This window comes from Heterodontus francisci, chromosome 18 (genome assembly GCF_036365525.1).
Source record: "Heterodontus francisci isolate sHetFra1 chromosome 18, sHetFra1.hap1, whole genome shotgun sequence".
NCBI classification, from domain to species: domain Eukaryota; kingdom Metazoa; phylum Chordata; class Chondrichthyes; order Heterodontiformes; family Heterodontidae; genus Heterodontus; species Heterodontus francisci.
This window is the reverse complement of record NC_090388.1, coordinates 17,875,529-17,947,617: the sequence shown is the minus strand read 5'-3', so window position 1 is coordinate 17,947,617 and position 72,089 is coordinate 17,875,529. Positions and strand designations below refer to the sequence as shown.

The window sequence follows — 72,089 nt, the reverse complement described above, 5'->3', positions numbered from 1 at the left end:
ATTGGATAGCTTGTCCAAGGAGCTAGCACGGGTATGATGGGCAAAATGGTCTCTTTCTGTGCTGTATGATTATTTATTGACCATTTCCCTCAAGCCTCCTCTGAAGGCTTTGACTCCTGGGTTGCTCCCTTACCTTGCTCTAGTGGTTATAAACAATTGGAGTAATTTTAATCTAAGGTGCACAGGAGCAGGAAAACCCTGTGATTGTGCGGAATACCGGTTTTACACCCTACACAACATTACTGCCAATTGAATTCAATAGGCACTAAAATCAGGCAGAGTTTAAAACTAGCATTGCACACCATCCTGTAGGTTTTCTGACGGGCGGGTTCAGTTAAAATTGCCCCCAAGTGCGAACAGTGTAGTTAATCACAGAAGGTATCAAACACAAGCCCTGACCTTGCATTCATCCAGTCTCTCTGTACCCACTCTTTCCAGTAGCAGCATAGGATAGCAATAGGGACTGGAAAGCTGGGCTTATTTGTCCCTCCCTGACCCAGGGGCAATGAGGTCAACTGCTGCACCCACTATTGTCAACAGAACTGATTCTCACCTAACAAAGAACAAAGAACAGTACAGTAATATAAAAGCAAAATACTGCGGATGCTGGAAATCTGAAACAAAAACAAGAAATGCTGGAATCACTCAGCAGGTCTGGCAGCATCTGTGGAAAGAGAAGCAGAGTTAACGTTTCGGGTCAGTGACCCTTCTTCGGAACTGACAAATATTAGAAAAGTCACAGATTATAAACAAGTGAGGTGGGGGTTGGGCAAGAGATAACAAAGGAGAAGGTGCAGATTGGACCAGGCCACATAGCTGACCAAAAGGTCACGGAGCAAAGGCAAACAATATGTTAATGGTGTTTTGAAAGACAAAGCATTAGTACAGATTAGGTGTGAATATACTGAATATAGAACATCAGCAAGTGCTGCAAAGAACAGTACAGCACAGGAACAGGCCATTCGGCCCTCCAAGCCTGTGCTGATCTTGATACCTGCCTAAACTAAAACCTTCTGCACTTCTGGGGACCGTATCCCTCTATTCCCATCTTATTCATGTATTTGTCAAGATGCCTCTTAAATGTTGCTATCGTACCTGCTTCCACCACCTCCCCTGGCAGCAGGTTCCAGGCACTCACCACCCTCTGTGTAAAGAACTTGCCTCGCACATCCCCTCTAAACTTTGCCCCTCTCACCTTAAACCTATGTCCCCTAGTAACTGACTCTTCCACCCTGGGAAAAAGCTTCTGACTATCCACTCTGTCCATGCCGCTCATAACTTTGTAAACCTCTATCCTGTCACCCCTCCACCTCCGTCGTTCCAGTGAAAACAATCTGAGTTTATCCAACCTCCCCTCATAGCTAATGCCCTCCAGACCAGGCAACATCCTGGTAAACCTCTTCTGTACCCTCTCCAAAGCCTCCATGTCCTTCTGATAGTGTGGCGACCAGAATTGCATGCAATATTCTAAGTGTGGCCTAACTAAAGTTCTGTACAGCTGCAGCATGACTTGCCAATTTTTATACTCTATGCCCCGACCAATGAAGGCAAGCATGCCGTATGCCTTCTTGACTACCTTATCCATCTGCGTTGCCACTTTCAGTGACCTGTGGACCTGTACGCCCAGATCTCTCTGCCTGTCAATACTCTTAAGGGTTCTGCCATTTACTGTATACTTCCCACCTGCATTGGACCTTCCAAAACGCATTACCTCACATTTGTCCAGATTAAACTCCATCTGCCATTTCTCTGCCCAAGTCCCCAACCGATCTATATCCTGCTGTATCCTCTGACAATCCTCATCACTATCCGCAACTCCACCAACCTCTGACTACTCTAACTCAGCACAGATTGCCAATAAAACCTTTAGATATATAATATATATATGGGGGGCTGTGATTCATCTTCGAACTGAATGAGTTAGCAGGGCAACAGAAAAATGGGGGGGAAATAAATTCATTAAAGAGTGTTTCCAGCACAATCGAAGAAGTGACTGATGATAAAAGCTCAGAATGATTTATTGGTGAGCAGTTCCCAGGATTAACCCAAAACTCTTATGGCAATGACCTTTAAATAATAATTAGATCAAAAGTTTACTTTCTAATGGTATTTTGAAACTTTGATTTTGGATTCCTGACTTAATTGATATTCATCATGCACATCAGGGGTTGTGGCTAATGAAATTGAAAGCCTTGGTGTTAATTACATTCTCCTATGCTAATATTAATTGATATGTATTTAAATAAGGGCAAGCATCAAGCAGAATCATTCTCCTTGGTGACAAAAAGGATCCTGCCAGCTCTCTGTGATTGAAACAGCAATGAACAGAATTATATCATGTGAAATGACCCGATTCAATCTACAGATTCAAACAAGATGCTCGCTACTGCCATAAACCATATTGAACCATAAACATACCAAAATTAATTGGGCTCCACTTCATTCAGAGGAAGGTGAGAATCTGTGCACTAACAGCATTCACCTATTGGCTATAGAAGCTGCCAGCATAATTGACAAATTACTTCTCAGTTAATGTCATCTTGGCTCAGTTGGTAGCCCTCTTGACTCTGAGCCAGAAGCCTGTGGGTTTAAGACCTACACCACAACAGAAGCACATAATCTAAGCTGGCACTTCTGTGCATTATTGAAGGAATGTTGCATTGTTGAAGGTGCTGCCTTTCAGATGAGATGTTAAACCAAGTTTCTCTCTATCTAAAAGAAAAAACAAACCTGCCTTTAAATAGCACCTTTCGTGACTCCACAATGTCCAAATCATTTCATAGTCAATGAAGTATGTTCGGAAGTGCAGGCATCATTATTAACATAGGGAATTGCAGGAGCCAATTTGCACACAGCAGTGAGATAATGCCCAGATAATCTAGTGGTGTTAGTTCAGGGACAGATATTTACAAATTAGATAGATTTCTTTCAGAAAATAACATTTTAGGATACAGTATTATGAGTCGCTTGAGACATGACATGTGGTAAGTGTAGCTTGCATGGGCTGAACAGCTAACTTAGGACCTATAGTCCTTAAAACCTTCCATTGCTAGAATCTGCCTAATGCCATGTCTGGATCTGTTGTAGACTAACTACAAGGCTACAAGAGCAGGTCAGAGGCTAGGAATCCTGCGGTAAGTAACTCATCTCCTGACTGCCCAAAGCCTGTCCACCATCTACAAGGCACAAGTCAGGAGTGTGATGGAATACTCTCCACTTGCCTGGATGGGTGCAGCTCCAACAACACTCAAGAAGCTCGACACCATCCAGGACAAAGCAGCCCACTTGATTGGCACACCATCCACAAACATTCACTCCCTCCACCACTGACGCACAGTGGCAGCAGTGTGCACCATCTACAAGATGCACTGCAGCAACGCACCAAGGCTCCTTAGACAGCACCTTCCAAACCCACGACCTCTACCACCTGGAAGGACAAGGGCAGCAAATGCCTGGGAACACCACCACCTGCAAGTTCCCCTCCAAGTCACACACCATCCTGACTTGGAACTATATCGCCGTTCCTTCACTGTCGCTGGGTCAAAATCCTGGAACTCCCTTCCTAACAGCACTGTGCTATACTTACCCCAAATGGACTGCAGCGGTTCAAGAAGGCAGCTCACCACCACCTTCTCAAGGGCAATTAGGGATGGGCAATAAATGCTGGCCTAGCCAGCGATGCCAACATCCCATGAATGAATTTTTAAAAAGCTGATAGAGATTGATCTTTTACCTATCTGAACAGGCAACTGGGAACTTGGTTTAATGTCTTACCTGAAAGACTGCACCAACCGTGCAACAGTCCCTCAGTACTGCACTGAATTGTCTGCGTAGATGATACGCTACAGTCTTGGGAGTGTGGCTTGAACCCATGACCTGCTGATTCTGAGGCAAGAGTGCTACCACTACCACAGGTGGATGCTAAAAAAATGCCCCTTGGCATTATTCAAAGAAAGAGCAGGGGATTCTCCCTATGTTTGGACTATCAAGCACCTCTTAACCAAACCCAACAAAAATAAACATTTCAACTAGTGATTGATCTTTTCTGTTTGCAGAATCTTGGAAAATTACTCTCAGAGACTGAGTTTCAGAAGTAATTCATTGGTTGGTGAAACATCCTGAGAACAAAATAAGGCATTGTCTGAATGCATTCTCCTTCCATCCATCTGTGAAGCACATTGGGACTTTCTTTGTGTTAAAGAAGTTATCTAAATCCAAGTTGCTGTTATATAAATACAAGATTTTCCTTCTTCCTGAGTGAGCAATCACAATGGTACAAAATTTGAATGTAGCTGCCTCACAAGATTGAAACTACACACTTTACCACAATAAGGAAATAACAATGATTTGACAGAAATCCCCTTATGTTAGGGTTCAGTTAATAAATTGCTTGCGCTTCGTTCTCAAGATTTATATCGTCTAATTCTCCAGATTAAATGAATGCTTTTTTAAAATTGCTTCTTGACAACCACTGTCCCTTACTTACAGTGGAGTTCACATCTATTCTCTACTTTTGATTATGAATCAAAACTGAACTGGAGTAGCCATATAAATACCGTGGCTACAAGAGCAGGTCAGAGGCTAGGAATCCTGAGGCGAGTAACTCACCTCCTGACTCCCCAAAGCCTGTCCACCATCTACAAGGGACAAGTCAGGAGTGTGATGGAATACGCTCCACTTGCCTGGATGGATGCAGCTCCAACAATACTCAAGAAGCTCGACACCATCCAGGACAAAGCAGCCCGCTTCATTGGCACCCCATCTACAAACATTCACTCCCTCCACCACCAACACACAGTGGCAGCAGTGTGTACCATCTACAAGAAGCACTGTTCGCACTTGGGGGGCAATTTTAACTGAATCTGCCCATCAGACAACCTACAGGATGGTGTGCAATGCTAGTTCTACACTCTGCCTGATTTTAGTGCCTATTGAATTCAATTGGCAGTAATGTTGTGTAAGGTATAAAACCGGTATTCCACACGATTACATGGTTTTCCCACCTCTGTGCACCTTAGATTAAAATTACTCCAATTGAGCAAGGTAAGGGAACAACCCAGGAGTCAAAGCCTTCAGAAGAGGAGGTTTGAGGGAAATGGACAATAAATAATCATACAGCACAGAAAGAGACCATTTTTCCCATCATACCCATGCTAGCTCCTTGGACAAGCTATCCAATTCGTCTCACTTCCCTATACTTTCCCATAGCCCTGCATTTTTTTTCCTTTTCAAGTATGCATCCAATTCCCTCCTGAATGTTTTATTGAATCTGCTTCCACCATCCTTTCAGGCAGTGGATTTCAGATCACATTAATATAAATATGATTTGAAATAATTAACTATTTTCACTTTTTTTAAACCTACCTCACAGAAGCTGAACAGATTCAGATTTGTGGGATAAGTGTTTAATTGAGTTGTTCTTGCTCAAGCTGTGTTTCTACTTTTCTTTCAATGCTTTTTCATACATGAAGACTTGGCAATCACATTTCCTTTTCCAATTCTTTTCATTTGTACCTCACCTTCTCCCACTACCAGCTGCTTTAGGTACCATGAGCATCACATTGCTACTACAGGGCATTGCTGAGTTCACATCTGTATTACTGTGTATATTATTGGTCTCCTTATTTAAGGAAGGATGAAAATGCACTGGAAGCAGTTCAGAGAAGGTTTAATAGACTAATACCTGGAATGGGTGGGTTGTCTTATGAGGAAAGGTTGGACAGGTTAGGCTTGTACCAGCTGGAGTTTGGAAGAGCAAGAGGCGACTTGATTGAAACATATAAGATCCTGAGGGATCTTGACATGGTGGACATGGAAAAGATGTTTCCTCTTGTGGGAGGAAATAAAGGGTAATGGTCAACAGATGTCTTTGTGAATGGAAAGCAGTTTCCAGTGGCGTTCCACAGGGCTCAGTGTTGGATACCTTGTTGGTTGTGGTATATATTAATGATATGAACTTACATGTGTGAGGCATGATTAGGAAATTTGCAGATGACACAAAAATTGGCCTTGCAGTTGATAGTGAAGAGGATAGCTGTAGACTCCTGAATAATATCAATAGTTTGGTTGAGTGCATAGAAAAGTGGCAAATGGAATTCAATCTGGAGAAATGTGAGATAATGCATTTGGGAAGGGCAAACAAAGCAAGGGAATACACAATAAACGGTAGGATATTGAGAGGGGTAGAGGAAGTGAGAGACCTTGGAGTGAATGTCCACAGGTCCCTGAATGTGGCAGGACAGGTAGATAAAGTGGTGAAGAAGGCATATGGAATGCTTTCCTTTATTGGCCGAGGTATAGAATACAAAAGCAGGGATGTAATGCTGGAACTGTATAAAACACTGGTTAGGCCACAGCTGGAGTATTGCATACAGTTCTGGTCACCACATTGCAGGAAGGACATAATTGCTCTGGAGAGAGTACAGAGGAGATTTACAAGAATGTTGCCAGGGCTGGAAAAGTGCAGCTAGGATCAGCTAGGATTTTGTTCCTTAGAACAGAAGAGGCTGAAGGGTGACTTAATTGAGGTGAACAAAATTATGGGGGCCTAGATAGAGTAAACAGGAAGGACCTATTTCCCCTAATGGAGAGGTCAATTCCAGGGGCCACAGATTTAGGTGATTGGTGGAAGGATTAGAGGGGACATGAGGAAAACTTTTTCACCCAGAGGGCAGTGGGTGTCTGGAATTCACTGCCAAGGTCAGTGGTGGAGGCAGATACCCACAACTCATTTGAAAGGTTACCTGGACCTGCAGTTGAAGTGCTGTAACCTGCAAGGCTATGGATCAGGTGCTGGAAGGTGGGCTTAGAATGGGCAGCTAGTTTTTTCAGTCACGCAGACACAAAGGGCTGAATGGCCTCTTCCTGTGCCGTAACTTTTCTATGAGAGGATCTAGAATGAGGGGTCACTATTTAAAAATAAAGCGTTGCCCATTTAAAACAGATGAGGTGAAATTTTTTCTCTCAGAGGTTTGTGAGTCTTTGGAACTCTCTTTCTCAAAAGGCAGTGGAAGCAGAGTCTTTGAATATTTTTAAGGCAGAGGTAGATAGATTCTTGATAAGCAAGGGGGTGAAAGGTTATTGGGGGTAGGTGGGAATGTGGAGTTGAGTTTACAATCAGATCAGTCATGATCTTGTTGCATGGCTGAGCAGGCTCGAGGGGCTGAGTGGCCTACCCCTGCTCCTAATTCGTACGTTTGCACATTCTTCCAACAGGACTTACATCTGCACAATATCACCTACTAAGATGAAGACAGTACAAAATACTGGTAGCCTAAGTCATACAAAAATAAACAAAAATGCTATTAATGTTGTAAACATTTTCTGTTGTCACTTATATTTTTGTCAGTGGTGGTTCTGCTTAATAAAAGCTATGTACTGCCTTTTATTGAAATAAGACTCTATTTTTAGCAAGGCTTAGATCATTTTATTTTTGACTTCTTCAGCTATCTGACTAAGCTGGAACTGTACCACACAATGACATTCTAGAGAAAATATTTCATATTAAAGACAGAAAGAACTTTTATTTATATAGTGCCTTTCACATCCCAAAGCATTTCAAGTTCCCAAAATTAGTTTTGAAGTGCAGTTACTCTAAATTAGCACTGCAGTAAAATTGTGCACAGCCACATTCCAGAAACAGCAAATGAGGTCCATGGTTGTCAATCTGTTTTGATGGTTTTCATCGAGGGATGAATAGTGAATGGGACACAAAGAGAGCTTTCTTTTTATCTTCAAATAGGGCTGTGAGATCTTTAGTGCCCACCTGAACAGGCAAACTTGGTTTCAAGTCTCAACCAAAAGGTGGGATTTCTGACATGAGAACAGAAAGCGCCGGAAATACTCAGCTGTTCTGGCAGCATCTGTGTAGAGAGAAAAAGAATCTCCAAAAACATCTGATGAAGGGTCACAAACCTGAAACGTTAACTCGGTTTCTCTCTACACAGATGCTGCCAGACATGCTGAGTATTTCCGGCACTTTCTGTTCTAATTTCAGAGTTCCAACAGCCGCAGTATTTCGCTCTTATTTTAGTGTGGGATTTCCGAAATTTGACATCCCAATTATTGCATTGTGGTGTCAGCCTGGATTATGTGCTCACATTGTGGGATGGGGATTGAAATTACAACCTTCCAATTCAGGGGCAAGAGTGTAACCAACGGAACCAAGTTGGCACATACAAAGAGTATGAAACTATTTATTAGTTCCATAGGAATTTAAATATAATTTAAAATGATGCAAACAACTTTTTTCTGTGAGGTGTGGCAAAAACAGGCTGTGCAAAGGAACAAAGCAAGTCTTCATTCATAAGAATGGCTTCAGAAATCACTTGTGATTTTGTGCTTTTTGAGTTATAAAACCATTCTTCAAGAGTGGGTGATCTAATTTATGGAATGATAGAGCACAGAAGGAGGCCATTCGGGCTATTGTGCCTGTAATGGCTCATTGAAAGAGCTACCCAATTAGTCCCACTCCCCTGCTCTTTCACTGTAGCCCTGCAATTTTCTCCTATTTATGTATCTCTCCAACTCCCTTTCCAAAGTTACTATTGAGTCTACTTCCACCACCCCCCCTTTTGGACAATGCATTCCAGATCATAACAACTCATTGTGTAAAACTATTTTCCTCATCCCTTTTGGTCTTTTGCCAATTATCTTAAATCAGGGTCCTCTGATTACCAATCCTCCTACCATTGGAAACAGTTCGCTCCCTATCTATCAAATTGTGCCCCATTGTTTCTCATAATGTATCCTCTTTTACACCTCATTCTACATTACTGACAATGAAAATTACATAAATAACCGCAGTGAGAATTAAATTATTCGGGTAGGTTACATAGACTATAGACTTGGATTCCCTTCAGTGTAGTTTAAGGGGTGATCTAATTGAGGTGTTTAAGATGATTAAACATTTTTAATAGGGTAGATAGAGATAAACTATTTCCTCTGGTGGGAGACTCCCAAACAAGAGGGCATAACCTTAAAATTAGAACCAAGCCATTCAGGGGCGATGTCAGGAAGCATTTCTTCATGCAAAGGGCAGTGGAAATCTGGAACTTTCTTCCCAAAAAGCTGTTGAGGATGGGGCTCAATTGAAAAATTCAAAGCTGAAATTGATAGATTTTTGTTAGGCAAGCAAATAAAGTCCTTGTGGAACCAACACACCATGAATCATATTAGCAGAAGTTTGCAAACAAGTCCAAGTTTAGATTCTCTACACGGAAGTCAACTTGTGGAGATGTGGGGTGAATTCTACTCATGAGTTTAGAAAACCTAAGAGAAACCAACTTCACAACTGAATCTCCAGAACAACATTAGATGTCAAATTTGAGCAAGACTGGAAGGCATTGTCCACATTTAATGGATTTTCATGCTAAAGTTGTTTTTGGGATGAAACCCTATGGATTAAACAGGGAACCACTTAGCAAAGGGATGTGTTAGGAAGGACTATCTGCCACAGGGTTCTATGTGTGTGAAATATAGATAGATGAAGGAATCTGGTGTTGTAATCTTGTCTACTTCAGATTCTGCAGAGAAAGATTAGGGTTATTTTTCTGTAAACATAAGCTAAAAACTGGTAATTCCGACCAAAGTAAGTTTAAATTACTATCAGCTTGCATGGGCCGTCTGAGAGGTAAAGAACTTAATCAATGGCCCCGATATTTACAGAGAGGTCAGGGGGGATGGGTGAGGCTGAAGAACCCGGCAAGGCTGAGGAGGCGTTGGTCCTGCTGAACTTAACAGCCGGAACGTATTTTATTGTTCCGTTACCCATCCGACAGCCAGCCAAATAGACAGGCCCGCGGGGCCGGGAGGGAAACTCAGCGGCAGGAGGCTGCAGCCAGGGAACCGAGCAATCAGGAAGGGGGAAGGTCGGTCATCATGGCAAAGAAGAGAGGTTTGGGACTAGAAGGTGAGAGAGGCACTTACTTTGTGGAGCAGGCAGCTTTCACCTCTCCCTTTCACTGCCGGCTTTGCTGATTCGCCATCAAACAGGCCGTGGACACATGTGTGACATGCTAGGGATGCGTTTCCCATATTTAATTCTTCAACCCCCCGCCCGTCAACCTGCCTACCCCCACCTGTCCAGGGGTGGTTAATATCAAAAACATTATCTATATTAAGACAATTAGAATGAATGATGCCAACGTGCTTCCTGACTAACTTGTCCTATTACTCCAGCATTGGAAACTTAAAAATGTGAAACATTGCCAAAAGTGACTCGAGATATAAAAATACCTGTTAGAACTGGCAGCACTGTCAGACTGTCTAGTGGAGCATATTGAATCAGAGATGCAAAATAATTTTCACTGCACTTTACATTGATTGGCTTGTATAGTCTATCCTTGGCAACTGCGGCAAAATAAATTCAGAAGCATGTTTCTTTTACCTACCAATTTATTTTACTTTAAACCAATGAAGAAAATCAATGTAAAAATAATTCTAATAAAATATCACTCCTATATTCCCCTTGCTTCACTGACACTACAATCCTCATCTTTTCATTTAAAAAGTGCATTTCTGTTCTTGGAAGTACATCTTTATCATGCTAAGATGAATATGGGTAAATCTATTGAACTGTTGTATCTGCCGGAATTACTAATAGTTTGCCCAGTCACCCCCTTAGAATGTGTCATTTAAATATATTTTCCCTGGAGTTGTGAAAATTATTTATTTTTATTTTAGAGTCTAGTGGAAGGTGTCACCTCATGCATGGTGACAAATATTATGAATTGGTGTTAACACATCGGAACAGCTTTCATATTGATTTAAAGGCAGCCTGATTAATATTGGTCTATATTCAAAAAGACTGTTCACACAGTTCTTCGCATTAGTCCCACTGAAAGTTAGATCAACGCTGGCCAAATCGATCGCACAACTACTTTTACAGATATATGTTCTAGAGACTGTAGTTGTGTTAGTGATTCTGAAATATCTTTTGCAATATTTGAATTGTACTTACCATCATCTGAAAATAAATTATTTTGTTTTTAATGTCTTTTAGAAATGATTGGTTTATAATTTGCTACAATTATAATTACAATTTTTCCCCGTCAAGTTTGCTGGCAGAATAGGGAAAAGGAATGAAATTGCAACATCTGTATTACTGACAGATGTGAAGCCCATTCACTAATCCCTCCTGTCTTTGTAGCAACAATGTATTGCGCTATCTCGATCACTTGTCTGCAATTGTAGACACAGGGGGCAGTGTTTTACTTTCTAACAGCTGGAATAATCTACTGACAATATACAATTCCCCATCCACTGTTTCTTTATGCAGGAAAGCTCCAGTGGAGGAAATCTCTCTTTAATCATGACATTCGATGATAGAATTCCACAAAAAATCACAGAGACATCGGATGTAATATTGCTTATCGAAGAGTCCACATTTATTTTTCTAGCTATGGAGTTACAATGGAGGGTGCAGTTATATAGGAAAGCTTTCCTGTGCTGTAGCAAAAAAAAACTGCGGTTCAGAATAGATATTCAGAATACTGTTTAAATCAGCAGCAGAACCATTTTGTTAATGGCAGATTAAAGATGCACTTATTCTACAGATCATTTAAGTAATGGAACTGGATGAAGTTATGCGTTTCATTTATGCCTTTTACTTACACATTTTCATTTGGTTTAGGAATATTGTACAATATGCCCGCGTTAAATATCTTCACAGTCCTTTTCTTTCTCCAAGTAAAATACAACAGAATGTTAATGGGGGAAAAAAAGCTCAATTAGACAACTAGAGGTCAAACTCTTGGAATGGCTTTTACTTCGTGCAAACACAGTCCCTATTTTTGGCAGAGTGTCCTTTTCAGTCCTAGTCTGTCTCCGTTATTCCTTGCTGTGCATGTGTCAGAACGCCCTCTCTCAGATTAGATCACATCTTCTGATGCACACACTGAACATGCTTAATTATCGCATATTGGAATCTCTTGACCCGTTTCTAATTTCTCGTTGCGCCCTTCTCTCTGCCCATCTTTTGGTTAGTCACGCTTCTTTCATCTCAGGACTTTCTCTTCCCTTTAAATCCTGGCTCACAGTTTCCTTTTCTCAGGGCCAGCAAAAAAAAAGCACACGCTGCAGTTAAATCATCAATCCCAGAATTCAGAATCCTAGGCAATCTTCACGTAATCTGCGTGACTTTAAAATCTATTCTTCAAATAATGGACATCGCAGACTCTTTCTCTTTTAAAACTCGCTGTGCTCAGACCAGCTGCAGGAAAGCAGCATTGGTCCCTGGGGCTGTTTTAGTGAGTTGCTACCAAAGGGAACATCTGGAGTTAACAAGCTGCTGCCTCAGGGAGATGCAACACATTCGATGAAACTTCGATCAGTTGCTTGATGAAGCTGTTGCCTATTCTGTGGGCAGGTGCTGTATTAAAGAACCACACACATTTTCAGAAAGAAAAAAAGACCCACAGTTAATCTAAACCGGAAAACCTTGTAATAATAACCCTATATCACCTCAGCATTAAAATTGTCCTCAATTGCATTTTGCATTCATTCTCTCTCTTAAGATTTGCTTTAACATATGCTGTAGGCCCAAGTTCCATATAAAACCTACGCCTGTTACCATTATGTCTCATGGCAATTATGCCTGCAATCTGTTGCTAGCTGACATTAAATAGAGAGGCACTGAATGAATAATTTCTGTTGTTAATTATTGTAATCTCTTTATGGAATTATAAGAGTTTAATAAGCTGAAGAGCTTTACGCTGAATTCAAAGAATTACATAATGTTGGTTAGTCATGTTATAAGAATGGGATCCATAGTGATAGATGTAATTAAAATTAGGCTGATAACCTTTTGTTAGCTGAGCATATTTTGTAATGCGTGCAAGCTAATGAAATTTTGCAATCCATCAGAGATTTGAAAGACTTCTGTGTGTTCACATTTAAGTGTTTAACCTGTATGAAAGTAATTGGGCTATTAGTCTGAAGTTCCAACATGGCGCCGTTGCTGGTAAAACTTAATGATGAGGATAATGATGAATGGAGTTGGTCAATTTTGTTGGAGGAACAGATCAACTCCTGTAATACTAACATCATTGCCTGATCATTTGTAACCTTTATTGTACATATATTTTATCGGTACAGAATTGTCTTGTGATACACAAGTTATTTTTTTACCAATGGGTGATACACATGCAAGGCAAAATTGGTTTATCCTTCGAGAACTTTCCTGCCACAGCTCCCGTATTTGACTAAAACCTGGTCTCGGTCTATGCTGGCAGGTACTTCTGCCCACCCCTTACAAGGGCAAGGAGGCTAAAGCGACGGAACTAGTGTCTGGGCTAGTGGCGGGGACTCCTGAGGCCAGAAATTTCTTCAGCTCTGGTCTGTCCGAGGCTTGGTATAAGAATGGGGATCAGTGTGCCTAGTGACGTGAGGCACATAAAACCCCCAAAAGGGCACAAATGGGATCCATTTGGTGGGGGGTGCTGGGCGGGAGAATCACTGAAGGGACAAGTCAGATATTTTCTATTTCATTTCTATCAGTCCTATTACACAGAGGGAAGGAGCAAAGATCTCTATGAGGCCTTTGAAGGGATAGTTGATGGCCAGATGCCAGAAGTAGGGGATAGGTGAGTATCCACAATAGAGCACAAGCCCTCCCAATGGCTGCAAAATTAGATGGGGTCAGCATTGGAGGACATGGTCCTGATGCCATTGCTGGGATCAGAGCCTTCGACCCCAAAACATCAAGTCACTGAAGCAAAGTGTGCCAGCAGCTTTGTTTTATTTATTCATTTCATTTTAATCCTACATCCAGCTTAGCTGCAACTTAACTTGACAGTTATATCTTTGTGATGTTAATCAGCAAACAATTGCCACCACTTCCTATTATTCTATTAATTTTTTGTAGCACTGTAATGTACGCTGTCACAATCAACTGTGGATAATTGACTGACAGTAATTGTCCATTGTGTCACCTTCACGAGAAATGCAGAGATGGAAATACAAAAATAAACAGGAGTTGTAAAAAATAGAGCAATTCAAAAGGGCTGATACACTTGCCTTCGACAAGATGGAGGACAAAGTCACATGACACATACCATCTCCTGCATTCAAAATATGCATTCATGACTGCTAGAACTGAAACTCATTAACCCCATCTGCATTGAAATTAAACAGCTCATCACACAAGGATGTGAGCTGTCCACAACGTGAGCCCCCCTCAGGAATAGAAAGCCTGAAGTAACATGGGCGAAACTAACACATTATGAATCTACCTTTTCTGGAGAACAAAGGAAGTCATCAGTCATCAAGACATCAAGACATCAGTCTGGGATCTCCAGCCAAAGAGAGAATATCGAAAGCCATCTTTTAATTCCAGGACAAGGCTGAGAGAGAGAGAGAAAGAGAGAGAGAAATCAATTCCAGTTAAGACACTTGAACCCTGTTGAGACACTTTAACAACCAACTGCAGCAGAGAAATAAGGGTGTGCCTTTTGAACAATTTCTCCACTTGTGAAAATCAAAACTGAAGTGTTGACTGCCAAGAGACCTCAGCAACCCAGCAAGGTCAAGGCAACCAGCAAACAGGCCTGCAACATTAAAACTTATCTTCCAAGAGGATCCCACAGGTTTTCCCTGAAAACAGCAGACTGTTACACCTTGAACTCTTAATGCCTCTTACCCTTTACCTTCTATCTATCTTTTGTGAGTGTGCATGAGAGAGTGAATGCATGCATGTCGTGAAAATTTCAGGTGATTATTGTTTAATAAATATTTAATCTTATATTTTTAAACTCACAAAAAACCTGTCCCAATTGTTTATTTGGCCAACAAAACACAGGGGTTGAAACATTAGTAAACAAAACCACTATCTGTGGTCAGTTGGGAGATGACCAGTGGAAACCAGCCATGCCAAATGCTAATAATGGCCTGTACAAATTGAAGCCCCAGTTTAGTGAATGAGGTGTTTATGGTATATAAATATTAGTACACCTCCGACCATTTACCACTGGATTTGGCATATTTTATACATGTATCATCCATGGATTGGACTTCAGGTTATGCTGCAAGAAATCAGACTGTACGTTCCTCAATGAATTCAAAGCTACACAATGAAATGCAGCATTTTAAATTTCAGTTGCATTAATTGCAAAATCAATTTTTAAAACTGACATATGCACAGAAACATGTATATGTTGAAAACTCTGTAACAAAAGAAAGGATAATGCCCGTTAGTGTGAAAGTAAAGCAGAAGTGCAAAGAGTGACGAGGTCCTGCAGGGGGAGTTTAGGGAGTTAGGTAGAAAGTTAAAAGACAGGACCTCTAGGGTTGTAATCTCGGGATTACTCCCTGTGCCATGTGCCAGTGAAGCGAGGAATAGGAAGATAGTGTAGCTAAACACGTGGCTGAACAGCTGGTGTAGAAGGGAGGGTTTCAGATATCTGGACCATTGGGATCTCTTCAGGGACAGATGAGACCTGTACAAGAAGGACTGGTTGCATTTAAACTGGAGGGGCACTAATATCCTGGCTGCAAGATTTGCTAGCGTCACTTGGGAGAGTTTAAACTAGTGTGGCAGGGGGGTGGGAACCAGAGCAGTAGGACAGTGAGTGAAATAAATGAGGAGGACATAGTAAATAAGGCCGGTAGGACTAAGAGGAAGAGCAGGCAGGGAGATGTTGCTGAGCACAGCGGGACTGGTGGTCTGAAGTGCATTTGTTTCAATGCGAGAAGTATAACAGGTAAGGCAGATGAACTTAGAGCTTGGATTAGTACTTGAAACTATGATGTTGTTGCTATTACAGAGACTTGGTTGAGGGAAGGACAGGATTGACAGCTAAATGTTCCGGGATTGAGAAGCTTCAGGCGGGATAGAGGGGGATGTAAAAGGGGTGGGGGAGTTGCATTACTGGTTAAGGAGAATATCACAGCTGTACTGTGGGAGGACACCTCAGAGGGGTCATGCAGCGAGGCAATATGGCTGGAGCTCAGGAATAGGAAGGGTGCAGTCACGATGTTGGGGGTTTACTACAGACCTCCCAACAGCCAGCGGGAGGTAGAGGAGCAGATATGTAGACAGATTTTGGAAAGATCTAAAGGTAACAGGGTTGTGGTGGTGGGTGATTTTAACTTCCCCTATATTGACTGGGACTTACTTAGTGCTAGGGGTTTGGATGGGGCAGAATTTGTGAGGAGCATCCAGGAGGGCTTCTTGAAACAGTATGTAGATAGTCCAACGAGGGATGGGGCCATTCTGGACCTGGTATTGGGGAATGAGCCTGGCCAGGTGGTCGAAGTTTCAGTGGGGGAGCATTTCGGGAGCAGTGACCATAATTCCATAAGTTTTAAGGTACTTGTGGATAAGGATAAGAGTAGTCCTCGGGTGAAGGTGCTAAATTGGGGGAAGGCTAATTATAACAATATTAGGCAGGAACTGAAGAATTTAGATTGGGGGCGGCTGTTTGAGGGTAAATCAACGTCTGACATTGTGGGAGTCTTTCAAACGTCAGCTGATTAGAATCCATGACCAACATGTTCCTGTGAGGAAGAAAGACAATAAAAACAAGAAATGCTGGAATCACTCAGCAGGTCTGGCAGCATCTGTGGAAAGAGAAGCAGAGTTAACGTTTCGGGTCAGTGACCCTTCATCGGAACTGACAAATATTAGAAAAGTCACAGGTTATAAGCAAGTGAGGTGGGGGTGGGGCAAGAGATAACAAAGGAGATCTAGATTGGACCAGGCCACATAGCTGACCAAAAGGTCACGGAGCAAAGGCAAACAATATGTTAATGGTGTGTTGAAAGACAAAGCATTAGTACAGATTAGGTGTAAATACACTGAATATTGAACAGCAGCAAGTGCAAACATGAAAAAAAACAGTGGGTAAGCAAACTGAACAAACAAAGATGAAATGAAATAAATGCAAAAAAAAGATTGTAAAAAGTGTAAAAAAGAATGTTAAAAAAAAGGAAGAAAAAATAACTAAAAATGAAAGTAAAATGGGGGGCTGTCATGCCCTGAAATTATTGAACTCAATGTTCAGTCCGGCAGGCTGTAGTGTGCCTAATCGGTAAATGAGATGCTGTTCCTCGAGCTTGCGTTGATGTTCACTGGAACACTGCAGCAGTTCAGTTTGCTTACCCACTGTTTTTTTTCATGTTTGCACTTGCTGCTGTTCAATATTCAGTGTATTTACACCTAATCTGTACTAATGCTTTGTCTTTCAACACACCATTAACATATTGTTTGCCTTTGCTCCGTGACCTTTTGGTCAGCTATGTGGCCTGGTCCAATCTAGATCTCCTTTGTTATCTCTTGCCCCACCCCCACCTCACTTGCTTATAACCTGTGACTTTTCTAATATTTGTCAGTTCCGATGAAGGGTCACTGACCCGAAACGTTAACTCTGCTTCTCTTTCCACAGATGCTGCCAGACCTGCTGAGTGATTCCAGCATTTCTTGTTTTTATTTCAGATTTCCAGCATCCGCAGTATTTTGCTTTTATTATAGGAAGAAAGATAAGTTTGGCAAGTTTCGGGAAGCTTGGATAACGCGGGATATTGTGAGCCTAGTCAAAAAGAAAAAGGAAGCATTCGTAAGGGCTGGAAGGCTAGGAACAGACGAATCCCTTGAGGAATATAAAGACTGTCGGAAGGAACTTGAGCAAGGAGTCAGGAAGGCTAAAAGGGGTCATGAAAAGTCATTGGCAAACAGGATTAAGGAAAATCCCAAAACTTTTTATACAGATATAAAGAGCAAGAGGGTAACCAGGGAAAGGGTTGGCCCACTCAAGGACAGAGATGGGAATCTATGTGTGGAGCCAGAGGAAATGGGCGAGGTGCTAAATGAGTACTTTGCATCAGTATTCAACAAAGAGAAGGACTTGGTGGATGATGAGCCTAGGGAACGGAGTGCAGATAGTCTCAGTCATCTCATTATCAAAAAGGAGGAGGTGTTGGGTGTCTTGCAAAGCATTAAGGTAGATAAGTCCCCAGGGCCTGATGGGATCTACCCTTGAATACTGAGGGAGGCAAGGGAAGAAATTGCTGGGGCCTTGACAGAAATCTTTGCATCCTCATTGGCCACAGGTGAGGTCCCGGAGGACTGGAGAATAGCCAATGTTATTCCTTTGTTTAAGAAGGGTAGCAAGGATAATCCAGGAAATTATAGGCCGGTGAGCCTTACGTCAGTGGTAGGGAAACTATTAGAGAGGATTCTTCGGGACAGGATTTACTCCCATTTGGAAACAAACAAACTTATTAGCGAGAGACAGCATGGTTTTGTGAAGGGGAGGTCGTGTCTTACTACTTTGATTGAGTTTTTTGAGGAAGTGACGAAGGTGATTGATGAAGGAAGGGCAGTGGATGTTATCTGTATGGACTTCAGTAAAGCCTTTGACAAGGTCCCTCATGGCAGACTGGTACAAAAGGTGAAGTCACACGGGATCAGAGGTGAGCTGGCACGATGGATACAGAACTGGCTCGGTCATCGAAGACAGAGGGTATCAGTGGAAGGGTGTTTTTCTGAATGGAGGGATGTGACTAGCGGTGTTCCGCAGGGATCAGTGCTGGGACCTTTGCTGATTGTAGTATATATAAATGATTTGGAGGAAAATGTAGCTGGTCTGATTAGTAAGTTTGCGGACGACACAAAGGTTGGTGGAGTTGCGGATAATGATGAGGATTGTCAGAGGATACAGCAGGATATAGATCGGTTGGAGACTTGGGCGGAGAAATGGCAGATGGAGTTTAATCCGGACAAATGTGAGGTAATGCATTTTGGAAGATCTAATGCAGGTGGGAAGTATACAGTAAATGGCAGAACCCTTAGGAGTATTGACAGGCAGAGAGATCTGGGCGTACAGGTCCACAGGTCACTGAAAGTGGCAATGCAGGTGGATAAGGTAGTCAAGAAGGCATACGGCATGCTTGCCTTCATCAGTCGGGGCATAGAGTATAAAAATTGGCAAGTCATTTTGCAGCTGTACAGAACCTTAGTTAGGCCATACTTAGAATATTGCGTGCAATTCTAGTCGCCACACTACCAGAAGGACGTGGAGGCTTTGGAGAGGGTACAGAAGAGGTTTACCAGGATGTTGCCTGGTCTGGAGGGCATTAGCTATGAGGAGAGGTTGGAAAAACTCGGATTGTTTTCATTGGAACGACGGAGGTGGAGGGGCGACATGATAGAGGTTTACAAAGTTATGAGCGGCATGGACAGAGTGGATAGTCAGAAGCTTTTTCCCAGGGTGGAAGAGTCAGTCACTAGGGGACATAGGTTTAAGGTGTGAGGGGCAAAGTTTAGAGGGGATGTGCGAGGCAAGTTCTTTACACAGAGGGTGGTGAGTGCCTGGAAACTTGCTGCCGGGGGAGGTGGTGGAAGCAGATACGATAGCGACGTTTAAGAGCATCTTGACAAATACATGAATAGGATGGGAATAGAGGGATACGGTCCCCGGAAGTGCAAAAGGTTTTAGTTTAGGCAGGCATCAATATCGGCGCAGGCTTGGAGGGTCGAATGGCCTGTTCCTGTGCTGTACTGTTCTTTGTTCTTTGTTCTTTGATGACATTTATATTGGGTAATTTCAATGGATGGCAAACTGATACATTTAACTGAACAATGTATGATTTGAATTTTCAAGTTGTTTAGGCAGCAGTGCCAGTGTGCATTGCCTGAATGAAATGCAAATTCTACAGTTTATTATTTGCTAGTTAAAATTATATCTATTAGCTGTTAAAGATTGTACAGGTGTTAACAGTTGACTGAATTTAGAAATTAGAAGCAGTTCCTAATATTCAAATTATTAAAACCTAAAGTCTTTAAAAACAAAATTTCCATTGCATAAAGAGTTAGCTGGGGCTATCAGGAAAATCATGTACCATGGACAAATATCTCTCTGAATCGCAGGGGAAATCAAATACCACAGATGGATAGCCACATAGACAGTCAGGGAAATCAAATGCAATAGATTGATGGTCCCCAAGACCACCAGGGAAATTGGATGTTGCACAGAATCTGACAGGAGAATAAGATGCAATGGATCCATAGCCACTGGGCTAACAGAGAGCTGGAAACTTTTGACCATTTAAAATAAAAAATGCTTTATTTTACAATTTATTGCACTTTCCCCTTAAGTGTCCCCACTCTACACAACTCTCAGGGCTCTGCCCATGCAGCTCTTGATTTAATCACTGCAAGAAATGTGGGAGCAGCCAGGAGCTCGTTTTCCCTTTCAGTGTTTGATTATTGAACAGCAGCTATTGTGGCGTCACAAAGTTTGGCAACCCGCTGTTTGGTAAATTAAGGGCACAAATCTGTGACCTGTCACAACCATTTCAAAATTCAGAGTAAAACCAAAGGTACCATGGCTCCTTTCCAGCCTTCAGCACCATCAACTCACTAAATATACAGTTGTGCAATATTTTGCAATGATATTCAAAACATTGTGTGCACACAGAATGACTTTCATGACAAGTACATGATGCTATATTAGCAGAATCATGGTACAAAAATTTAGAATTTTCCAAATAAATTGTAAATTGATCAAATTTCAACTCCTCCTCACTTTAGCCTATTTATTTAACAGGTATACTTTAAGGAAATAGGACATAAATGAAGCACTTTCCACCAACATCTTGCATTTCTGGAACACTCCTCACATTGCAGAGAGGGGTGTCTCCAAGCATTTTTCAAGTCAGTGAACAAAGGGTTGACTTTGAGCAAAAGAATAAAATGGAATGGTGGGTGGGTGGGATGGGGTCGGGGTCGGGGTGGGTGTGCAGGCTGCTTTAGTTGACCTACTGCAGTCAGGCAGAGCTTTGTTGTATAAAGGTATATTCCCCTCTTCCTCATAAACTCTGAACTCGCAATAGGACTTGGAGCTGAAACCTATACTATGAACTCTGACTTGAACATCACGTGATTCAAAATGGCTTCAAGTTTAGTGAGATGGGGGTCAACTGCCGTTCAATTTGAAGAATGTCCAAACTGAGGCCAGCATACTTATCCTTGACAGACTGTAACGAGATCAAAATGAGAATCAGTTTTATTATTCCCTCTGTTGGTGTAATGTTATCAGTTTACAATTCTGCTTCATTTTCATCGTGTAGCAATATTAAATAAGCATGACTGACAGGTCAATCTATGCTCTCAGTTATTTTGGTGCATGGGGCAAATTACACTCACAGCCCAAACACATTGGTAAGAAAAAAAAATGTTAGATTTAATACTTAGAATTTCCTGCAGCTTTCTATTCAATCATTATAAAAACTGGAATCACATTATCAAGGACAGTAAAATAGAATTAAGTTAATTTTAGAGGGCACTGCTGTCATTAGCTCTCTTGTTTACAATGGAACTGCGATGAAACCCTCAGGGTCAGCAGTAAGTATAATGCCCACGCACAATTTTATTATTAGTATTGTTATCAATCTCAGCACTGCAAAAGCTTTTTAGAAAAAAATCCTGATCTGTGACCAGATCAGAGGTTTCTTTGAAGCATTTTTTTTATAACATTGGGAGGCTTTTCTTTCCAGAGAAGATTTTTATGTGTTCTTATTAAGTTGAGGAAGGTCAAGCTGGGAGTGGAATATTTAATCTTTTCTTTGTTCCTCTGAAAGCTCCATTAGTTTCAAATCTCAGCCGTACTCTTTGGTACACTGACTCTGGCCTCCTGTTCATCTCCCTTTCCTGTACCTTCACCATTGGTAGTCAAAACATCAGCCACCCTACTCTCTGCAACAGCCTCCCTAAACCTTTGCCTTGCTACATCTCATCCTGCCTTTAAAAGATCCCTCAAAACCCATCCCCCAGACAGTGCCTTCAGTCGGCTCTCCTAACTCTTCATTCATTGCTCATTATTGGCAACCTATGTGAAGCACCTTGGGATGCATTATTCCATTAAAGGTGCTATATAAGCTCAAACTGCTGTAAATTTGATTATGAAGCCAAGGAGCTGCATGCTTGTAACTGAAGAGAATTTGCAGTTGTTATAGGTAGAGGGTGAACACTATTTACAGTCAATCCTTGTTGACAGAGTTATTAACTTGATGTGCGCAGCTCTGAAGACAACATGTTATTTGTCTAAGCATTGTCCACCTCTGTCTACATCAGCCTTAACCCCAACCTTAGAACAGCATACAGCACTGCTCTGATAGTTCCATTGCCTGCATTATCTATTTTTGTCACATCTTTTCGTGGAATTACCAATTAATGTCTAATTCCCACCAATTCTGTGGTGTAGGCTTGTGCATACTAGGAACTGGTTTGACATGTCCAAACTTGTTTCTCAAAGGACACATGGGCCTATAGTCAGAAGAAACTTTCATTTCAAAATTTGCAGATGACACAAGACTTGGAAGTATTGTGAACTGTGAGGACAATAGCAATAGACTGCAAAGGGACATAGACAGGCTGGTGGAATGGGCAGACATGTGGCAGATAACAGTTAATGCAGAGAAGTGTAAAGTAAGGCATTTTGGTAGGCTGAATGAGGAAAGGCAATATAAACTAAAGAATACAATTCTAAAGGAGCAGAGAGACCTGCAGGTAGATGTGCACAAGTCATTGAAGGTGGCAGGGCAGGTTGAGAAAGTGGTTAAAAATGCATTCAGGATCATGGGCTTTATAAATAGAGCCATAGAGTACAAAAGCAAGGAAGCTGTGGTGAACCTTCAGCCTCAGCTGGAGTATTGTGTCCAATTCTGGGCACCGTGCTTTAACAAGGATGTGAACACATTATAGAGGGTGCAGAAAAGATTTATGAGAATGGTTACAGGGATGAGGGACTTCAGTTATGTGGATATATTGAAGAAGCTGTGGTTGTTCTCCTTAGAGAAGAGAAGGTTGAGATGAGATTTGATAGAGGTGTTCGAAATCGTGACCAGTCTAGCCAGAGAGAAATTGTCCCGATTGGTGTAAGGGTCAAAAACCAGAGGCCACTGATTTAAGGTGATTGGCAAAAGAGCCAACGGTGACATGAGGAAAAGCATTTTTAACACAGCGAGTTCTTATGATCTGGAATGCACTGCCTGAGAGTGTGGTGGAGGCAAATCCAATTGGGGCTTTCAAAAAGGTGTTATATAAGCACCTAAAGACAAAGAATTTGCATATCTACGGGGAAAGGACAGGGGAGCCAGACGGGCTGAGTTGCTCTTGAAGAGGGTCAAATGGCCTCCTTCTGTACTGTAATCATTCTATGGTTCTATGATCAGTCTTGGCTGGATACAATCACAGACGTGAAAGGATCCAGTTATAATATGGGGATGTTCAAAGCAATAAACACCAGGCTTCACAAGCTTAAACCATTCACCAAGCAGCTCTCAAATAGAACAGCAACAACTTGCATCTATATAGCAACTTTAACACAATATAACCCAAGGTGTTTCACACAAGCATTATCAGTTTGACACTGAGCCACATAAAGAGATGTTAGAGCAGGTGGGCAAAAGCTTGGTCAAGGAGATAGATTTTAAGGAGTGTCTTAAATGGGAAAGAGAAGTAGAGAGGCAGAGATATTTAGGGAGGGAATTCCAGAACTAAGGGCCTAGACAGCTAAAGGCATGGCTGGCAATGGTGGAGTGAAGGACATTGGGGATGTACTAAAGGCCAAAATTGGAGCAACACAGAGTTCTCGGAAGGTAGTGGGGTTGTAAGGGGTTACAGAGATAGGGAGAGAGAAGGCCATGGAGGCTTCTCCTACTCTCAGAAATACTCTTCGCCCCCCCCCCTCTAGTAAAGGAAGACCCAAGAAACCGCCATACTGCAGATGATGATGGGAGAGGGAGAACAACATTGCTGGGAGAGGAAGGTATATTTTTAGTCCCCATCAGCAGGTCAGCTGTTACTACTGTCAGGTTTCTCAAGGCCTTCAGTCATAGTACACATGTCACTTGAACATGCACTTCAGCTGTCATAACCTAGAGGGCTATGGACCAAGAGCTGGAAGGTCGAATTAGGCTAGGTAATTCTTTCTTGGCTAGCATGGACACGATGGGCTGCATGGCCTCTTATTGTGCCATAAATTTTTCTATGTTTCTATGTTTCTCACCAATACAACCTACAGATAATTCAAAGTTATTTAATTCAAATAATATATAAATTCAATTTTTTGAGCAAAAAAGTGCCCCACTGTGCTGTTCTATTAAAGTTTTTCATTCAAATTGGAGAATAATTCAATTTTTTTCTGCAAAAGAATTGACGTGGTATAGATCGAAGTCCTAGCATTGAATTAACATGGCACCAACCAGCCTGCCTCCCTCTTGATTCTAACCTGCACAGCCCTCGAGCAGTTCTAATGGAATTTATCTTTAATTTGGCTGTTCTCTCTATGCACAGCTAAAAAAAATGCTTAAAATGTGTTTTTTTTTAAATGCTGCATTCATGCCAATGTGTAGTTTTTCTAAAGCGTTTTCAATTCAATTTCTGACATCAGATGAGCTAAATTCAAAGTAAATATTAGCATAGGACAGCTGGGACAAAGACAGAAGGGCAAAGGCTGTTGGATTGGCAACAGCCATGCTTTAGTTGTCTGTTGAACAAAACTGCCCTACAGTATAAAGTGGGCAGTTTTATTAACAGGAGTTATCATGCCAAATATGACTTTGAGCATAAATTATCTACTTACTTGATGGTTGAGATCAGTAGTTGTAGCTCCAAGTCTCAAGCGCACTGGGGTTTTCAGTTTGAGCAAGTTGCAGAATTATCTCTACAAGAGTGGATTTCAAAATACTTTGTAGCATTATGCAACAGTACTATTGGATTGTGATACGGCACCATGAGACGAGAAGCCAGATGGGTCTAGTCGCATAATGAAACTCTGGCCATTGAAAAGCAAAGCTAATTAATCCATGGAACAAATACAATAGATTTTGCCTGTGGTACTTAAATGTGCCATTCAAAGAATTTCTGCAATGTAATAACATCACTGGTGTTATATTCTGAAAAGTAATCCTGTGAGGTATGGGACCTGTAATGTTATAGCCCTATCTACAAATGCACTCCCATCTACAGAAGCTCCACAAGGAGATTGCCGCCTTATAAAATTACCCCTTTATCCGCTTTGGAATATTCCATCAATGCCTTCACTTTGGATGCTGAAAATAATATTATCATTGCTGCGATCTCACATTCTATTGGTGTTTCTATTGATAGTGTGAAGACTGACCAGAATAAAAGCTTCACGAACTCAAATTCTCTTTTCCAGCAAGGATTTGCAGCAGAATGCTCCATTTTCTTAATTTATTTTTTTATTTAGAGATACAGCACTGAAACAGGCCCTTCGGCCCACCGAGTCTGTGCCGACCATCAACCACCCATCTGTACTAATCCTACACTAATCCCATATTCCTACCACATCCCCACCTGTCCCTATATTCCCCTACCACCTACCTATACTAGGGGCAATTTATAATGGCCAATTTACCTATCAACCTGCAAGTCTTTTGGTGGTGGGAGGAAACCAGAGCACCCAGCGAAAACTCACGCAGACACAGGGAGAACTTGCAAACTCCACACAGGCAGTACCCTGAATTGAACCCGGGTCGCTGGAGCTGTGAGGCTGCGGTGCTAACCACTGCACCACTGTGCCGCCCTTTCTTGGTGTGTTAATTTGTTTCGCTAATTTATGTATAAAAATTGGCACCATTATTATCCCATGCCCTCTGTGAATTTGCCTTGTTTCTTTCATTTTCTCTATTTATGCTTCAGTTCCAGGATGAACAATTCTTCATAGGTAATCCCAGCTATACAACTAAATTCTAAAACAAAAACCCCACTGTCTGATCTCTGTGCTCTAGCAAATCATACCCTTGCTCTAAAAATTGAGTAGAACTAATCAGAGCTACTGTATGAAATTGTGAAGAGCGGTACTACTTTTAGTTCAGAGGATTGTTATACTTGAGCCTTGAGCAACAATAGACTATGGTGCTCTATAAGGACCAACTGTAAAGCCACTTCTAAATAAGGTTTGATCCAAATTCTACCTCTTCAGATCAACAGCATTGGAAACAGTCTCAGTTTAGGCAGTTCAGATCAATTGAAACCTCAGATAGCCCCTGCCCCCACTGCTCTGCAATGTCAGGTGTTGCAATAGATAAGACCCAAAGCTATCAACGGAATTGACAGCAGCATTAAGAAATCCAGATCACATATTGGCATTCAGAGATCCCAAAAATCTCTGAGCCACGGACCTCACTTCTATTTTAGAGTTTGGATTTGGATTCCTGAAATGCACGAGAGCCTTGTCTCCCGACCCACTCATTGGAAGCAAGCTGATTCCTTCCAAACAAACCTGCACTGACATACTGTGTTAGGGAGCTGTGGATGTCCAGTTGTTGAGCATATTCAACAACAACAACAACTTGTGTGTGCGTATCCGTGTATATTGTGACGGAAACCACGCCTGCCAAATGGAAACATTAATTTAGTCATATGGAACACTGTTTGAAACCTTTTACTGGACACGACAAGTAACTTTTTAAAAAGCAGAACTGAACTGTTAAAAATGGCCAAGCATATTTGCATTCTGAGAAGATAGGGCTGGCTGAGAGACAGCTGAATTGAGAGACCATGGGGGTGCTCACTGATTCAATTAGCGAGGTAGGTTTTGTCAATAGTGATGATCAAAAGACATCGACAGCCTTTGACTTTGTAAGAGCCAAACTCTACCTCCCAGGCAACCCCCACCACTCCCCCCCGGATATGTCTGAAAGACTCAAATTCAAACAACCTGCCAGTAACTGTTGTTTCAAACAAAGAGATGATCACATGACCACTCAGCTGGTGTAAGACTGGCGTGTTTTGAAGTGTGCCTCACAGAAAGAAAAAAGACTGCAACTGGACTGGCAGAGAGAAGTCTCTCTCTCTCTGTCCAGCAAAGTCCCAGGGAAACCATGGTGGCAGCTTGTAACGCTAAAAGACTACAGAACTACAGGCGACCAGCAAGAAGACAATTGAAACCTCTCTTCAGCCTTCTGGTACCAGAGAAGCAAGCCTGGAGTTGTGCACGTGGCCCCAGCAAGTCCTTAACTTCAATTGAGGACATTATACCAAGGATATTAAGAACCATATCTATATTCCATTTATTACAAACTCTACTTCAACCCCCCACCCCCCCGCAACTCTTTCTTCCCCTCTGTATCTATTTGTGTGTGTGTGTGCCTCTCATATGTCTGTGAGTGTGGATACGTTGCGTATTTTAGTAATTTTAACTGGGTGAGAGTAATAAGGCTAATAACTTACATCTGTATTGTTTAAACCTAAGAAAACCTGCCTGATTGGTTCATTTGCAATTGTAATTAGAGTGTAGTGTGCAAGGGCTCACTGAGGTGGTAAGGTAAAATCACTGTGTTTAAAAAGATAAACCCTGTTACGGCCAAACCAGAGAAGGGACAAGAGGGGAGCCTGACACCGGTCATAACAATATATATATAATATCTATCTATATATATATATATATATATATATATATATATATATAGTGCCTTTAATGTAACAAAATGCACCAAGGTGCTTCACAGGAGTGTTCTAGAGCAAAATGTGACACTGAGCCACATAAGGCCAGGTTAGGGCAAATGGTCAAAAGCTTGATCAAAGAGATAGGTTTTAAGGAGTGTCTTAAAGGAAGAGAGACTGAAATCAATAGGTTTTTGGATGCTAAGGGAATCAAAGGATATAGGGATAGAGTGGGAAAATGGAGTTGATGTAGAAGATCAGCCATGACCTGATTGAATGACGGTGCAGATTCGAGGGGCTACTCCTGCCCCTATTGCTTATGTTCCTACTCTCCTCCGAGCTAGGTAAATGAATTTTCCTGATCTAATATTTTATGATAATTAAAGCAGCTTACTCTCAGGACTGTAGAAAAGTATTTAGCTGCAAGACAAGTGTAACTTTTAACGCACTGTTGTTCTAACAGTAAATGTTCAAGCCCTTGTTTCTCATGATACCTGTTAGAGACACTTGCCTTCAATTTACTTCAGGTAAGCACCTTTTTCTATAACAATTCTTTTCTTTTGGGCCTCCTTATCTCGAGAGACAAACAGCAGTATAAATAACTGCAGGTATAGAAACACTTCAGTTGTATGGAAATGCTCTGTAGAGGGATTAGATCTACCCAGTATCAGCGCAGGAAATTACCCTTGCAATATTTTTCTATTATCAGTGAAATGAAAGAGGCAATATCAATGCTGTAGTTTAATAAAATTGCAGATACAATGACAAATTTGAACAGACAACGAGAAAAAGCAGCAATAAATTAAACAGTGATATAATTATTTTGGCTGAACTCATTTCAACGATTCTTCAGTTTTCCAAGGTAAAATCTTTCTAGCCTGAGGAGATGGTTGTGCTCTATCTAAGTGGCAATTAATTTTGCACATAGCTGGAACTGATAGCAATGCACATCGGCTTATTAGTTGATATGAGGTCTGATAGTGTGAAATAATGGGTCCATGCAATGTGTTGAGGGTTTTAGAAGCTAATGTGCAGGTGATTCTTCTTCAGAGGCACTGTTTATGCTGAAGATTCTTAAGAGTCAGGTAAAATGACACAGGTTTTTGTCGTCTCTGGAAAGGCAGTGATTCTTTTATTCAGTCCCGCACAAGTGTGCCTGACACTTTCCTGGAACATTAATCAAGTGCAGCCAGAATGAAAATCAATACAGAACTGAGGCCCTGTATGTTTATAAGGAAACACGTATTTCTTTTCTAAAAAAAGGACTTAATGTTCCTTCAAGTTGCATCTCCTTTTCTTAATGACCGTGTACACACTGCATCATGCACTTTCCTATTCTCTGTGGATAATTAAGAGCAAGACTTTTCGCTGATTACATTACAATGTCTTGGACGAGTGCTGCTGAAGTCACCCATTTTTTTTTGGAGGCATCCTACTTTGTAAAGATTCCAGAACTGGAATATACCGAAAAGTGGAATCTAGGTCACTGTAATCTGTAATAAGTTGCTCCTGTTGTTTGGCTCAAAGGCAAATTGGGTCCAGGACTATGCCACTTGTGCAGGAAAACCAGTCCACATCAGTCTTTAGGTCACTGCTGCAGTAAACGATATCAGGACCGGATGAGATGCATCCAGAGGATTGGAGAATTGTAAATGTAACACCTTGTTCAAAAAGGGTGTAAAGATAAGCCCAGAAATTACAGGCTAGTCAGTTTAGCCTCAGTGGTGGGAAACCTTCCAGAAATGGTAATTCGGGACAAAATTAATAGTCACTTGGCAAAAGGCGGGTTAATTAGGAAGCCAGCATGGATTTGTTAAGGGAAAATCGTGTTCAACTAACTTGCTTGAGTTTTTGGTGAGGTAACAGAGAGGGATGACAGTAATGCTGTTGATGTGGGGTACATGGACTTCCAAAAGGCATTTGATAAAGTACCACACAGCAGACTTGTCAGCAAAGTTAGAACCCATGGAATAAAATGGACAGTAGCAACCTGGATACAAAATTGGCTGAGTGACAGAAGACAGAGATTAGTGCTTAATGAATGTTTTTCGGACTGGAGGAAGGTTTATAATGGAGATCCCCAGGGGTCGATGTTGGGACTCCTGCTCTTCCTGATATATATTAATGACCTAGATTTGGATGTCTGGAGCATAATTTCAAAATTTGCCGACAATACAGAAATTGGAAGTTTGGTGAACTTTGAGGAGGATAATGTAGAACTTCAAAAGGACATAGACAGGTTGCTGAAATGGGCGGACCAGTGGCACATGGAATTTCATGTGGAGAAGTGTGAAGGGATTCATTTTGGTAGAAAGAATGCGGAGAGACAAAATAAAGGGTGCAACTCCAAAGTGGGTGCATGAGCAGAGGGACATGGGTGTTGTTACGCCAATGTGCTTTGTTGAATGATAATTTTCTTTAATCCACTGACTGGAGATCTAAATTTATATATTTTTTTAAAAGACATTGAAAAGGACTGTAAGGAGCGAGGCAAAATGGCTGCATTTCCCAGCAAGAACCAAGACCCAGAATGTTTAAGGGAACTGCTTGTTCTTTTTCTTTTAGCAATAGAGAAATTCTGCTAACTGCTATGTTTTGTGTATTTCTGCAGCAGAGAGAGGAGAAGCATTTGGACTCTGACATGTGCAGACCCAAGTGGGGGTCTCTCTCTTGCTCTCTCTCCATTTCAGCTTACAAGCTTTGAATTCTGCCTGTTGCCTGATCACCTTTGCATACTCCAGCTACAATCAGAAACGCCGTTGGAGGAAATCATCCGCAATGCTGTATCCAAGAGACCCACCAAACTAGTCATCTACCTCTTTAAACTAAAACCCTGAGGACCACTGGATTCAACTAGAAGCCTGCGGAATCACCAAATGCCACAGACTGTATACCCCTTTTTTATGGACTCTAATCCAACCATCTGCTTTTCCCCACTCTGTAAACTGTTTGTTTGTGTGTAAACGTTGTGTGTGTGTGTGTGTGTGTGTGTGTGTGTGTGTGTGTGTGTGTGTGTGTGTGTGTGTTAAAGTCGATGCATGGTTTATTATTTTCATTAGTTCGGTTTAGGTACAATAAAGTTAACCTCTTTCTTTGTTAAACTCAAGAAAACCTGTTCAATTGGTTCTTATTATGATCATAGCAAATAAGTAATCAAAAACCTACTGAATTGGCCAGTACATCCACATTAAGAAAGAAATAAACCTGTTGTGGTCAAACAAAGAGAGGGAAAATAGGGAAGCCCTTCGACCCCTCCTCACTTGACCTTAACAGTGTATATGTGCATAAATCATTAAAGGAGGCAGGGCAAGTTGAGAGCATGGTTAATAAAGCATACAGCTTCCTAGGCTTTATCAATGGGGTCAGAGAACACAAAAACAAGGGATTTATGTTAAACTTGTATAAAACACTGGCTCCGCCTCAGCTAGAGTATTGTGTCCAGTTCTGAAAAGAAGAATGTGCAGGGTATCGGGGAGAAGGTGGGGGAGGGGCACTAGGTGAATTGCTCCTTCAGAGAGCGAGCACTGACACAATGGGCTGAATAGCCTCCCTCTGTGCTGTAACCATTCTATGATTCTAACTGAGTTCCTGTAGTGTCAGCTAGTGACAGTCTCTCCTTAAACTCATTTTGCAGAAAGAATTTGTATGCATTCAAAAAATCCCTGGGGATAGGGGAAACATTTTGGGGAAGGCAGATGAAGTCAGTAGGACTGGAATTACACAGAATGTACAGCACTGAAACAGACCATTCAGCCCAACTGGTCTATGCCTGTGTTATGCTCCACAAGAGTCTCCCCCGGTGCCTTTTTATCTAACTTTATCAGCATATTCTTCCATTCCTTTCTTCCTCATCTAGCTTCCCCTTAAATGCATCAATGCTATTTGCCTCAATTTCTCCTAGTGGTAGTGAGTTTCACAGTCTAACCACTTTCTGGGTAAAGAGTTTCTCCTGAATTCCCTGTTGGATTTATTAGCGACTATCTTGTATTTATTACCCCTTGTTCTGGACTCATCCACAAATGGAAACATCTCTATGTCTCTATCAAACCCACTGCACAATCTTAAAGGCCTCTTAAAGGTTACCCCGCGACCTGCTGTTCCCTAGAGGCCCAGCCTGTTTCGTCTTTCCTGATAGGTATAACCAGTCAGTTCTGTTATCATCCTACCAAAAATATTTTGCACCTTCTCCAGTGCCTCTATATCCTTTTATAGTGCTGTGGTGGTGTTCAGCCCAGGGACAGGTCCTCTGCCCAGGAGAGATGAGCATGAGTAGGGAAGTAGGTATATGAGGCGGTTTCACATTGTCTTCCTCAGACCGGAATGGGAATTGAACCCATGCTATTGATGTTGCTCCGAACCACATGCTAGCCATCTTGAGCTACCTGGTTCCCCCGTTTTATACTACGGAGACCATATCTCTTCACAGAGGTCTGTGTGTTCTCACCAAGGTTCTATAAAAGTTTAACATAACTTCTCTGCTTTTCAATTCTATTCCTCTAGAATGATAAGAGTAATGGTCTCCCACTGATAGCATGAGGCCCGCAAGATTGTAGGGACAGAGAGTGATGAGGGGGTAAGAGGAAGAAAAGGCTTACTAGCTTTCCTTGCTTCCTACTGCAGTCAGAATTCTTTGCACGGACGAGCCCACAATATCGACTAAAAGATCAGAGTAAAGGAAAACTAAGAAAAGGCTAGAAACAGAAGCTGAGTGAAAGAAATAGGCCAATAATAATGCAGTTGTTGAGTTAATTCAATATGGTTTTTGTGTTGAGAAGGTACCAAAGCTGCACTATAATTGAGTAAAGTTGTGAACCGACAGTGCGACAAATATTGCTATGTTGGTTGAGAGCACCCTGTGGATATACTTTCACATTGCTTAGCTTTCCCACCAGCTGAGGTGTAACTGCGATTATAAATCATGGTTCCATGGTCTGCCCTTTAATGTTTGAATGTTAGTAAAAAGACAGCAGGACAGCTGGTTCCTCGCTAACTTAGAAATTTAACTATTACCCTGAGTGTAGCTCTGCACATCTGTTAAAGTTGACATGCATAGTGCTCCATTTCTCCTGAGAACAGAGAGTTAGGGACCTGCCGTTATAAGTTAGTCCTGGGCATCTTTCACTGTTGTAAAAGACATCCCAATGTTAAACCTTTCTCGCCACTGTGCAATAGAGCCATAAAAGAAAGAACCAAGAGACCAAAAACATAAAGAAAGTTATTTGCAGGTGAAGGACAAACTGAAAAGGAATTTGCATTTATATAGCACCTTTATGGCCTCAGGATGTCCCAGACACTTTACAGCCAATGAAGCACCTTTTGAAGTGTAATTACTGTTGTAAAATAGGAAATACTGCAGCCAGTTCACACACAGAAAGCTCCCACAAACAGCTATGGCCAGATAATCTGCTTTTCTAATGATGTTGGTTGAAGGGTAAATGTAGGCAGCATAAAGTGGAGAATGCCCCTTGCTCTTCTTCCAGTTGTGCCATGGGATTTTTTAGATCCACCTGAGAGGGCCTTGGTTTAAAGATTCATCCGAAAGACAGCATTTCCAACAGTGCGGCACTCCCACAGTATTGCACTGGTGTGTCAGCCTAGATTATGTGCTGAAATCTCTGGTGTGAGTCTTCAGACAACAACCTTCTAACTCGGAGGCTAGAATGCTCCCAACTGAGTCAATAGAGGAGCAGATACAGAGAAAGAAACTAGCTGTTGCTTAACCCAGGCTGTCTGTCCATTCACGTGAATATAACCAACTACTATTCACAGATCATAGAGTTCTCTCGATGTCCAGGCCAACACTCCTCCCTCAGCCAATACCATCAAACGCAGAATAACTGACCCTTCATTTCATTCATTGCTTGTGGGATCTTGCTGTAAGCACAATGGCTGCAACCATGACCACAGGGTGAATTTTAACATGGGTGGATACATGAGATTGAGTGCGGGTGGAGATTAAATTGGGAAAAATTCCGAGCATGTTGAGAAGCCAGTTTCAACGCGCCAACTTCTCAGTTTTACTCTGGTGGGACGAGGAGCAGGCTTCCAGGAGGCAGCTGGCATTTTGAATATGTTAATGAGGCTGGAAGCATATGATTTAACCTGCTTTGCGGGTTTTACGGTGGATGACCAGGTTTTCAAGGCCTCGGGAAATGGACACCCCTATCCCCCATCCCAAGATTGTACAAGTCCCGTCAGGGTCTGGGATTTTACCTCCCCCCCAGGAATTGACAGGCTCACCCTCCAGGGTCTGAGATCACACTCCTGCAGAGTTAACCCGCCCAACTGGAAGCCAAGCCTGCCAATCAGACTGACTTCCGGGACGGGAAAGATGTATGCTATGGAGTTCTGACACCATAGCGTGTAGGGAAAACCAAACTCTTCTGGGTTTCCTGTCCAAAACTCTGCAGCCCCATTACATGACCCTCCCCTGTAAATATCAAGGCCTATTCTTCAAACTTAATTAATTAACTGAAGTGTCTTGGGACATCCTGAGGACGGGACAGGCACTATCTAAATGAAAGTTCCTTTGGAATTTTTTAGTAACTAAAAGAGAAACAGTAAGTAATGGCAGAGATGAGCAGAAGCCAATGAATATAAGAACTGTAAAAATGATTTGAAGTATAGCATATTTCTTGAAGATCAGAGGCTGTAGAAAGTGGCAAATTAATAACCACAGTAATTATGAACTGAGATAAAATTTAAAGCAAATCTTTATTATTCAATTCTTTTTGCTAATAATTTGTGTTGCATAAAATTTGAGCTGTTCACAAATTAAGTGGAAGCTTCTCTCTACCTTAATTTGATTAGTGTAAAAAGTATTGGATCATCTCGCTACAGGCTTGTCCCATCATATTAAACCAAGTTTCTAAAAATGGTTAGTAACACCTCGAGAGTATTTTCTTAGTGACAATGAGTCATTAAATGGCAAATATCACGATACATTAGAGGCTAAAATAGTCAAAGTCACCAGGCTTTGCAGAACGTGCCTAGCAGTCAAACTGCTCATAATCTTAAAAGTAATTCAGTGCTACAGAATTGAATGAGATGTAATTTATAAATGGGCCAGATTTATTACTGAGTATCGATTGCACGCTTCCTTATAGCCCCTCCAGTTGCATTCTTTAGTGATATTTTGTTTTAGTATTTAGACGGCCAAATTTGCTTCTTTTACACCTAGACCCATTGAATTGCCTGGATGCAGCAAATACAGGAAGATCAGATGAGAAGGAGCCTGAATAATGTTCCATCCATTTAAATGAACAGAAAATCAGGCTGTTACTATTACTATGCACTCTCCACGACCTGATTATTCTAGCTGCCCAGGGAATACAATGACCCCAATGGCAGGAATAGGGAAATCTGCCCCTGACTGTCCAAATTCACTTGAAAAAGAAAATTATAACTGAGGCCTGGAAAATCCACAGGCCTTTGATATTGATGTATGTGACAGGATCTACCTGACCTTCAGGGTGGTGAGGAGATACTATAATTTGAGTAAATTGGACATGCAGCCATGCCACTAGGGGTGCATCTCAAGTACCCACCATAGGACAGAGGCTGCAAAATGGCCTGTCAGTTTCCCTTATCAAGAGGCCAAAAAGATGCAAATTCTTCAGTGGTCCAGGCCTGGATTTCAACCCAGACCAGCAGATCACAGCCACCATTTGCCTTGGCCCTTATTCAGCATTCCAGCCTATTGACACGCCACTCGGTCTGGGCTGAAGAAAATTCTGGCCTAGGAGTGCCTGTCCCCAGCCTGCTGGTCTTGTTCAGGGTGGGGAGAGGCTGTACCCCCAACAAAGGCCAATGGAAACTCCTGAGAAAGTCCAGTCTTATCAAGCCAGTCCTTTGTTTTCTCAAAATCAGCATTCAGTGTTGACTGTCTTCTCACTTTCTCAATTTTCAATTCAGGCTTTTAAGAATGTTTCCCAGTCAGAACATTTCACCCAATGCGATTGTAACCAGCAGCTATATTGTTGCTGTAGCTTTGGGTCTGGCCTTCAGGTTGGCATTCCCATCTTGGAGCCTTGTAATTACTTGATCAAGAGCTCAAAGGGCTGAATTTTCCATTGGGCGGGTGGCTCTGTCCACTGGCTGAAAAGTCTGTCGCGAGCCCACTTCCGCCAAGCCTGGCGAGCCAGACCGGCATGTTTTGCTCCTCTGACCTTTAATTGGCCTTGGGTGGTATTTCCACCTCCTTGAAGCAGGCCTAATGGAGCTGCCTGCCAATCAGTGGGCTAGCAGCTCTTAGTCCTATCAGCGCCACCGGGAGCAATGGCCACTGCTGGGGCTGCATCCAGCCATTGGAAGCAAAAGGAAGGACGGCCCTGGAACAAAGGTAATTTTTTTGGGCCTCGCAGGGGACAATCAGTCGGGCCCCAGCAAGGTAAGGGGGGGTCGGTTCAGGAGGGGAGGGGGGAGTGTTGTGCATTGGGGGCGGTTGGGGCTTTGGGGGTGGCCCTCCATAGGGCACACGGTGCCTGATCAGGAGGGCCCCCAACCAGCCTGCAAGAAGGTTGCCTGGTTTCACCAGGTGGGGTTTTTGAAGTTTCAGCTGCCCGCCAGGCAAAGATAAAATACCTGCGGCGGCAGGCAGAGGCCCTTAGGTGCCAGTTAATTGGCACTTAAGGGCCTTGATTGACCTGGGGTGGGCGGGCCGTTTCTCACCGCTGCTGCCCCGTGTAAATTTGCAACGGGGGGATGGAAGGGGGTTGGGAACGGCCACCCACCCCACCCCCACCACCCCCCCATGCCTCCCACTCAATTTTATGACCCCCCCGCCAACAGCCGCTCATTTGTGGGGGGGCGTAAAATTCCTACTCAAGTCTTCTTGTTCATTCAAGGTTTGGCTCTACTTGTTCCTGAGTTTGCTTTCTGTTCTGATGATGTAAATGTGGCCTTTTCAAATTCTGCCACTTGCTCTGAGAACTCTCAGTTTTCCAGTTTGGCAGTATCAGTCTGCAATTTCGGGTGTCATTTTACACACTGACCCTGTACAGTAGGAATCACAGCTGACAACATGTCTCCGCTACTCGGGGATCTGCTCTGTCTGCTGATTTGTCACTCAGGCAGCATTTGAGTCAACTGTGAAAGTGGCAATTTGAGAAGTGGGTAGACTGTACATGTAGCAGGGATCAGTGGGCAAGTTCTCCTCGGAACTTTACGCTTTACACCATTCACCTGCTGCATTTTTCAGAATTCAGAATACTACAGTACAGAAGAAGGTCATTCAGCCCATCATGCCTGTGCTGGCTCTTTTGAAAGAGATCTCTAATTAGTACCACTGGCTCTGCTCTTGTCCCATAGCCCTGCATGTATTTATCCAATTCCCTTTTGAAAGTTACTATTAAACCTGCTTCCATCAGCCTTTCAGTCGGTGCATTCCGATCATAAAAACTCGCTGTGTACAAGAATTTTCTTCTCATTTCTCCCATCTGTCTCTTTATGGACTAGAATTTATTATATTCGTTATACAACATAATAGCATGCACAAGGTTGAACAGAAAATTATGAGAATGATGGCTGTTGTATGCTGTGGTAATTAATAATGAAACATTTATATTGACTCACCCTTCAAGTTGTATTTTGCTAATAATTTCTTCTGATTTCAGGACAAATCACTGAGCAACCCCGCCCACATTCCTTTGTTGAAACCCATTGGATGTATTCTTGTTTCTTTCTTCATATAACTAGGGACGGCTATTCCTGTTTGTCAAAGCGACAGCATCATTTGGGTGAACCGAAGGGGGAGGGGTAGCACCAGCAACACTCACGACAGCATGGCATCATCAACTGTACTGGCAAAAATTTGGGAAAAAAAATTCTTTCAGTCTTCAAATCTCCTGCTTTACAGATTGATTGTGCTAGGCAAGGCAGCAGTTTAAATTTTAACGTACTCACTGTAGCCCATAGCAATCCTGGATACCAGGAACTCCTACAGCCCAGCAGTAGTAATAGGAGGAACATTGGTCAGCTTTACACCAGTGTTATTGGCCAAAGAGTCACACCATTATTTCAAACTAGCCACATTAGAATTTTTATCTGCCAATTCACGCCCAATCTCTAACACCACAATGTTCATTTTAATCCACTCGCAGGATGCAGATGTTGCTGGCTAGGCCTGCATTAGTTGCTGTTCCTAGTTGCCCCGAGAAGGTGGTGGCGAGCTTTCTTCGTGAACTGCTGCCGTCTGTGTGGTGAAAGGGCTCTCGCAAATCTGGGAAAGGGTTGGGCGAGGAGGAAGAGGTCGTAACGTGGAGGAGGCATTGGGAAGAGCTCAGAACTTGCAGTGGCTTTGAGATTCTGGAAACGAACAATTATTTAGCCAAATTAAGTTGCAAGGAGCCATTGAAACTCAAATATTTGGCTGGCAAATTGTGGTGATTTAAGGACTAGACAGCGAAAGTATAGTCTACTGACTGATGTGGACAGACTTCCTTTTGTATTTGTAGTTTCTGGCTTTTTGCTGAAAGTAGTCATTTATACCTACTCTTTTCAAACATATTCCTTGCACAAAACACGCTAACATTATTTGCCTGCCCACAATAATTCGAGGCAAGTGAGTTACTCCGAAGCTGGAAACTAATTCAGTCAAAGCAAAACCTTTAAAGCAGATTGAAACCAGCTCCTGACACTTGTTATGTGGGTGTTAAGATTGACTTCATTCGGTCTGTATGTGTTATTAATCAGGTAGCAGCTACAGTGAATTGCACTAGCCGAGCACAATATGGTGCTAAAATCTGCAAACCAAGGTTAAATGTATCTCATGATTGAACAAAATGAACTTCTTTGGCTGCTGCAAAGTGGAAGGATGTGGAATTTTGACATTCCTCTCACACAGGCACTAACTGATGTAAGTTAATGATACATTCCCCCTAATCATAAGATCATAAGAACTAGGAGCAGGAGTAGGCCGTCCGGCCCCTCGAGCCTGCTCCGCCATTTAATAAGATCATGGCTGATCTTTTCGTGGACTCAGATCCACCTACCCGCGCTCTCACCGTATCCCTTAATTCCTTTATTGTTCAAAACAATAAAGCTTTAAAAACGTTTACTGAAGAAGCGTCAACTACTTCACTGGGCAAGGAATTCCATAGATTCACAACCCTCTGGGTGAAGAAGTTCCTTCTTAATTCAGTCCTAAATCTGCTCCCTCTAATCTTGAGGCTATGCCCTCTTGTCCTAGCTTCACCTGCCAGTGGAAACATCCTCTTTACTTGTATCTTATCTATTCCCTTCATGATTTTATATGTTTCTATAAGATCCCCCCTCATTCTTCTGAATTTCAATGAATATAATCCCAATCTACTCAGTCTCTCCTCATAAACCAACCCCCTCAACTCCGGAATCAACCGAGTGAACCTCCTCTGCACCCTCTCCAGTGCCAGTATATCCTTTCTCAAGTAAGGAGACCAAAACTGCACACAGTACTCCAGGTGCGGCCTCACCAGTACCTTATACAGCTGCAACATAACCTCTCTGCTTTTAAACTCAATCCCTTTAGCAATGAAGGACAAAATTCCATTTGCCTTCCTAATTACTTGCTGCACCTGCAGACCAACCTTCTGCGATTCATGCACAAGGACACCCAGGTCCCTCTGCATAGCAGCATGCTGCAACTTTTTACCATTCAAGTAATAATCCTTTTTACTGTTACTCCTACCGAAATGAATGACTTCACATTTATCAACATTGTATTCCATCTGCCAGACCTTTGCCCACTCACTCAATGTATCTATGTTCCTCTGCAAAGTTTCACAGTCATCTGCACACTTTGCTCTGCCACTCATCTTAGTGTCATCTGCAAACTTTGACAACCTACACGTGGTCCCCAACTCCAAATCATCTGTATAAATTGTAAATAATTTCGGTCCCAACACCGATCCCTGAGGCACACCACTAGTGACTGATTGCCAACCAGAATAGCACTCATTTATCCCCACTCTCTGCTTCCTGTTAGTCAACCAATCTTCTATCCATGCTAATACTTTACCCCTAACGCCATGCATCCTTATCTTATGCAGCAGCCTCTTGTGCGGCACCTTGTCGAAGGCCTTTTGGAAATCCAGGTACACCACATCCACTGGGTCCCCACTGTCCACCTTGCTCGTAATGTCATCATAGAATTCCAAAAGATTTGTCAAGCATGACCTGCCCTTCATGAACCCATGCTGCGTCTGCCCAACGGGACAATTTCTATCGAGATGCCCTGCTATTTCTTCCTTGATAATAGACTCAAGCATCTTCCCCACTACAGAGGTTAAGCTAACCGGTCTATAATGCCCCATCTTTTGTCTACCTCCCTTTTTAAACAGTGGCGTCACATCTGCTGTTTTCCAATCTGCTGGGACTACCCCAGAGTCCAGTGAATTTTGGAAAATTACCCCCAGTGCACCTACTATTTCTCCCGCCATCTCTTTTAGTACCCTGGGATGTATTCCATCAGGGCCAGGAGACTTATCAATCCTTAGCTCCATTAGCTTGCCCAACACTACCTCTTCCGTAATAATGATTGTTTCCAGGTCCTCACCTACGTTCGTCTCTTTGTCAATTACTGGCACGTTATTAATGTCCTCCACTGTGAAGACCGATACAAAATACCTGTTCAATGCCTCGGCCATTTCATCATATCCCATAACTAAATTCCCCTTCTCATCCTCTAAAGGACCAACGTTTACTTTAGCCACTCTTTTTCGTTTTATATATTTATAGAAACTTTTGCTATCTGTCTTTATATTCTGTGCTAGTTTTTTCTCATGTTCTATCTTACTTTTCTTTATACATCTTTTTGTGGCTTTCTGTTGACCTTTAAAGTTTTCCCAATCTTCTAGTTTCATGCTGTTTTTGGCCACTTTGTATGCCTTCTCTTTCAATTTGATAGCCTCCCTTATTTCTTTAGACACCCATGGCAGATTACCCCTTTTCTTCCAGTCCTTCCTTTTCACTGGAATATACTTTTGCTGAGCACTTTGAAAAATTGCTTTGAAAGTCCTCCACTGCTGGTTGAGTAGATTAGGATTATTTTCATTAGAAAGACGGAGGTTGAGGGGGGGACCTGATTGAGGTGTACAAAATCATGAGAGGTATAGACAGGTTGGATAGCAAGAAGCTTTTTCCCAGAGTGGGGGATTCAATTACTAGGGGTCACGAGTTCAAAGTGAGAGGGGAAAAGTTTAGGGGGGATATGCGTGGAAAGTTCTTTACGCAGAGGGTGGTGGGTGCCTGGAACGCGCTGCCAGCGGAGGTGGTAGATGCGGGCACGATAGCGTCTTTTAAGATGTATCTGGACAGATACATGAATGGGCAGGAAGTAAAGAGATACAGACGCTTAGAAAGCAGGCTTCATGTTTAGATAGAGGATCTGGATCGGCGCAGGCTTGGAGGGCCGAAGGGCCTGTTCCTATGCTGTAATTTTCTTTGTTCTTTTGTTTGTTCTTTTGCTCGTCAACTGTCCCACCATAAAATCTTTGTTTCCAGTCTACTTTAGCCAAGTCCTCCCTCATTCTATTGTAGTCCCCCTTGTTCAAGTGCAGGACCCTGGTATTGGATTTTATCTTCACACTCTCCATCTGTATTCTAAATTCAACCACACTGTGATCACTCCTTCCAAGAGGATCCCTAACTATGAGGTCATTAATTATTCCTGTCTCATTACACAGGACTAGATCTAGGATAGCTTGCTCCCTCGTCGGTTCCATTACATACTGTTCAAGAAAACTATCACGGATACACTCAACGAACTCCTTCTCAAGGCTACCCTGACTGAGCTGGTTCGACCAATCTACATGTAGATTAAAATCCCCCATGATAATTGCCGTACCATTTTTACAGGCATTAGTTATTTCTTTGTTTATTGCCCGCCCCAATGTGATGTTAATATTTGGTGGCCTATAGACTACACCTATCAATGACTTTTTCTTCTTAGAGTTTCTAATTTCCACCGAAATGGATTCAACCTCATTCTCCATAGAACCTATATCATCTCTCAGCACCGCCCTGATGTCATCCTTGAATATCAGAGCTACACCATCTCCCTTACCTTCCTGTCTGTCCTTCTGAATAGTCTGGTACCCCTGGATATTTAACTCCCAGTCGTGACCAACCTGTAACCATGTCTCCGTAATGGCTACCAAATCATAGTCATTCGCGATGATTTGTGCCGCTAACTCATCAACCTTGTTACGAATGCTCCGAGCATTCAGGTAAAGTGCCTTTATGCTAGCTTTCTTACCCTCATGCTTTCCAACATCTCTAATAATAACTCCTGAGTTATCCTTCCTTTCTGCTTCTTTCATAGTCTGCCTTGAACTTAAACCCTCCTACACACATGTTAACCTGCTGCTTACCTTTTTATTTACCATCATACTCCCTGTTGTTTTCCCTTTCCCTTCCCCCCGAGTCACTAGTTTAAAGTCCTAGAGACCACCCTATTTATCAGTTTCGCTCGAACGCCGGTTCCAGATCGGTTCAGGTAGAGACCGTCCCATCGGTACAGATCCTCCCGGTTCCAAAACTGATGCCAATGCCCCATGAAATGGAACCCCTCTTTCCCACACCACTCCCTTAGCCACATGTTTACTTCCCTAATATTCTTATCCCTAAGCCAATTTGCATGTGGGTCGGGCAGTAATCGGAGATTATGACCCTCGTGGACCTGTTCCTTAATTTCATTCCTAGTGCTTTATAATCCCCAAACAGGTCCTCCATCCTAGCCTTGCCTATGTTGTTAGTCCCAACGTGGACCACAACAACTGGATCCTCCCCCTCCCGCTCCAATATCCTTTCAAGCCGGTCAGAGATGTCCTGCACCCTGGCACCGGGCAGGCAACACACCATGCGGGACTCCCGATCCGGCTTGCAAAGGATACTATCTATCCCCCTAATTATAGAATCCCCTATAACTACCACTTGTCTTTTTGCTCCCCCCTCTTGAATGGCCTTCTGCACCATGGTGCCATGGTCAGTTGGCTCATCCTCCCCGCAGCCCTTTTCCTCATCCACACAGGGAGCAAGTATCTCGTACCTATTGGATAAGGTCAAAGGCTGAGGCTCCTCCACTCCTGAACTCAGGATCCCCCTACCTGCCTCACTTGCAATCACACCCTGTTGTCCCTGATCACTAACTGAATTTGAATTACTTAATCTACCTGGTGTGACTGCCTCCTGAAACAAAAAGTCCAGGTAACTCTCCCCCTCCCGGATGTGCCGCAGTGTTTGAAGCTCAGATTCCAGATCATCAACTCTGAGCCGGAGTTCTTCCAGCAACCAACACTTGCTGCAGATGTGGTCCCCGCCGTTCACAATGAGGACAGCCAGCTCCCACATCATACAGCTACAGCACATCACCTGCCCAGCCATCTCTACTTAGTTAATTACTTTATTACTTTATATAAATTTATGAGTTAAATACTTTCTGATACTTGTCTGCTATGGTGTTTTTCAAATAACCAATTAATAGATAAATCAAAAAAAGAAAGTTAAAAAAAAGTAAATTATTAACCAATCACACGATACAGAAGAAATGAAAAAGCTTACCTTATCAACACATCAGAGTCCTTTTTTTTTGGTTAGAAGAGGAGGGCGGGTGGGAGACACTACACGTGTAGTGTCTCGGGTTCAGCCACTGCCCAAATATATAGGTTTTTACTTACCCAGCAGTCCCCTGGTCCGCCGAATCAAAAGGTAATCTACTTTAAGCTGAAACTGACTTCCCAGCTGTTAACTCGCTCGCACTATCTCTGCTTCCGAAAAAGCTGCTGCAACAAAAGGCAAGTTATTTTAAACTGCCCAAATATATAGGTTTTTACTTACCCAGCAGTCCCCTGGTCCGCTGAAACAAAAGGTAATCTACTTTAAGCTGAAACTGACTTCCCAGCTGTTAACTCGCTCGCACTATCTCTGCTTCCGAAAAAGCTGCTGCAACAATCAACTCTTCCCTTTACCAGCCCTATGCTGCCTCATTCATTTCTCTCCAGGTCTCTGTATTCTGCCATTCAAACTCTCATCTCTACTTGCTCCATCGGTTCCACCCGCTCTAAGTTTGTTCAAACATATGCATGTTGCATCATTTGCTAATTTCCAGCTGCTGGTGGGAATGCCTGTCAGGAAACATGCATGTGCTTCCAATGGATGAGGCTCCCACTGGAAGCACGTAGTCAGAATGTTATCCCTTATGTACAGGTGCACTGCAATCAATAAATGCTGTGAAAGTAGGTAAGTGCACCCATGCAAATGATAATAGGGCAATTACTTAACACCAATTATAAAAATGTTAGTCATGATGGGAACTCAGCATCGGGAACACTGAAGTCAAGAATTTAAGGATTTAAGAGATATATTAATACCAATATGATGGATCGATTTTTTACAATAAAATTTCTTGTATGTGCTTTGATTGTCAAGCCATCAATTTTATCAAATATGTCACTGAGTTGCCATTTGAAAACTTTCTTCTTCCTCATTGTTTATATGTTTAAGTCCATCTTTTTCCCTACTTTCTGGTTGGTTATTTTCTACTGTCATTATTCATTTGCATAAAAACAGGAAAAACTTGCGTTTATATAGCATCTTTCATGACCATAGGATGTCCCAAAGTGCTGAAAGCCAGTACAGTACTCTTGAATTGTCGTCACTGTAGTGTTGTAGCATTTTGAAATGGCAATTGCATTGTGCTTTGTGTACTCTAGAGGCTTCTGTAGAACACACATGCTAGCAAAGGGAAAGTGAAAGAGAATAAAGAAGAAACCTTTGTGTTCAGCAGCATGCTGTGTCTATCTTTGCCTCATACCTTCTACTAAACTCAGCTAAATCTCACTCCAGTCCAGAGGACATCACAATGGTGACATGGTAAAAAGTAAAAGGATAGTTAAAAAACAGAAACATTGCTTTCAGGTATGAAATTTTGGAAGCTTTTGTCTACTTTTATAAACAGCATTTTCAGTTGCAGACTATGTTTGACTGACAAACAGGAAGCTTGCACAATGTATACACACACACTGATCACCCCAAAATAACAATCCAATCCAAAAAAAAACTCGGATCATTGCAGAGCAGTTTCCTCTGAAAGGAACACGATTCCGGATAAAAACAGATAGTGCTGGAAATACTCAGCATGTCAGACAGCATCTGTGGAGAGAGAAGCAGAGTTAACATTTCAGGTCTGTGAGCTTTCAAAAGAACTGGCTAAGGTTAGGAATGTCTTAGGTTTTAAGAAAGTGAAAGGGGTCTGGTGGGGAAGAGAACAAAAGGGAAGGTGTGTGATAGGGCAGAGGGCAGGAGCAATTAAAAGACAAAGATGTCATGGGACAAAGGCAAAGGGAGTGTTAATGGTGGTGGGAAAAGACAAAGCATTGGTCTAGAGAGAGTGCTAATGGCTGAATAATGAGCAGCTCTGTCCAAAAGCACAACATGAAAAACCAAGTTTAAGGCAGGCACATGGTTAGAGTCCAGAGCTACTGAAGTTAAGGCTAACGGTAACTACCACACTCCAAGTTCAACACCTTGGAAACTATTCATCGCACACTTGCCAGGAAACCACCTGCAAAGCAACAACAGCCGCCTCACAAACAGAGTTGCTATTTGTCCAAAGAATGTTTCCACTATGGCAGTGTTTACCCACACTGGACAGAGTGCCCTGTAACTGGTAAACAGTGTAAAGCCTGTGGAAAACTCAACCACTTTACTCATGTTTGTCGTTGATCAGTAAAATCAACCATTAAAACCAAAACTAACAAAAGTGTGCCATGTACCACAGTAAAAAGGCAAGAAAATGTAGCCAATGTAAACTTTAGTTTTCTCTCGTGACACAGCAAACAGCCACATGTGGCAGGGACCATTGGCTGCTCAGACGTAGATGCTTTCATAGACACAGGAGCATCTGTCAATGTCAAAAGCAGACAAAACATTGAACAAACTTCAGGATTGCCCCATTCTCTGCAAACCAGGGGAATATGAAAATTTTCCCTTACAACAGTGAGAAATTGCTGAAAATCCTCAGAACTTTTGAAATGCCAGTCTCATTCAAAGACACTAGAATGAATGCTCTACTGTATGTCATATCTGAAGAATGTGACACAATTATCAGTTTCCACACAGCAACAGATCTGCACAATTGCTGTCACATACCCGTTTCTTTTGCAAACCAAAAATATTCTCGAACTGTGTGCTGATTGCTTCACTGGTATCAAAAAGCTGAAAGTTGTAACATGCAAGCTGCATGTTGACACTAATGTGCACCCAGTTGTGCATCAACGTCAACGAATACCATTTCATGCTAGGAAACAGACAGAGAAGGGACTTCTGTGCCTACTTGACCTCGACATTATTGAGAAAGTTGGGGATGAGCCTACTCCTTGGGTCTCACCGAGACACTCTCAAGAAAATCAAGTGCGAGAAACAGATTAGAATCTGCATTGATATGCGATCACCAAATCAAGCCAGACAACGAGAAAGATGCTTGAAGGAGTATCACCTGATCCACGGAAAGTTGAAGCCATTGCAAACGCTGCAGATCCTACAAAAGGAGGTCTGGAGTCTGCGAGGACTCATCACATACTGCAGTCGCTTCATTCCTGACCTGGCTGTGTTATCTGCCCCCCTCCCCATATGCGATCTGACAAAAGAGACCACCGAATGTGAATGGGACAAAGGGGGGTTTTTACGGCAATCGATGATAGTTTCATGGCATTGTTTATTGATTGAATTTAAATTCCACCAGCTGCTGTGGTGGGATTTGAACCCGTATCCCCAGGGCATTAGTCTGGGCCTCTGGATGACTAAATCCAGCCCCTAGTTTCTGAAGATGAGCAGGAGAGCTCTCCATGGTATCTTGGTCAATATTTATCCCTCAGTCAACATCACTAAAACAACATATCATTATCACATTGCTGTTTGTGGGAGCTTGCTGTGCAAAGATCACCACGTTACAAGAGTGACTGTGATTCCTTGGGACTGGAGTGAGGGTTAGCGAGTTTAGTAGAAGGTATGACACAGCATGCTGCTGAACACAAAGACTTCTTCTTCATTCCCTTTTACTTTCACTTTCCCTTTGCTGGCCTGTGTTCTCCAACACTACATCCCTCCCCTTCTGACTAAATGAGAGACAGCATGTTTCAATGCTTTGTTTCCAAAATGTAAACAATAAACTTGAAATTAAATACTTCATCTCGTAACATAGTTACTTAAGTATGGTGGGCATTTTCTCTCACGAGTAGGGTATCGTTTGACATCAGCTTTAGTCTGAATTGACTCATTCTTCATCTGAGGTGTCAATGTCAGAATCGGATTCAATACTTGCGAGTGGTGTTTTCAGTGCTTTGTGATGATTTGTGAGTCGTGCTTAGCAGTGGTCATTGATCCTTTTGTGTTGGGCACAACAAATGGCTGGATATCATAAGGGGTTGTTTGTTTTCCAACATGACCATCACGTTTCACAAGTACTTTACCTCCTGGCTTTATTGGTGTCGTTTTTGTTTCATGGGATGTGGGCGTCACTGGCAAGGCCAGCATTAGTTGCCCTTGACAACTAAGCGCTTTGCTCAGCCATTTCAAAGGGCAGTTAAGAGTCAACCACATTGCTGTTGGTCTGGAGTCACATGTAGGCCAGGCCAGGTAAGGATGGCAAATTTCCTTCCCTAAAGCACATCAGCCCCCCCCCAATGGTCATTTCACTGCCTGATATTTGCAAAACTTGCCTTATTCCCTACATGAACTTTACCCCCCAACCTTCTAACTTTTGCCCTTCAACCCCTTCCCACCATCCCCACATCCAATAAAAAGTAATTTCCCCACTCTCCCACCCCTCCCACCCTGAAAATTTTATTCCTCCCCCCCTCCCCACCAGGTTCTCGCCTCAGAACTCCGTACTGAGTTCCAAAGGCGTGCAAAGTACAAACGGCGGCCATAAAATCAATGTGAGACGGAGGCCACCTGCAGGTAAGTTTATTTACATGTCTTTATTGTTAATTTGAATATTCAGATGAAGGGCCTGCCGCTAGGCAGCGGAGGGGCCGTACCGAGGTACCCCTGCCACTGGTAATATGCTGCGGGCCCTTCTCGATGGCAGGGATCGAGGCGGGCTTCACCCCACAGAATTTTACCGCCTCCCCCCCCACCCCCACCCCCACCCCCGCCATGACCCGTGGCGTCGAGGGGCTGGTAAAATTCAGCCCTCGGTCTTTTACCTGCACTTGAGGAAGAAAACAGGGCCTCAGTTTAACACCTCATCCAAAGGACAGCACCTCCAACAGTGTAGCACTCCCTCAGTACTGTACCACAGTATCAGCCTAGGCTTTTGTGCTCAAGTCTTTGGAGTCAGACTTGAAACCACAACTTTCTAACTCACAGGCAAGAGTGCTACCAACTGGGCCATGGCTGACAATCAAATGATAATCAAATCATGAAACATGCTCCACCCCAGTTTCAATTTTCTCCTCACTCTGCAAAAGGAAAATGACTCAAGGCAATACCTGCAGCACAAAAACCATCCTTAAAGGTACAGCTGCCAAGACGCTCGCCACTGGACTCAGATTGAGGGTAAGGTTTTCCTGAATAATGTTACTTTAAATGTTGTGAATTCTAAGGTCGGTGCATTACCATATGCTCCGAGAAATAAAATGACAGTGAGATTACCTTACAAACATGCAGCTCCATCTTTTGTACACTGATGTATAGATACCTGAGCCTCCATAAGTTTTGGAATTAAGAAGCTTGTGTGCTGCACTGTTCCCACCTGTATTCTATTACCAGGCCTGCTGTGTGAGAGAGTGGAATTCGGATTTATTCAGCCTGCAGGCAGTATTGGTTAGCTCCTATCTGGGACCTCAGCTAGGCTCTGTCACATTGGATTCTGCCAGAATAGGTTCAGCTCAGGTCTGGATACAGCAAGATTGGTATCTGACTTGAGAATGGGTTTGGTTGGATTTGAGGGCACGGTTGGATTTAGGTCATGTCAACGTCTGCCTGAGATTGGGTTAGAATTGGGCCAGGCTTTGTCTCAGATCATGGTCAGGTTGGGTCAGAAAGTATTTTGCCTGAGTCTGAGGTTGGGTTCTGCCTAAGCATGGGATTAGGTTGGGTTTGTTTCTGTCTGAGAGTGTGGTGGGTTGGATAGCATCAGGTCATGTTCTGTCTAAGTGGACTGCTATCAGGTCGGATTCCTGAGGATGCAGTCGGGTTATGTCAGATCAAGTTCTGTCTGAGGTGGGATTGGGCCTGGTTTGCCTGAGAACCTGAGCTGGTCGGGCTAGGTTAGGATCTGGTCAGGTCATGTTCTCAGGCAAACCAGCAAGATCAAATGTTGCTTCTTACATTGAATCTTTCTCCTACAAGTGAAAAGGAAAGTGTATGTAATTTTATTTTGGTTGGTACTTGGTTGGCTAAGGGGAGAGGTGGTGGTGTGCAGTCATTGTACACCTGAGTTACCTTGAATGCAAGTATATATGATAACTCTGAAACAGCAAAGCAGTGAATAGCCCAAAATAAATCACAGCAGCAGCTATATTGATATCAAATGTGAATTGGAGAGACAATGAAGTAAATGATGAAAGACTCCACAATCTGAAACAAGACAGGGAAGCATCTTCAGATGTGAGGCTTCGGGATTTCCCACTAGTTGGAGTTGATGCTGTTTCTGCTGTTACCGTTTTGTTTCTAGTTCCTAAATAGGTCATTGCTGAAACGTCTTCACCCCCTGTTGAATGGCTGTGCATCACTTCACGAGGTTAGTTATCACGTTCTCTTCAAGGTTAATGAAATAAGAAGCGGGTGTGTTTGTCATGGTTTTCCTGACCTTGTGGAATCATTTTAGGGTCCCACAAGAGCACCGATAATGTACAAAAAAATAATTCCAGGAAACCTTCAGGCTTTGCAGAATTTCTGTCGATTTTATAGGTTCTTTTTTTTCTTTTGGGCCTCCTTATCTCGAGAGACAATGGATACGCGCCTGGAGGTGGTCAGTGGTTTGTGAAGCAGCGCCTGGAGTGGCTATAAAGGCCAATTCTGGAGTGACAGGCTCTTCCACAGGTGCTGCAGAGAAATTTGTTTGTCGGGGCTGTTGCACAGTTGGCTCTCCCCTTGCGCCTCTGTCTTTTTTCCTGCCAACTACTAAGTCTCTTCGACTCGCCACAATTTAGCCCTGTCTTTATGGCTGCCCGCCAGCTCTGGCGAATGCTGGCAACTGACTCCCACGACTTGTGATCAATGTCACACGATTTCATGTCGCGTTTGCAGACGTCTTTATAGCGGAGACATGGACGGCCGGTGGGTCTGATACCAGTGGCGAGCTCGCTGTACAATGTGTCTTTGGGGATCCTGCCATCTTCCATGCGGCTCACATGGCCAAGCCATCTCAAGCGCCGCTGACTCAGTAGTGTGTATAAGCTGGGGGTGTTGGCCGCTTCAAGGACTTCTGTGTTGGAGATATAGTCCTGCTACCTGATGCCAAGTATTCTCCGAAGGCAGCGAAGATGGAATGAATTGAGACGTCGCTCTTGGCTGGCATACGTTGTCCAGGCCTCGCTGCCGTAGAGCAAGGTACTGAGGACACAGGCCTGATACACTCGGACTTTTGTGTTCCGTGTCAGTGCGCCATTTTCCCACACTCTCTTGGCCAGTCTGGACATAGCAGTGGAAGCCTTACCCATGCGCTTGTTGATTTCTGCATCTAGAGACAGGTTACTGGTGATAGTTGAGCCTAGGTAGGCGAACTCTTGAACCACTTCCAGAGCGTGGTCGCCAATATTGATGGATGGAGCATTTCTGACGTCCTGCCCCATGATGTTTGTTTTCTTGAGGCTGATGGTTAGGCCAAATTCATTGCAGGCAGCCGCAAACCTGTCGATGAGACTCTGCAGGCACTCTTCAGTGTGAGATGTTAAAGCAGCATCGTCAGCAAAGAGGAGTTCTCTGATGAGGACTTTCCGTACTTTGGACTTCGCTCTTAGACGGGCAAGGTTGAACAACCTGCCCCCTGATCTTGTGTGGAGGAAAATTCCTTCTTCAGAGGATTTGAACGCATGTGAAAGCAGCAGGGAGAAGAAAATCCCAAAAAGTGTGGGTGCGAGAACACAGCCCTGTTTCACACCACTCAGGATAGGAAAGGGCTCTGATGAGGAGCGACCATGTTGAATTGTGCCTTTCATATTGTCATGGAATGAGGTGATGATACTTAGTAGCTTTGGTGGACATCCGATCTTTTCTAGTAGTCTGAAGAGACCACGTCTGCTGACGAGGTCAAAGGCTTTGGTGAGATCAATGAAAGCAATGTAGAGGGGCATCTGTTGTTCACGGCATTTCTCCTGTATCTGACGAAGGGAGAACAGCATGTCAATGGTCGATCTCTCTGCACGAAAGCCACACTGTGCCTCAGGGTAGACGCGCTCGGCCAGCTTCTGGAGCCTGTTCAGAGCGACTCGAGCAAAGACTTTCCCCACTATGCTGAGCAGGGAGATTCCACGGTAGTTGTTGCAGTCACCGCGGTCACCTTTGTTTTTATAGAGGGTGATGATATTGGCATCACGCATGTCCTGGGGTACTGCTCCCTCGTCCCAGCACAGGCATAGCAGTTCATGTAGTGCTGAGAGTATAGCAGGCTTGGCACTCTTGATTATTTCAGGGGTAATGCTGTCCTTCCCAGGGGCTTTTCCGCTGGCTAGAGAATCAATGGCATCACTGAGTTCCGATTTGGTTGGCTGTATGTCCAGCTCATCCATGACTGGTAGAGGCTGGGCTGCATTGAGGGCAGTCTCAGTGACAGCATTCTCCCTGGAGTACAGTTCTAGGTAGTGCTCAACCCAGCGGTCCATCTGTTTGCGTTGGTCAGTGATTATGTCCCCCGATTTAGATTTGAGGGGGGCGATCTTCTTGATGGTTGGCCCAAGAGCTCTCTTCATGCCATCATACATTCCTCTGATGTTTCCGGTGTCTGAGGCCAGCTGAATATGACTGCATAGGTGTTGCCAGTAGTCGTTTGCGCAACGCCTAGCTGTTCTTTGTGCAGTACCTCTGGCTGCTTTAAGTGCTGCGGATGTTAAATTGCTGGGGGCTTTCTTGTAGTTCAACAGTGCAATGCGCTTAGTGGCTGACAGGTTCCAGCTCTTCATTATGAGATTGAAACCAGTCTGCATTTCTCTTCGCACTTTTGCCGTAGGTGGTCAAAGCTGACTCATAGATGGCGTCTCTGATGTGGGCCCACTTGGTCTCAGCATCCCCTGTGGGAGTGTTTTGAAGGGCTGTTACAAGTGAATTTAGAAATTTTTGTAACAGCTGTGGGTGAGAAATTCTGCTCGTGTTGATGCGCGGGTGGCCCTTCTGCTTGGAATGATGCAACTTCTTTGGTCTGAGTCTAACCTTGCTGCACACCAGGGAGTGGTCGGTGTCGCAGTCCGCACTGTGGAAGCTGCGTGTGATTTGAACACTGTTTAAGGCGGCTCGCCTTGTGACAATGAGGTCTAGCTGGTGCCAACGACGCGATCTTGGGTGCCTCCATGAAACCTGGTGACAGGGTTTAGTGTGAAAGAACGAGTTGGTGATGCAGAGGTTATGATAGGTACACAACTCAAGCAGTCTCTGCCCGTTCTCATTCATCCTTCCAACGCCATAGCGCCCAAGGCAGGAGGGCCATGAGTCATGGTCGGCCCCAACCCTGGCATTAAAGTCCCCCAGCAGGAATAGGTGTTCGGTGTTGGGGATGCTGCTAATGATGTTATGGAGTTGTTCATAGAACTGGTCTTTAGCTTCAGGTGGGGAGCAGAGTGTTGGAGCATAGATGCTGAGTAGGTGTACTGGACCAGAGGTGGTGAGCAGTCGGATGGACAGTATGCGTTCCGAGCCATTTGAGGGAGGCTCTATCATGCTGAGCAAGGAGTTTCTGATGGCGAAGCCCACTCCATGCTGTCTTGGTTCTTCAGGATCCCTGCCCTGCCAGAAGAAGGTGTAGTCTTGCTCTGCTAGAGAGCCACTCGCGGGGAGGCGAGTCTCCTGAAGTGCTGCAATGTCCACATTGAATCTACTGAGCTCGTTGTTAATGATGGCGGTCTTCCGAGAATCGTTGATTTGTGTAAGGTCTTCCGACAGGCCAGGACACATAGTTCTGACGTAAAGCTGTAATAAAGGGATAATTTTTTTGTGTTTACCCTGAAAATCCACCATGGGAAGCAATCCCAGTAGTTTAAAATCATACCTCCACAGGCTGCACATCCCACACAGTGCACACTGAGCCAAGGAAGGAAGACAAATCATTTGGCTACCTCCCCCAACAGATATGGCACTGAAGTAAAAAGGTAAATTATGCGTAAGATGCTAACTCAGATCACCAAAATAAAAGGAATCATAATAAATGATGCCTTCAGACTATTTTCATGATTGGAACCTTTCTCACCATCCTTGATGCAATACTTCAGTGTAAGGAGTGGTTATGCAGCCTTTAATGGTATCCAACTATAAGGATTTCTAAAGTGACAGGGATTTTGTCTAGACACCCTTGCATTGCTTTCCCTTAACAAATTTTCCCTGCCTTCATTTTAATATTCATTCTCTTTTCTGACAAGAGATGCCACAAGATATCTATACGTTGCGAGTGTTGGCACAAAATCAATCAGCTTGATTATGCAATTTAGCAGCGTTTGTACTGCTAATTTATCTACTTGCATCTGCAAATTACTTTATTATAAAAAATTCAGGAGCAGCACAGAAAAGCAAAGAAGCCCTCTTAACAGATTAGGGAACCTCTAAAAGCTTCGGCAAGCAGCAAAGCATCTGATGCTTTGTTAAAGATACAATGAGATATATGTTCATTTGCCACTGACAGCAGTTATTTCATTTCCACTTTGAGTGAAAGCACATTATTAGCTTCTGTTGCCATACTAATATACCTTGGGGATGCTCTTACATTTCTTTCTGTTACCCAGTCATTTAGGAATAATGGGTCATTGCCTTTTCTTAATAGTTACACTAGCTGGGTTCACTATTCTGAATCTCCCTTTGAGACGGGTTGGTTGTCCAGAGGAAGCATAGAGAAACGGTGACATTAATATATGTGGATGATAACATCTGCATTTGTTTCCAACTTCAAAACATAAAATTAGAACATTATCTCTCTTCTATTGCACTTTTAAGTTATTGCATTCTTGCTACCTTTGTGTTTTTTAGGCTTCTCTCCTATACCCATGCACCATTCCCTCGCCATAAAGGACTTGAAGTTATAGGCCTTTCGCAACCTCAGGACATCTTTAGTGCACAACAAGGTCCCACATTAAGCAATGAGATAATCAGCAGGTAATCTGTTTTATTGGCACTGGTTGAAGGATCAATATTGACTAGCATACTGGGGATAACTCCTCTGCTCTTCTTCAAAATAGTGCCATGGGATCTTTTGCATCCATCCAAGAGGCACACAGGTTTAACATATCATTTGAAAGATTGCACCTCCAACAGTACGGCACTCCCTCAGTGATATACTGGAGTGTCAGCCTAGGTTTTGTGCTGAAGTCTCTGGAGCTGGAGCTGACCCCATTCCTTCTGCACACAGAGGCAAAAGTGCTACCACTGAGCCACAGCTGATAATATAATAGGCATGTGATCTACTTTCTACTCTAATATTCTAGTAGGCGTGTGATCTACTTTCAGACCTGGACTTTTTTTCTTTCTTTAATGGCACAGAAAATATTTAGAAATCTGTTGTCTGAGAAACTATGGGGTGTATTTTACTGGCCCCCCGATGTTGGGGGTCGTGGCGGAGGGGCCCGGAAAATACCTCTGGGAAAGGCCCGCCACAGGCCTCGACGCCGGGAAGGCCCCACCCCATATTACCAGCGGGAGAGAGGCCTCGTGGCAGAATTAAATATCTAAATTAGTGAATTAATTACCTGCCTGCTCCCGTCGGCTTTCCCGCTGCCATATTCCGGCTGGTTGTTGGGACTCCGACGCCTTCGGATCTCCATTCGGAGATCTGAGGCGGCACATTGGTTGGGAGGGGGGAGCAGGTAAGTTTTCAGGGCAGGGACGGGGGGGCAGGGGCAGCGGGGAAATCAATTGCGATTGGTGGAGAGGATGATGGGAAGGGTTTGAAGGAGAAAGGTGATGGGAAGGCGTTGAAGGTAAAAGGTAATAAACTTTGGGGGGGGAAGGTTCGGGATTGAAGGGTAAGTCTTTTGTGGGGAGAGGGCAATTAATAAATTGTTTATTCATGGGGGGGGGTGATGGGCAAGGGGCTTGAATCTTTTAGTGAATTTTTTACTTTAATTTTAAAATGTACACAACTTAAAAAATTTAAATGAAGTTGAAGGGCTTGAAGTCCTTTAAAAATGGTGCTGGCACCTGCACTGTGGGCCCACGTTTTCCGGGGGGGAGGGGGGGGTGGGCGGTCCGCCCCGTCCATTTAAATAGGCTGCTGCTCCGCGGAGTAAATCTCGCGCGTGCGCCCTGCAGTTTTTGAAAAATTTGGGAAAATTCAACCCTCTGGGTTTCAAGCAGTTCATAATAGATGTTTTTTTTTGATTTGGGTAATATTTAAACATCAAAGCTTTGTGAAAATTATTTAATTTCCTGCTAATTTTACAGTGACTATTCTAATTGCAAAAAGCATAAATTTGCATTTTCACAATGCTCAAATAAAGCATGGATTGTTCCAAGATTTCTTCTTAAAGGGTAGTGAACATTTTTATTTTTCACTTTTGTCCATTTCTAAATGTTCAAGTCCAAATATCTGAGCGAAAATTGCACTGTACAAAGATTCTTTTCTTATGTGAGGACTTTACCTCCTTATACTTCGAGATTATTTTCCTGGCAGTTGAATGAGTATTTACACCAGTTTTTAGGCTTCTCAAATCAGTCATTCTGAAAATGATATTTTTAAAGTAAAGAAGGTTTAGCAAATTTGTATTCAAATAATATTTGCCCACTTGTCCAACTCTAACATGATCAAAGCCCCATTTGGATCGCCTTGCTAATCGCTCTATGACTTGCTTTTGCAGTTGCAGACTTGCCTCCTGGTGAGGTAAGTCTTTTCTTTGACAAAGCTAATGTGATCTTATGGGTTTAATAAAAATTTATTAAATATCAATTTTTAATATTGTAGTTTGAAGAATCAGTGTCAGACTTATCATATCACCATATGTCTTGTTCAGTTTTCACAAAATCTACGATGGAAAAATGTTCAATATTGGTGACATTTGCTCGTTCAAATAGCATTACTTGTCACATACACAGGCATTCGGGCCTCGATATATGCAGAGAGACAGAGAACTTGCTTTTGGGCTGAAAGCAGCTGAACAACCTGCAAGGCTGGGAATGCAGTCATCCTGCCGATCTTATCTACAGGGCCATTATATGCGTCTCATGGCCCTGCCTCCTGCCAGACAGCTGGCCAAATGGACAGCCTGGTGAGTGGGTGGGTGACAACACTATTCCCTGAAGGCCACTGCTGGGGACCCTTGGGGATGGACCTCGGTAATCAGTGGGGTGGGAGGGGGCATGGGGGTAAGGGGGACATTGACAATCAAGAGGGCTGGCAGGGGAGGAAGCACAACTCAGCAGTTGGGGAGACAGGGATGCCTGTGATCGGGAGGGGTGATTGGCAATGGCTGGAAGTCGGGGCGAGGGAAGGCCAATTTAAATATGTTAATACATGTCCTACCTCTCCGTCGCAAGGCACTTGCCCAGCCTGACATCTGCGGCCATAGAAATGGCAGAGGGTGCATGTCCACCCTATTGTGGTTGGGCTCTAGGAATTTCACTTTTTACCTCTTCCCTGCCCAACCCTCTTCTGTCACATGTAGTGGGGGGCGCGGGGGTTAATATCGAGCCTAGGTTATTCATTGCACAACAATAATGTGTATTTATTTATATAGCTCCTTTAATGTAGTAAAATTTCCCAAAGTGCTTCACAGGAGTGTTATCAAATACAATTTGCCACCTAGCCATATAAGGCAATATTAGGTCTGAAGACCAAAACCTTGGCCAAAGAGATAGGTTTTAAGGAGTGTCTTAAAGGAGGAAGTGAGGCAGAGAGTTTTAGGGAGGGAATTCCAGAGCTTAGGGCCTTGGTAGATGAAGACACAATGTGAATATTGTCCTCCGAACCTCGATATGGAATGCAAATCAAATGGACGCGATTGGAAAAAATATTCTATTCATATGGCATTTAAGAATCTGAAGTGAATTAGGGACACCAAGAACCTCTTGAATAAAGCAAAGGACCAATAGGAGTCAAGATCACAAGGTAAATTGGCCAGATTAAGAACACCATTGGGCCTATCTCAGTTCATCTATCTAAAATTATCCTAAAGCCACCCCACTGTAGAATCCATCTGATTCTTGCATGATCCGAGGGTTCTTGCCTCCACTGTATCGAGGAATCCATCCCTGTGTCACCCACTCTTTGTGTGAGAAAGCATTTCCTGATGTTAGTCCTACATTTTGCTTTTTACTAGTTTGAACCTGAGTCCCCTTGTCCTGTTTTTGAAATGTAATCGGCACAGTGGCGCAGTGGTTAGCACCGCAGCCTCACAGCTCCAGGGACCCGGGTTCGATTCTGGGTACTGCCTGTGTGGAGTTTGCAAGTTCTCCCTGTGTCTGCGTGGGTTTTCTCCGGGTGCTCCGGTTTCCTCCCACAAGCCAAAAGACTTGCAGGTTGATAGGTAAATTGGCCATTATAAATTGTCACTAGTATAGGTAGGTGGTAGGGAAATATAGGGACAGGTGGGGATGTTTGGTAGGAATATGGGATTAGTGTAGGATTAGTATAAATGGGTGGTTGATGTTCGGCACAGACTCGGTGGGCCGAAGGGCCTGTTTCAGTGCTGTATCTCTAATCTAATATTCTGAATTTATCTTTTCCATATTCTTAACTATCTCTTATACCTGTATTAGAGCACCTTGCAGCCTAAAAATATCCCAATTTCTACTGTTTTCTTTCACAACTCAGACCTAGAACACCAGGATAATCTTCATTACTCTTCTCTTCACTGCCTCCAGCTCTAGGATGTCTCCTTTATGTCACAGAGCCCAGAACATGATGCACTAATCAAAGTGTAGGCTGACCAGTGCACTGCGCAGTTTGAACATAACTTCCTTTGACTAATTTTACAGCAGCGAAGGAGGCTATTTGGCTCACATTGCAAGTACTGGTTCTCTGCTTAGTACCTTTCCCTGGCTTTTGCCCCTAGGAACAAGAGTTGGCCATTCAGCCCCTTGGGTTTAGACAGAATGGGAGACCCAATGGATAGGATCTCCAACCAGATCATGGATGTCCAAAAATCTTCTCTCCCACAGGTCAGTAGGATTGCGGAGCTGTAGTTTGGTAACAGGGGCAGTTATGCGATGGGAATAGCACATGAGGGAGTCCGCTGGAAACCGGAAAAAGAGTTGGGGGAGGGGTCCTGAGTAGGACTAGAACAAAGAATGCTCGACATATCCCACAAAGGGAGTCTTTCAGGATAACAGTACATCTGTCTTGAGGGGTCAAAGACAGAATCCATTTGATTAAAGGTGAGAAGAAAAAAGGGTATGATCATGATAGGCCTCCAAATAGTGAGAGAGAGATAGAGAAGCAAATCTGTGGGGAAATCACAGAGATGTGCAAGAACTATAGTGTGGTGATATTGGGAGACTTTAATAACCCAAATATCAATTGGGTTAATTTTAGAGTAAAGGGATAGGAGAGGGAGGAATTTCTGGATTGGGTGCAGCTCCAACAACACTCAAGAAGCTCGACACCATCCAGGACAAAGCAGCCTGCTTGATTGACACCCCATCCACAAATATTCACTCCCTCTACCACCGACGCACAGTAGCAGCAGTGTGTACCATCTACAAGATGCACTGCAGCAATGCACCAAGGCTCCTTAGACAGCACCTTCCAAACCCGCGACCTCTACCAACTAGAAGGACAAGGGCAGCAAATACATGGAAACACCACCACCTGCAAGTTCCCCTCCAAGTCACACACCATCCTGACTTGGAACTATATCGCCGTTCCTTCACTGTCGCTGGGTCAAAATCCTGGAACTCCCTTCCTAACAGCACTGTGGGTGTACCTACCCCAAATGGACTGCAGCAGTTCAAGAAGGTAGCTCACCACCACCTTCTCAAGGGCAATTAGGGATGGGCAATAAATGCTGGCATAGCCAGTGATGCCCACATCCCATGAATGAATAAAAAAAAAAGAACTTTCTTGATCATTATGTTCTCAGCCCAATTAGAAAGGAGGTATTGCTGGACCTGGTGTTGGGAAATAAGCTAGGCCAAGTGGACCAAGTGTCTATGGGGGGGAGGGGGGCACTTGGGTAAGAGTGATCATCGTATTGTAAGGTTTAGACTTGTAATGCAGAAAAGCAAGGGATGGAATAAGGTAGAATGATGGCTAGATTGGAAGAGGGCTAATTTCAATGTGATGAGGATGGATCTAGCCAGGATAAAATGGAACCAAAGACTGAGAGGAACAACTGAAATGGAACAATAGGTTATCTTTAAGGAAGAGATGCTTTAAGTACAGGCTAGGTAAAAATTCAGAGGGAGGAGGTACTTGAAAGGCTGGCTATTCTTAAGGTAAATAAGTCAGATAGTCCAGATGGCTTGCATCCCAGGTTGCTAAAGGAAGTGGAAATGGAGATAGCGGAAGCGTTTGCCATAACCTTCCAATCTTTCCTAGATATATGGGAGGTGTCATAGGGTTGGAGAGTGGCTAATGTGACACCCTTATTCAAGAAAGGCTGTAAGGGCATTCCTAGAACTATAGGCCAGTTAGTTTAACATCAGTGGTGAGTAAGGTTTTAGAAACAATCAGGTAAAAATCAACAGGCACTTGGAGAGGTTTGAGTTAATTAAGGATAGCCAGAACGGATTCATAAAAGACAGAACATGCTTGGCAAATTAATTTTTTGATGAAGTAACAGAGAAGGTTGATGAAGGGAATGTGGTAGATGTTGTCCATATGAATTTTAAGAAAGCGTTTGATTAAGTACCACATAAAAGGCTGGTTAACAAGATTGAGGCTCATGGAATAGGAGGGTCTGTGTCCAATTGGATAAAAAATTGGCTCAAGGACAGAAATCCGTGCATCGTAGTAAATGGCTGTTTTTCAGACTGGAGGATGGTAGACAGTGGCGTTCCCCAAGGGTCAGTGCTGGGACCACTGTTTTTTTTTTGTTTTATATATAAATGACTTGGATCTTGGAAAGCAGAGTAGAACTTCAAAATTTGTCAATGATACCAAACTTGGAGGAGTGGCAAACAGTGAGGATGATACAAACCGCCTGCAACAGGACATAGTTAGGCCAGCAGAATGGGCAGACAGGTAGCAAATGGAATTTAATACAGACAAGTGTGAGGTGAAGCATTTTGGCAGGAAGAATAGGGAGAGGCAATATAGAATTAATGGCACAGTTCTCAAGAGTGTACAGGAACAGAGGGACCTGGAGGTATGATCGCATTGATCTTGAAAGGTGGAAGGACATATTGAGAGACTGGTTAGCAAAGCATATGGGATCTTGGACTTCATAATAGAGGAATAGAGTACAAAAGGAGGGAGGTTATGCAGAACCTTTATAAAGCTCTGGTTAGGCCCTAACTAGAGTATTGCATCCAGTTCTGATCACCACATTTCAGGAAGGATATGTCGGTCCTTGAGAGGGTGCAGAGGAGATTTACCAGTATGTTTCAGGGAAGGGGAATTTTAGTTACAAAGCTAGGTTGGAAAGATGGTGTTGTTCTCTTTAGAGCAAAGGAAATTGACGGAAGATTTGATAGAGGTGTACAGATTATGACAAGGAACAACTTCCCATTAACTGATGGTACAAGGACTAGGGGACACAGATTGAAGGTTTTGGGCAAGAGATGCTGGGGAAATATGAGGAAGAACTTTTTTATACAGTGAGTGGTAATGACATGGAACGCGCTGCCCATGAGGATAGTGGAAGTAGAGACAATCAATGACTTCAAAAAGAAATTGGATGGGCATTTGAAGGAAATAAATTTTCAGGGCTACGGGGATCGAGCGGGGGAGTGGGACTGACTGGATTACTCCGCAGAGAGTTGGCGTGTGATTGATGGGTTGAATGACCTCCTTCTATGCCGTAAATGACTCTATGACTCTATCTGGACCCTTGCAATCCCCTCAATCAAAGCCTGGCCTTGTACCAGAAAAGTAGCGGGGTCAAACTGGCCCACAGCTTCCCGAGTTGCTGCAGCCTGAGGCCTGAGTTGCTACAGGTTGCCGAACAGAACATTTCATGAGCCCTTGAATGAGCCACAGTGGCCTTTCACTTCACATTCTCCAGATTCTGAGGAAGCACTTCACAGAAGCACTAGAATTGATAAGAGAGCACTTAAACAAGGCAGTAGGAGCCCATTGCAGGGTGATGATAGGTAGACATTGGTGTAAGCCAGTAAAATGATAATCCTTTTTGAAATCTTTGTGTGCAGAGAATGATCTGTAGTGGCTGATAACCCTGCAATGTTAGTTGACATGAATAACAATGCCAGTGTTTGGACAGATGCAGTTTATTTAAGGATAGAAGGATTGGGAGAGATGTTGGACATGACGGATAATGTAAATGTAGCAGAGATTGTTCAGATGAAGCACTTTCCAATGAGCTACTGTTGAAGAGCTCTGTTTGCAGGCAGCTGTTGGTCACTTTTTCACCATCCTCTATATCACCAGTATCCTCTCCTTCATCATGCTGAACGTCCCTGTCCAATGGCAGCTCCACATTTTGTTCCTGTTGCAGATCAAAATTGTACAGCATTATGGCAAACCACTATTATACAGGACAGCTCTGTGGGTTGCATTTAAGTGCACCGATGGACCAGATGATGCCCAGGTATCCAAATCGTTCCCTGAGGCTTTCAAATGGTCTGCTTGAGAAGGCCTCCTAATCTGATTGTGTTGCATTTTGGCCACCAAGCATGAGGTTTTAAGAGGAGTCATGAGGCAAGTGTGAGAAGATAGCCTTTATACCCAGGCAGCCAGCCTTTCTTGCAGTGCGGGGACAAACAGTGGAGGGCATGATGGATTGGTGCAATAGGCGATCTCCCAACAGTTGCAAGTTGATGAAGTGGAAGCCCTTAAAGATTGTTGAAGGTAGAGGGATCATTTGAAGGAGTCCTAGGGGCAACACTGGTGCAGTCAATGACGACCTGGACTTAAGAGTGTGAAGAAAGTATTTTCTCATGGCATCAGTCTCCTGCTTAATGCAAGCTTGAACTGCAGATCGACTGATGTTACTGATAACCCCTGGTTACCAATTCTAGTGCTTTTATGAGGTGCTTCCTCAACATTTGGAGCATGTGAGGAGAAAGGCCACTGTGGCTCAGTCAAGGGCATGTGAAATGTTCTGTTTGGCAACCTCTAGCAACTCGGGGCTCAGGCTGCAGCAGCTCGGGCAGCCCTGGGCCAGTTTGGCCCGGCTGGCTTTCTGGTACCAGGTCAGCCTGGAAGGAGTCATAGGCAACGAGTTTGGGGGATTGCTGCGATCCTGGTTGCAACAGGCAGTGCAGTGCCAGCTGCGGCAGTTGGTTGCAGGTCTTCTTGCAGGAGGTGACACAACCTCTGTCACAGCTTCCCTCGAGAGGTGAAACCTCCTTATACACTGCTCCTCAGAGAACTGCAGGTGCAAACTCCATTGGGAGGGCAAGGAATTCTACAAACACGCTTCCTTCTATTTGCTCTCCCTCGAGCTGCTGCTCTTTTTTGCTCCTGCCCAGCTGAAATGCTTCTGACAAAGTGGAATTCCAAGAAGGGACTGCTGCTTGAAGAGCCATCAGAATTCCCTTAAGAGTACAGAATGTTCAACAACAAATGCAAGCACTTTGAAATTGTCTAAGTAGTAAATAAACCACTATCTAATGCAAGCTAAAGGTCTCCCAAAATGTTCTAGTGTTACCGAAGGATCCTCTTAAATACCACTGGAAATAGTCGTTTCCCGTCTTGTACAACCCATGGTCTGTGGGCTGTAGCAGAAACTGGCACTTGCAACATGAGATGAAATTGGGGTCAGGGTCATATCTATGTCTCCTGATTTGCATTTAGTCATGAGGCTCCCATCTGTTTGAAGAGCAAAGGGGGCAATAGCAATGTGCCCACTGCTCCTAGTGTTCAATCACTGGTCCTGAGGCAGTCCCAATCTTTCAAATGTCTAACCCAATCATTATAACAAATAAGGAATTCTCCACTGGGTATTGGCTTGTTGACATTCATATTATTGTCAGACTAGGAGTAGCTCACAGCATTTAAACTTCCAAATAAACAATAAAGGTACAGCTGGGCATTACAGCACTAGAGAAAATTCACAGCTGAGACAGTGTTCATGGCATTTGATCATCTGCCAACTCATTCTCTGCTGTGGAGAACAGGGTGGAAACAAACTGAGCTTTAAAAAACAAACAAACCCGAGCATGTGGTAGTTCCTGTGTTCTCGCCATCCCTTGTCAGCTGATCCTCTGTGACAAGGAGTTTGCCTATTGACACAAGCACACACTGAGCCCCATCTGTGAATGGGTTCATCATGTTTAAATACCACACACTGTCTTGATTATGCACTGACTCACAACGGTGATAGTTAACTAATTTTCAAGAGTAATTTAGAACTCCACCAGCTTTGCTGTGTCTTACATTCAGTTTACGGCACAGAAGCAGGCCATTCGGTCCAACTGGTCCATGCCGGGTATGACATCTCCTCTATTTTCAAGTGGCAACCATTATCTTAAATAGTCTCTGGTAATGGTGCCATGAAACTATCATCGATTGTCCAGTAAAGCTACGTGGTTCAATAATGTCCTTCAGGGAAGGAAATCTGCCATCCTTACCTGGTCTGGCCTACATGTGACTCCAGACCCACATAAATGTGGTTGACTCTTAAATGCCCTCTGAAATGGCCTAGCAAGCCACTCATTTGCAAGGGCAATTAGGAATGGGCAACAAATGCTGGTCTGCCTGTTAAATCCACTTCTCATGAAAGAATAAAAAAAATACAAGTGCTTTCAGAGATCGGGGACCAGAATTTCTTGTGGGGGCACGATCAACAAGTTAGGACTTTTTTGCCCCTCATCTTGTGTCTACTGATGGTGTGAATGTATGCCAAAATTTCCTGTGAATTTAATTTGTCTATGTTAGAATGTAGGAATCAATGTAAATAACCAGTATGATTTAAGTGAAGCCTATGTGGGGGAGACCTATAAAATTGAGGTGGAGTGATGTGTCTTCATAGTGATACTCAGAATTGGAAGGTAACAGAATCACAGAATTGTTACAGCTTAGAAAGAGACCATTTGACCCATCATGTCTGCACCCACTCTCTTAATGAGCATTTCACCTAGTGTCACTCCCCCACCTTCTCCCCATAAACCTGTGCATTCTTCCTTTACATATAACAGTGTAATTCCTTTTTGAACGCTTCAGTTGAACCTGCCTCCAACACACTCTCAGGCAGCGCATTCCAGATCTTACCCACTTGCTGCGTGAAAAAGTTTTTCCTCATGTCACTTTTGGCAGACAGTTCTCTCTTTTTAATTTATTCTTTCATGTATTTAAATTCCTCCATTGCCTTAATTTTTGTCCCCTTCACACAGATGAGAGCTGAATCCTAGGCAAAGGCTACCAGGAAGAAAAGTCTTCAGCTTCACGTAGGGTGACCTGCAGGTTCTCCTGAGCAAAACTGAAGGAAGGTCAAGGCCGGATCCTCAGATTCCACACATTTCAGAAGTCACCTGCAGTCAGGAGGTAGGCATGGAGGAACATAGGAGAGGCTTGAGTGTCACCTCCATAGTCCCCAGAACAGCAAGAAACTCAATGATCTGACCACACCAGGGAAGATAAGACAATCACTCTTGCTTCTTTGCCCACCTTGGGCACCAACATATTCAAGTCTCTGAAGATGAAGAATTGCATTTATATGGTGCCTTTTATGAACTCAGGATACTGCACAATGTTTTACAGCCAATTAAGTACTTTTTTTGGAGGGCCTGCTGCACATTCTCACACTGCACAAACCACCCAGTCCACTGAGCCAAGGCTGACATTTTTATTTATTTGCTCTTATTCTTTAATTTATTAGTGTTAACCAAAATTTTTCTAAGTTCTTAAATATGTATTAAACTTAATTAAAGTGGTCATTAAATTTAAACAAAGGAAATTATAAGTAGTTGTTTAAATTTCAATCTAGTTTAAATTTACTGTAGAACTAAATGTGCACACAAATACATCAGTGTGTGACACTTTGCTACATTGGAGCCTTGTGCTCAGTCAGTGAAATCTTCCACCACTGCCTGCCCTCTGACCATTCAAAGTAACAACTCGCTTGGATACATAATGCTGCAGCTCAGAATCTACCACTTCTCTTCTGGTACGTCAAGGTTTAGGCCTTCTAAAATGGAAAAGCAGTACAAGCACGGCAAACAACAACAATCCTCGCCATCCCTTCCGAAAGGGAATAGCAGGACACCCTCTCCCCTGCCCGCCGAACTGCCTGGCCAACTGAAGCAGCTCTTCAGGACACTTAGTCTCCTCTCAACAACCATAAACGAGCTTAAAACTGATGCAAAAGATTGGGGAAATTCTGGCGTGGTGTATAAACACGCAGAACACACTTAGGCCTGAATTTCCTCAACCTTTTGCACCCTGACTGCACGTGTCTTTGGGTGGAAATTCACAGGCAGTTCTGGCCTGTTGTTTCATATCCAGCCATTTCATAAGGTTGGAAGTTCCCCATTTAAGTATCGACTTTAGTTAAACTTCAAATGGCATCATAATAGAAAGGCTAGCATAATTCATTCAGAGTAACTCCAACTGATTTAGTCTTAAAAGAAGTAGGGCTCAAAGCTTAACTGGAAGAGTTTAATTATTTTATTAGCTATTTGTAACCTAATACATAATTAGAAGTGGCCTTGCATAAGAAGTACTATGCATTTGTAAAAATTAAATGAAAGACTCTCATTTCTCCCTTATGGGTTGTTGTGCTCATAAAATTATTCTAAGAACTACAGAACAGATGCGGTTTAAATTTATTACCACATGGAGACAACAAATAACACATAGAGGAGGCATACACCATCTGAAACTGTTAAACTCAGTGTATATTTTCTGAGGAACCTAGCATCAACAATGTCACAAATTAGTTATGTAAGTCTCCTTCGCAAATGGAACTTAGTATACAATGATTTATTGTTCTTTTCCTACAGTATATGTGCACACAATTTTCTGGTGTGGTTAAAAATAAAGAAACAATAGCAGCAACAACCTATGGTTATATAGTGCTTTTACCAAAGCAAAATGTCTCAAGGTTTCACATGGGCGATTCTCAAAGAAAATTAGACACCGAACCACAGAAAGAAATATTAGGACAGGTGAAAAAAAGCATGATCAAAGGGGCTGATTTGAAGGAATACCTTAAAGGAGGAGAGAGAGGTAGAGAGGTGGAATGGTTTAGGGAGGAAATTCCAGAGCGTAGTGCCTAGGCAGCTGAAGGCATGGCAGCGAAATGGTCTGGCAATGCAAATTGGTGTTGCACGAGGTCAGAATTGGCAGACTGCAATGATCTTGGAGGACTGTAGGGCTAGACGGGGTTGCAGAAATAAGGAGGGGGCAAGTAAATGGCGGGATGTGTAAACAAGGATGAGAATTTTAAAGCACTACCATCATGAGTATTGGTTTCCTACCTTGGTTTACACAATGTAGACAATGGAATCCCAGACTGCATTGGGCATTCAAAATGTTAATTCTTATATAGTGATTTTTGGTTGTTCGAGATGATGCAATGATGCAGAGTGTGATTGCATGTAAATTCTCTCAGTATCTAACATCAACTGGATGCAGTCCAAAGGAAATACAAGGAGGAGGTTGCTTCCATTTCAGAATTCTCCATACGGCCACCACAATATTGATGCCATCCGAGGAACCGTCCATTACATATAAAGAAAGAATTAACTGCAGAAATTCTCTCCATTACCTTCCCTCATACCCTGGACACAGAAGAAAGTAGGACGATGCAGAACACACAAAATATTTGCAATATTATAGCTGCACAATGACAGAACACAGTGTTTGTGCTAGGTTAAATAGTCGATTCAGATATTTGGTTCTAGTGACATAATGACTAACTGTGGATTGTTCTCATTCTTGGTGGATGGACTTGAAGGTTCACGTTACCTCATAAGGGGCAGTTTTATGTAAAACATCTGCTCCAACAACTATTTGCATTTATATAGTGTCTTTAATGTAGTAAACTGTCCCAAGGTGCTTCACAAGAACGTTATCAATCACTGACCCACATAAGGAGGTATTGGGACAGGTGATCAAAAAATTGGTCAAAGAGGTCGCTTTTATGAAATCTCCAAGGCTATCGTGAAGCAATGGGGGAAATTTAACATGGGGGAGTGGATGGGATTGGCTGCCAATGCAGGGTTAAATTACCCAAAAATTGAAGCAAGTTGGGAAACTGTCTCGATCCTGCCAACTTCCAGTTTTTATTCGGAGGGCAAAGGTCAGACAGCCCTCCCGCTCCCAGGAGGCGGGTTGGCATTTTAAGTGTATTAGTGTGGCAGAAAGCCTTGGATTTAATCTACTTTGCCTGTTTAACTGTGGCTGTCTGGGTTTCCCAAGCCCACATCCCATACAAACCTCCCCCAGGATCGGACCACCCCTGGAATCAGACCCCCCCATTCCGATCAGGCGCCCCTACCCCAGGATTACACCCCCCCCCCACCCCCACCTTCCAGCGTCAGGGGTTAGACCCCCGGGTCTGAGCTCGGACTTACCTGGTCCAGTGGCCTTTTCTTCAGCAGTCCCCACCTGACTGGGAGACAAGCCTGTCAGTCAGGCTGATTTCTGGGTGGGGAACCTATCTTTGATGTAATACACTCGCGTGTGCGTGTTAAAATTCAACAGCACGTGGGGAAATTTCAACTACTGAGCCTCCTCACTCCTGGCAAGTCAAGATTAAAATTCCCCCATAGATTCTAAAGCAAAAAAAACTAAAGGTCCCTTTGTTATTCTTCAGTAGAATGTGTGTCTCCTTTAATGTAAAGTGGCAACGACAACGTACATATAGTTCAATGTTGCAAACTATTTCATAATTTATAATTAATGGAATGGCGCCATGCAAACCACCTTCTATACGTATATATTATGAAAACAGGAACATAGAGCATAAGAGCACTCTTTTTGTATCCCAACATTACCAGATAGGTAACAGAAACAAAGGTTACCTTCAACCAACAGTTCTATATCATGAAACGTGGTGTAGTGGTGGTGTCACTGGACTAGTAATCCAGACCCCCAAGCTAATGCTCTGGGGACATGGGTTCAAATCTCAATTTATAAATCTGGAATTAAAAGCTAGTCCAACGATGGCCATGAAATCATTGTCAATTGTTGTAAAAACCCATCTGGTTCACTAATGTCTGTCATCCTCACTTGGTCTGGCCTACATGTGACTCCAGACTCACAGGAATGTGGTTGACTCTTAAATGCCCCATGAAATGGCCTAGCAAGCCACTCAGTTCAAGGGCAATCAGGGATGGGCAACAAGTGCTGGCCTAGCAATGCCCATGTTCCATGAATGAAAAAAAAGATAACAAAGGAGTATCTGGAAACTAACACTAAATCCAGAGGTGACTTCTTTTTTCAACCTTTAGGTTTCTGGGATCACTTAGTAAGCTGTCTCCTACATTGGAACAGTAACTGCACTCCACAGTATGTACTTAATTAGCTGTGCAGTGCTTTGGGACATCCTGAGGTCAAGAAAGGAGCTATATAAATGTAAGTCTTTTTTTCTTTCCTTCCTTCCCTTTAAGAGTATCACATGACAAAAATCGAACTGTAATTTTAAAAAGATATAAGCCATTAAATCAAATTCAATCAAAATTGGGTTCTGGTGAGGGATAATGATTAGGTTCAGCTGTGTGGCTGAGGATCTGTCAGAAGATTAACATTTAGGTCTGTTCTACAATGTTTGTGGATAAGCATCTGGAAAAGTGAGTAGGAGGTATTATACCCTAATTTGAATTTGACTTAAAAAGCAAGGCAGATTTTTAGTGCCCCAGGACCAGTCTTACATGAGGAAGTGAAATCTCCTTTAATAAGGTTGGTATCCTTCCATCTATGAAAGATGATGGACATGCAGCAAACAATCCATTTAGGTGGGGTGTCTTCTCTCGGTACACCTTTGTTGATGGCTGTGAAGGCCAATCATTAAGAGGCAGATTCAAGTGCTGCACATGAAGCTGCCAAATAACACTGTAAGTTGCCTGAAGATGGCTCTGGATGAGACCCACCATGAACCTCGACGCTGGCAGGGGCCGGCCTGATCCTCCTGGTGACGGCGGCGCACCGTGGCTGCCCTCCCTCGCAACCCTGCTGCTCAACAATGGAACCACAATCACCATATGCAAATGAATGAAAGTAATAGATTTGCATGTACTTACCCTTAATCTTGATGGCCCGCCATGATCTTCGCCCCGGCGGCTGGCACTTCCATGCCTTCGGATCCCCATCCGGGGAAACAAGGCACCACACTGGTGGGGAGTGGGGGAGGAGATACGTTCATCAGTCCGGGGTGGTGGGGGGGGGTGGTGGTGGAAACAAGGTCATATAAATGTCACGGGTGTAGGGGATGGTAGGAACGGTTGTACTTTAAATTTTGTGCAGTCTGAGGTGGGGAGAAGGTCAGATGGTAATGGTAAGTGTTTTGGGAGGGAGAAAGGGCGAATAGTTAATTTAATTGTTATTGGGGGGGGGTAGGAGAAGAGCAAAAGAAATGTATTTAATTTTATTCCATCTGTCTTTAAATATTTAAATAAGTTGGTAGGGCTGATAGCCCTTTAAAAATGGTGTCAGTGCCTGTGCACAGGCAGCTGATGCCTTTGCGAGGATGGACAGCCCACCTCCTCCATGTGATTGGGGGTGGCGGTCTGCCCCATCTATTTAAATGAGCCTCCACGCTTGATATTGCAGCGGCTCTTTGGCGGGGCCGGAGCTTGCAGTGAGCGCATAAAATCCAGCACTCTGTCTACTACCACTCTATGGACAATGGCCCCTTGGAATATGTGTGAATGGTTTCCTTCTTACCTCATCAAGATGCAGATATCACATCCATTGCTGGTATGCACCCAAGACCGCCCCCCCCTGCTGAGAGCAGGATATGACCTAATGAACTTGCATAGCCATGGTGGGATTGATTAGACACGGAATCCCAATTTGGGACCCAATTCGAGACGTTACCTTATATGTATAGAGACCATGGTCAGAAAGGGGTATAAAGCCACAGCCCACAAGGACATTGTAGCTGCAGTTGGGAAAAGTGACCTGGTCAATCATTGAAGACATGAAGAGAACTCATTCGGCGGACTGACCACCCAGGGACGAACTCTTGCATGTGGAGTTACCAACGACCAGTATAGTGACTATATCTGTAGTTTGGGTAATAGGTAAATAAAGTAGTTTGTGAGAACAAATACTTTATGTGCCCTTGTTATATCAAGAGTAAGAGAAGCTTCCACAGTATTTGGGGGTAAGTACCTGGGATAAACAGGTGACCAGTTCAATATAATATTCACATTAGTCAGATTGACGAAAGACTGTTGAATCTAACACTCCTCCTGCAATTTAAGATAACCTAGATCTTTTGATTGGCATCAGTTTAATGGCACCAGAAACCCATTCGTTCTAAATGGGTTACCACTTGCATTAAAATAACACTGATCAGAAATTCTAGGCTAATGTATTAGAACGCCCAACGTCAACTTACTTATCCACGCAGTCACATGCTATTAATCACATCACATTTTACTGTGTGCTTTTCGCCCTAATACCAGCTGTCTTTATACTGATTTCTTTTCTTTGCTCTAATGGTGAAGACATGGTTGTGATTGTCTGGTCATATGCGAATGTCTGATGAGTGATTCCTGAAGATCATTTATGGCACATTAACAACCAGGAAGAAATTTTGTGGTGGTTAGCAAACAAGATGTAAAGATTGCTTAAAAGGTGACTCTGAAACTGTGCAGAATAGACATCCATATGTGGGAGCAAGTAGCTCAAGATAAGAAAGCCTGGTGTAAAATGTAAGGCATTTGGATATTTCTTGTATCTCTGTTACGTTGTGAGGCATTTGTTAATATCTCCTATATTTTTGTTCATAAGTAAAATATAACCAGTTGTGGTGTGGACCAGCGTGTGGAGCTCACCTGGTGAGCATTGGGACGAAGGGAGAAGAATTCTGACTGAAGACATCATCGCTGGGTTTCATATTGGACTTTTTAAAAATAAAAGACAATGTAAGTGAACTAAGACCCCCGCATATACACACACACAGACAGACGAATCAGGATATGCCACTGATGTGTTAGCCTGGGCTGTTAGAACATCAAACAGCCTGTCTACAACTACACTCCGGGACAATGAAACCCCCTTTTTAAGAGTCTTACAAAAAGCATCAATGAAGGCACCTTCAGGGAGGCCCGTCGCATTGCTGATGCTGAATGTAACTGCCAGCTGAGGAAGTCTCGTGTGAAAAGTCAAGATTTCCAACCTGGTGTATCGGGGATCCACTCGCTCTGTAGAAGCTCATTCCCAACAAAACTAGGTTCCAACACTCATCCAAGAACTCACTGCAGAAAATGAGATGATCCTTTGGCTGTCTTCTTCAATATCAAAGGGCGAACAAATTCGAACATGGACCACTTTAGGGCCTGGTATTATATTTGATCTGTAAATTTGCTGCTCATGGGGCTGGGCAGTTTATAGTGTGGCCATCCAAACCCTCTTTGTTCATATTCAAGTTGGCATCTTACATAGTGAACTTCACTGTAATGCAGTGCTTAACTACTGGTGTATTAAACTAAAACTAAAAATAAAATGAATAATCGAAACATACACACATCCATATGCAGGTATTATGAAGCATTTTGGTTTACTTTTAATTTAAATTCAACAAAATAGTGGAGATGTAGTGGATGAACCTGACATCTATTTTGCGCCATAAATTTGATTAGGCTGCAAGCCCTTTCTTTTCACAATTTTTACGACCAACTCCACCTTTATGTTCATTGTCACACCCTCTAGCTGTTATTGCTACCCCTTGCAACCCATAATCCCTTTAAGTACCTCATCATTCATCTTATATAACTCATCATATTATTTTCACATCAAATCATTTGCATCCTTCACTTACATCCTTCCCCAGCCATTACCTCAGGTTATGTTTTACTCATTATTTCCTTTCCTCGTAGAGTATAACTGAAGAAGACTTCATTAGCAAAATGCTGCCATATCCTTTTCAGTCTGTGTAAACTTGAGCACATTTAAAACTCACACCAAATCCCATTCATGCATGAACCGTGAGCTCACTGGCCTACAGGAAACACCTTTATTTTAAAATTTTCATCCTTATTTTCAAATACTCCCATTGCCTCACCCCTCCCTATCTCTTCTTGAGACTGACAACCCTCCGAGATCTCTGTGCTTCTTCAATTCTGGTTTCTTGCGCACCCCCCAATTTTCATCGCTTCAGCATTGGTGGCCATGCCTTCAGCTGCCAAGATCATATGTTCTGGAATTTCCTCCTTAAATTTCTCTGCCTCTCTACCTCCCTTTGCTCCTTTAAGATGTCTAAAACTAGCCTATTTGACCGAGCTATTGGGTCACCTGTTCTAATATCGCTTTATGTGGCTTGCTGTCAAATTTAGTTTG

General features: G+C 43.1%; 1 long non-coding RNA gene across 1 annotated transcript; it reads right to left on the bottom strand.

Annotated features, from left to right (window-relative positions):
• Positions 1–12,103: 12,103 nt before the first annotated feature.
• LOC137379804 (uncharacterized) lies at positions 12,104–37,199 on the bottom strand. The gene is made up of 3 exons (XR_010976918.1): positions 36,983–37,199; positions 14,232–14,342; positions 12,104–12,370 (listed from the first exon to the last, which is right to left on the bottom strand). It is a non-coding gene; the product is annotated as an uncharacterized lncRNA (long non-coding RNA).
• Positions 37,200–72,089: the final 34,890 nt, after the last annotated feature.